We start from the raw sequence: 71243 nt of genomic DNA, 5'->3' as shown, positions 1-71243 counted from the left end.
AACATCGGGCTTTCTTGCGCAAGAAATTCACGTTGCCTGTCTACACTGGCCTCTTGCGCAAGAACAGTTGCACAAAAGGGCTTATTCCTGAGCGGGAGCATCATAGTTCTTGCGCAAGAAGCCCTGATTTCACACATTAGAATGTCCGTGTTCTTGCGCAAGTACTCCCCACCAGTGTAGACAGGCAGCATGTTTTTGCCCAAAAGCGGCCGCTTTGGCGCAAGATCGTGCCATTGTAGACACAGCCGATATGTTTTTAGCTGGTTATGTCCCTCTGAGGTCTCATATTTTAAATTCTCATATTTTACATGTTTATATATTTGTATTTTGTTTGTTTGCTCTTGTAAGCCGCCTTGAATTTTTTAAATAGAAAGGCGGGGTAAAAATATTTAAATAAATAGAAATAAATAAATAAAATACAACTTTCCACTCACTTCAATGGCTTTTGTGTCAGACGTTTAAACTCCTGCCTTGACCCTGATTAACTGTTTCATTGATTACTAATTATTAGCAATAATGCTTCTTATGCATGTGTGGAATACTCCGCCTGTCCTGAACACAGCAACGGCAAGTGTTTACTGACTGTACACGGTATTACATTGCAACGTACAAGCAGGTGATTTGGCAATTCTATTTCTCTTATGAATTAGAACATCCACTGATCGAGTGATTTTTGATTCTCTGGGGGTTTTGTTCATGTTTCCAGCACATTGCGGGTTATTTTCAATGTCTAGGCTTCTGTCTACAGAAACAGCCTTCCATCTCCAGCTGTCTGCAATCGGTCAGGCCAAATCTAAAGAACTGAGCGCGGAATGGACAGCAGCCAGTCACTCAAACAGGGTGCAAACTGGAGACTTGCCTGGGAGGGCTCTCCGACATGGGGCTGCAAGCAACACTTGGCTCAAATTCTGCTCTCTGACACCTCCCCAAAAGCTCTAATTTGGACAGGGCCGTGTGCTTGCCATTCCCTGAAATGTGCACCGGACACAGGAACTTCTGCACAGATGTTGGATTGCTTTTGCCTGGCACGTCCATTGGGTATAGAGCTGGGATGGGGGAACGTCCCCTGAAAATGTCACAGAAATAACAGAAAATATGCTGCCCCTGAATCTTTCAGGTACAAAATTCCAGATTTTCCATGGAATTATCATTCTGAAAAAAATGTTTAACTTAAAATAGTATTTCAATTTTCTGTTGCTGGATATAATTTTTAAATTTTTATTTTAGTTTTATTTTCACCTTATTTTTTTCGGTTGGAGAAATGAATAAAAAGTAAAATGAAGAGAGAGAGAGAGAAATAGGAGAAAAAGCTTCTCACACTTTCTAAGCTCTGGTCTTCGCTAAGACTTTATTCGAAATAACTACCCTTCGGTCAAATTTACAAGCAGAATAATCACACAACCAAGCCTGCTATTTTTAAATAACAGGCGGCTGAATTCAAAATCTGGACTCCTGCTTTTCATCAGGAGAAATGCTAATTTTGAAATAGTTATTTTGAAATAGCGGCCGTGTGGATGCTCCGGGGCTGCTATTTTGCAATAACGACTCCCCAGTGCTTCCTGGGGCTCAGAGTCCGAGGTAGTGCATCCACGTTAACAGAGCCTGCCTTGGCCTCATATTTATGCTTCCCTGTAGTGTGGACACGGTATTTCAAAGTTGTTACGTCAAATTTACTAATTTCTAAATAGTTTCCTAACGTAGACATGGCCTGTTTCCCAGCTAGGACAGGTTGGGAAACACGAGGAGAAGTGTGTGGAAGTGAGTTTACTGGCACTGAGAGGGCAGACCTTGTCCTCCTGCATCCACTGACAAGGAGCTGGAAGACTCTGTGGGTTGGTTTCCTGACTCTCAAGCCACTAGAAACCCCCACTGCTGGGATGGGGAGAGACACAGAGTCCCCTGGCTGCAAACAGGGGCAACGGCAGAGAGAAGCCTGGAGAAATCTCCCTCACGCCAATTAGTAAATTCGACTTAACTCCAGATTTAACAAAATCAAGCTAGAGTGCCCACACTACCGGAAAGCCTCAAAATCAGTCCCAGGCAGGCTCCGTTAATGTGGACGCGCTACCTCGACTTAGAGCCCCAGGAAGTGCTGCGGAGCACTTGGGTTGAATGACTCCAGGGAGTCGTCATTGCGAAATAGCAGCACCGGCGCGTCCACACTGCCGCTATGTAGGAATTGGCGCTACTCCTGATGAAAAGCAGCACAGATTTCGAAATAACAGGCGAGGTCGTGCAGAGGCTCCACTTATAAATGTGACTGGGGGGCGGCATTCGAAATAAAGTCCTTGTTTAGACCAGGGCTCTCGAGCTAGAATTGCAGGGGCCTTGGTGGATTTAACTGTACAGACCCACCTGTTTGTGGGCCACAAACTCCTCCTTGTGGGCCGGGAAGCTGCAATTGTCACACTAACCCTGAGGGAGGGCAAGTCATAGAAGGCGATGGGGCGGAAAGCCCCACACTGGGACCAAAGGGGTTAAGAAGCAGCTCTGGGCCCAGGGGGCACCGTCTGCGGAGCCTGGTGCAGCCGAAGGAGTTTAAAAGGCAGCCAGGCAGCTGAGAAGACGAGCAGACGGGAGGAGGAGGAGACCCCTGTTTGGGGAGCTCCTGAGAAAGGACCCAGCTGCTGTTCAAGGGGCAGGGAACTCGTCTTCTACCAACCATCCCCTTAGGAAGGGGGCACAATCCCTCTCCTCTCACAGACTGTAAGGTCAGAAGGGACCATTCTGATCATCTAGTCTGACCCCTGCACAGAGCAGGCCACAGAATCTCACCCGCCCCTTCCCCACCCCGCTCCTCCAGGGGGATGAGAGGCTGCATTGCCACTGGTGCGCTATGGACCTCCATGGAAGAGTGCTCCCTTTGTCTGAGTCCTTGTGCAGACACACAAGGTTGCACCCAAGTCAGCTGCGCTTAGAATTCTGCTTACACCTTTCTGGGAGTCTGCTGCAGCGCAAATAGTGCAAATTATCACTGCGTCACCTATATTTTACCTGTCAGTTTGGGGTGAACTTTGGCAAACAAATGTCTCCCGCTGGAGAAAAAAAATGGAACAAGCTCAACATTTTCACATATTTACCCAGGAAAAAGAAACAAAACCCAAACCAAAGAGCAATACGAGACAAAGCCATAAATCCTTGAGGTTTGGATTATAATCGCTGCAATAAGGACAGGCCACACTTTTGTTTTAATAGCAATGAGGGTTTATTCTTCTGTTGCTCTCTCCTATCAAAGCTATAGTGTTGTGGGAAATTAGCAGGGAAGGAGAGCTACTAACAGATGCAAGCAAGAAGGCTGTGGTGTAGAATTCCGGTTTTGTTTCATGTTCACTGAAATGGTCAATGGTGACCAGATATGAAACACAATTAATATTAACAACATGAGAGAAGGGAACACAAGGTCAAATGAAGAAAGACTAGGTTGAAGACTAGCTAGAGAAGAGACATGTATTCACATTGGCAGGGCCTGATGAAATTCATCCTGGGGATTTAAGGAACTAGATGAGTCAATCTTGGAACCATTAGCAGTTCCCTTTGAGGCCTCCTGGAAGATAGATGAGGTCCAGAGGCCTAGAGAAGGGCAAAGATCTTTAAAAGGGGGAACAAAGAGGACCCAAGGAACTATAGACCAGGCAGCCTAAGTTTTTATACTGGTACAAATTATTAAATAATCATTTGTTAGCACCTAGAGGACATTAGAGTTATAATGAATAGCCAACATGGATTTGTCAAGAACAAATCATGCCAAACCAACTTAATTTTTTTGTTTGAAGGGGTTACTGTTCTAATGGATAAGAGTAAAGCAGCAGACATGGTATAGCTTGATTTTTAGTATAACTTTGACATGGTCCCACATGAAATTCTCATGAGCAAACTGGGGAAATGTGGCTTAGATAAAATTACTACAAGGTGGATGCATAACTGGATGAAATTGTGCTCGCAAAGAGTAGTTCCCAAAGGTTTGCTGTCATACTGGGTGAGCATATCTAGTGGGTCCACAGCCATCAATCCTGAGTCCAGAATGAATCTGCATGATCATTAAAGACCAGGCGGATGGAATGTATAGTAAGCTTATCAAATCCTAGACTCAAAGAACACTAGAACTGGAAGGGACCTTGCGAGGTCATTGAGTCCAGTCCCCTGCCCTCACAGCAGGACCAAACACCATCTACATCATCCCTGACAGGTGTCTGTCTAATCTACTCTTCAATATTTCCAGTGATGGAGATTCCACAACCTCCCTAGACAACTTATTCCAGTGTTTCACCCCGTGACAGGTAGGAATCTGTAGATGACACCAAGCTTGGAGAAGCTGCAAGCACTTTGAGGATCACAACCTGAGCAGGAGTCAGCAATGCAATACATTGCAATTGCAAAAGATGCAAATACAGCTTTGGGTTGTGTTACCAGAGCATCGTACGGAAGTCGCGGGAGATCATGGCAGTGCTCTTCTGGGTGCTGGTGAGACTCAGAGGACTGTGTGCAGTTTGGGTCACTGATCTGTGGAAATTCTGCAGAGAAACTGAAATGATCAAGAGGTCTGAGACCGCAGTGAATAAATCGTATTGTCCGAGGCTGAAGGAACGGGTTATGTTTTGGCTGGAAAAGCGGAGATTACGGGGGATATAATAGCGGATTTCACACACTTAAAGGACTGCCCTAAAAAAGATGGAGAAAAGTTATTCTCTCTTGCCACAGAGGGCTGGACAAGAGGCAAAGATTTCGAATTGCAGCAGAGCAGATTGAGAATCAATCTCAGGAGAAACTTCCTGACTGTAAGATCAGAAGGACAATGGCACAGATGCCACAGCAGGTTGTGGAAGCTGCTGCATTGGAAGTTTTTTAAGGACAATTCCTGTGTCATGTCGTGGGTTAGCCTGATTGACGTTGGCAGTCCCTCCCAACTCTGGGGTTCTGTGATTTCTATCATTTCTATGATTCCGTGTATATGGGGAAATGCTGTGAGTAATAAAATGATGCCAACTTTTCTCCTGGCTTTTTACTTGTTTCCAATGTGACAAATAGGTTTAATTTCAACGTTTTCTAGGAAATTGCTTCAATATTTAAACGAGTCTTGTAGGGTAACTTTGCAAATGTAAATCTTCTTCTTTCCCCCTGTATCAGTGTTGAACATCCTATTGAATTAAAATGAGTGATAACTTCACACTTCAGGAAATAATTCCGGTTATTAAAAACCAGCCAATTTGAATTGTTGAAATGATTTTTTCTGAACTCGACTTCATCTGTAAAGATGTTAAGCCAGCAGGAAGTCCCTGTTTCAAACTGATGGATCATTTGGTTACTAAGTTATGGAAAAAACAACAAAGTTAGGGGGTTAGCACAGTCCTTCCTATACACGCACTCCTGTACGCGAATAGACAGGGGAGATCATCCGTTGGTGTAAACCACTGTGGCTTCACCTGTATCCGATCGCGCACTTCGTACAGTATGTTAAGAAGAAGTGGAGAAATGAGAATCTCTGGTGTGCTGCTATATAGAACAAAAAGAAGTGTCCCTACTCACAGCATACGATACAGTAATACGGCTACCTGTGTTACCTTTGCTTGTGTATTGGGTATACAGACAGCTTAGGCATTTCCAGTTACCCCTAAGAGAGTTGGCAGGGCCTTGGCCCAGGGTCAGAACCACCATTGAAATTGTTCTGTGGTCGGGTACCCTGATGCGCACCGTTGCAACCTTCCCCCTATAGGAACGCTTGGATATTTGCAGGTATAGTTGGTGAACAGACTTAGCACAGTCACAATCAGCCCAGCTTGAGGAGAGAGAGAGGGAATGCATCCCTCTGTTTACTTGTACTCCGGCGGTCCCTGGTGGACCAAGCTGAAGTGTTGTCCATCCTCCTCCTCCTCATCGCCAGCGGCCACTCTTCTGGCACCTTCAACGGACAACAGCTCCTTTTCCTACCGCCCGAGGCAAGGCAACTTATCCCATGCTATACCGGCGTTGATATGTCTGATGCCTATTCAGTGGGGATGTTTCACTTCCTCCTTGTTTGTATTTCCTTCTCCTCCTAGTGGGGAAGGGCTTTTTCCTTACAGGCCAGGATGTCATTGAGCTCAACTTCTTTCCATACTTGATAGTTTAGGATGATTGAGTTGGGGTTGGTCCTGTTTGGAGACCCCAGGAGATGACAGCATCACACTCTTGACTCATATTTAGCTTGTGGTCCACTATAACCCCTAGATCCCTTTCTGTCATACTCCTTCCTAGACAGTCTCTTCCCATTCTGTATATGTGAAACTGATTGTTCCTTCCTAAGTGGAACACTTTGCATTTGTCCTTATTAAACTTCATCCTGTTTACCTGAGACCATTTCTCCAATTTTTCCTGATCATTTTGAATTCTGACCCTATCCTCCAAGCAGTTGCAACCCCTCCCAGCTTGGTATCATCTGCAAACTTAATAAGCGTCCTCTCTATGCCAATATCTAAATTGTTGATGAAGATATTGAACAGAATTAGTCCCAAAACAGACCCCTGCAGAACCCCACTTGTTATACCTTTCCAGCATGGAACTGTTAATAACTACTCTCTGAGAACGAGAGTTATGCACCCACCAGTTATGCACCCACCTTATACTAGCCCCATCTAAGTTGTATTTGCCTAGTTTATGGATAAGAATATCATGTGAGACTGTATCAAATGTCTTGCTAAAGTCTAGGTATACCACCTCCACTACTTCTCCCTTATCCACAAGACTCGTTATCATATCAAAGAAAGCTATCCGATCGGTTTGACATGATTTTTTCTTTACAAATCCATGCTGGCTGTTCCCTGTCACCTTATTATCTTCCAGATGTTTGCAGATGATTTTCTTAATTACTTGCTCCATTATCTTTCATGGCACAGAAGTTAAACTGACTGGTCTATAGTTTCCTGGGTTGTTCTTATTTCCTTGTTTATATATGGGCACTAGATTTGCCCTTTTCCAGTCTTCTGGAATCTCTCCTGTCTTCCATGATTTTCCAAAGTTGATAACTCAAGGCTCAGATACCTCCTCTATCAGCTCCTTGAGTATTCTAGGTGCATTTCATCAGGCCCTGGTGACTTGCAGAAATCTCGTTATCTATGTGATTTTTAACTTGTTCTTTTTTTATTTTATCTTCTAAACCTACCCCCTTCCCACTAGCATTCACTATGTTAGGCATTACTTCATCAGACTTCTCAGTGAAGACTGAAAGAAAGAAGTCATTAAGTACCTTCCCATTTCCAAGTTTCCCGTTACTGTTTCCCCCTCCTCACTGAGCAATGGGTCTACTCTGTCCTTGTTCTTCCTCTTGCTTCTAATATATTTATAGAATGTCGTCTTGTTTCCCTTTATGCCTGTAGCTAGTTGGAGCTCGTTTTGTGCCGTTGCCTTTCTAATCTTGCCCCTTCATTCCTGTGCGATTTGCCTATATTCATCCTTTGTAATTTGTCCTACTTTCCATTTTTTATATGACTCCTTTTTGATTTTTAGATCATGCAAGATCTCGTGGTTAAGCCAAGGTGTTCTTTTGCCAGACTTTCTATCTTTCCAACGCAGTGGAATAGCTTGCTTTTGGGCCCGTAACAATGTCCCTTTGAAAAACTGCCAACGCTCTTCAGTTGTTTCCCCCCCCCCCCCCAGTGTAGCCTCCCATGGGACCTTACCTACCAGCTCTCTGAGCTTATCAAAATCCGCCTTCCTGAAATCCATTGCCGTTCTCCCTTCTACCCTTTCTTTGACAGGAAGGACCAAAGAGAATATCACCTGTACTCCAAACTCCTTCACCCGCACACCTAGAGTCACTCTTGACCCGCTCAGTGTCACACCTCGCAGTATCATTAGTGCCCACATGGATGAGAAGCATGCGGTAGTAGTCAGAGGGCTGGATAATCCTTGCCAGTGCCTCTGTAACATCTCGAATACAGGCCCCCAGCAGACAGCATGCCTCCCGAGATGACGTCAGGGCGACAGATGGGCACCTCCAGCCCCCTCAGAACAGAGTCTCCAACCATCACTCCCCTACATTTCCTATTCGCAGTGGTGGCTGCAGACCTCCCAGCCTTGGGGGGTCTGAGGTGTCTCCTCCACTGCTGTAGGGGGTGATCCCTTCTCTCCTGTATCAAAAGGAGCATAACGGTTTCCTAGTACCACGGTGGGAGGGTTGGGAGCAGGGTGGAGCAGTGCCTGCTGCCAGAAGTAACCAGCTACCCGTGTCCACCCTGAGCCATCTCCTCCCGCACCAGCGGTGCGTTAGCAGTCCTGTGTACTGGGACAGCTCTCTCCGCTGTCTCCACATGAACACTGTCCAGGAATTGCTCATGGATTCGAATGCTCCTCAACCCAGCCACCTCCTCCTGTAGCTCTCCCACCTGCTTCCTGAAAGATCTCACCAGCTGAAAAATACTCATTAGGGTATTTTTCTATTTAAAATGCCTTAGCTTTAAATAAAAGTATCCATTGCAGACTGTGCAACAAGCACAGCATTTGCTTTATTCCTGCCCTCAATGTTTCTTCAAAACCCAGACATTTTTATCATGAGCACACGTTTCCACCAAGAACACAAACTAGTGTGCAACAGAATGCTTTTCAAATCCCCTGCCATAACTGACCTTCATAGACCCCCAAAATCACAACCATAGAAACAGTAAAACCAACTTCAAACCACATTTTGCAATTTGCACAGAATAAGAATCTCTCAGTACCTTTACACACAGAATGAATGGTTTGCAATCAAATACTTCTCAAAAACTCTCCACTTATCTCTAGCACAGGCCCCACGTCACCGAGCAATGTGAACTCCAAAACTAACTTTCAAAATCCACAACACATTTTGCAGAGTAAGAATTAAGCTGCTATGCAACAAACCAAAGTGTTTACCACAATACACTTAAAAAATCTTATCTCTGGTATAGACCCCAACAACAATATAAATATCAAAAGTACATTTTAAAAAGCACATTGCATTTTGCAGAACATAAACCATTAGTTTGAAATACAGGCAGTCCCCGAGTCCCCGACTTATGTCGGATCCGCAGTTACGAACGGGGCCGTCTCCCTGGTCTCCAGCAGACCAGGGAAAGGAAGCAAAGTGGCGGAGCACGCGTCTGGGCTGTCTGCTGCCCGCATGTTCCGCGGCTTTGCTCCCTGTCCCCCTGGTCTGCAGACCAGGGAGAGGGGGAGCAAAGCAGAGCAAAGCCGCGGAGCCCAAGGGCAGCAGGACAGCCACAGCGCGTCTGGGCTGTCCCGCTGCCCCCGTGCTCCGCGGCTTTGCTCCGGATGCCTGTGGTACAGCAGCTGGGGCGCTGCCGGTTGGTCCCAACCCGGCAGCACCCCAGCTGCTCTGCCCCAGGCGTCCCCAAGTCAGCCGCTGCTGAAACTGACCAGTGGCTGACTACAGGAAGCCCCTGCCCCGGGCTTCCTGGAATCAGCCACTGATCAGTTTCAGCAGCAGCTGACTTGGGGATGCCTGGGGTTCTTAAGTTGAATCTGTATGTAAGTCGGAACTGGTGTCCAGATTCAGCCACTGTTGAAACTGATCAGTTTCAGCAGCGGCTGAATCTGGACGCCAGTTCCGACTTACATACAGATTCAACTTAAGAACAAACCTACAGTCCCTATCTTGTACGTAACCCGGGGACTGCCTGTACGCCAAACTAATAGTTTGCTAACTTACGCTTAAAAAAAAATCCAGCACCTAAGTCTTGCACAAACCCCTAACTCACACACAAAAGAGCACTTTTAAAAATACAGTAAGTTAACAGTTTGAAAAAAAATACTTTCAAAAATCTCACACTTAACTCTCGCAAGGCCCCAGTATCACCAACAGCAACATAAACTAAAGCTAATTTTAAAATGACAAACAACTCAATTTAAAAACACACCAGATCTTGCAGAACACAAACCTTGTTAGTTTGCAACACACCAAACCAACTGTTTCCAACCATATACTTAAAAAAATAAACACACCTGTGTAGTGTACAGACCCTTAGCTCACAGTTTAAACATTACAACTATGTGTTTTAAATTAACACACATCTGCTTTTAAAAGCCAACTGTGAAAGTTCCCTTCCACTCTGGAAAAGGGGGTCCTAGTGTAACCCACACACCTAGGCTATGTCTACACTCGCGGCTTCTTGCGTGAGTAATATGCAAATGAGGCTAAGCGTGGAATATCACTGAGCCTCATTTGCATACCTAATGAGCCACCATTTTTTTCAGATGAGGCTCTTGCGCAAGAAGGAGTGTCTACACTGCCCCTTCTTGCACAAGAAAAACCCTCTTACGCAATGCCGTTCTTCCTGTCAAGCAATAGGTGTAATGGCATTGTGCAAGAGGGTTTTTCTTGCACAAGAAGGGGCAGTGTAGACAGCTCCTTCTTGCGCAAGAGCCTCGTCTGAAAAAAATGGTGGCTCATTAGGTATGCAAATGAGGCTCAGCGATATTCCACGCTTAGCCTCATTTGCATATTACTCGCGCAAGAAGCCGTGAGTGTAGACATAGTCTTGGTGTGGTTCACTGTCCCATGCAGTGGCACCTAGACCACAGCAACAACTAAGCTCAAGAGACCTCTACAGCGTGGGCTGGGTAGCCAATCGGTTTTTAGCTCAATGGGTAGAAGCTCCTATGCTCTGCTCCAGAGGTCCCAGGTTCAGATCTGCCCAGCGGCAGTTACACTTGTATATGGCTGTTCTGTTCCCCACGCCCATGAGGAATAAGCAACGGTTTAGTAAGGACATTCAACACCTGGCCGAGGTGCAAGCGTGCGTGGGCGATAGAGCAGTTCCTGTCACCCCATCCACTCCTGGGTCGCCTGGTTCTTCTCGAACACGTTACTCCCCAGATGCATCTAATCCCTGTGCAATTCCTGGTGGCTTCTCTACATAACACTAGGCACAGCCGGAGTGAACATGGGGTTTACCTGGCCACGGGGAAAGGCCGCCTTGTGCTGCTGGTCCCATGCTGAACAGACCCAAGAGCGCAGGGGATGAGGCCATCGCGGTCGCTGTTCGTTTGCCTGGGCAACGACTTTCCCTTCACGTTGTCCCTTCGCATGGGCTGTGCTCACCATCCTCCTCCAGCGCTCACTGGTCTACCCATCAATGGCTGGCCCAAGGGCTCCGCTCAGCCCCCTCCCCCGTGGGACAGCTGCTGATGCTGCGCTTTCTCTCCTGGAGGCCAGTGGTCCCCAGGCTAGAACAGCGCCCAGGTTGTCCAGGGGTGAAGGAGGCCTTGCTCCCTCTCAGCATGACCAGGCTTCCTAAAACACACGCTCTTGGAACGAGGTGCCTCTTGCACATGGTGTTGAGACTTCCGGGGCCAGTGCTGTGCTCTGATTGGTAGAGGGCGGCGGGTCACATGACTTCCACCCTGGAATGCTCCTGATTGGTCAGATCTCCTTCCAGAGTGATGCTACGGGAGTGAAGCGCACCCCAATTGGTGGAGGGTGATTGGATCAGTTCTTAAAGGAGCCACATGGTACCACTTTGCTACTGGTCCTGTGTCCGTAATACCCCAAGGGCAGGCCTGATGGTGTCAGGTGGGCTGGGCCCCATGACATTTGGTGGATGGTAGCACCCTTGTTCTACTGACACTGCTACTGCCAGTCCTCCCGAATCCACACCTGGAAGAGTGTTTTGTGGGCCTGAGGGGCAGCCCCAGGCAGCTGCCACATGAGAAGGCACGAACAGGCTCATGGCTCTGTCTTGTTTCCTGAGGGCAGAATCGTGTTCTGCCTAAGTGGAACTGAGGTTTAAGGGAGAGATCCTTGTGCCCACCGGACCACGGGGCCAATTCTTCACCAGCCCAGTCTCCAGGAGAGACAGAACAGCCCCCGGACCAGGGGCCGTCTGGAGATGCCCTGGCAGCTTGGTCTGCCTGTTGGTAGCTATGGCCCTTCTGCCGGGCCTGGGTAGGGAAGAGAGGTACCCATCCCTGGTGGCTGTACACTGCCAACGGACTGCCCTGTGGACTGGCTGGACCCTCTGACTTTCGGCCATCCACAGTCCGTGGGAGGAATGCATGGCTATCTTGAGGGACCAGCTCTGTAGTTTTAGAGCAGTCAAAGCTGATAAGCTAAGGCAGTTCCCCCACGGCACATGACAAAAGAAATCAGAGCGAGATCTCCCTTGCAAGGTGTTGGGGGTGGGGAAGTTAGCACAGCATCAGGAGAAATAGGCCCATGGTACGGTGTATTGCATGACCCGATCAAACGCCTGCTGTCTAGGAGGGACTGTCTATTTATCATTAGTGGCGATGGGTCCTGTGGCACCTTATAGACTAACTGATGTGTTGGAGCATAAGCTTTCGTGGGCAAAGACCCACTTCATCTGACGAAGTGGGTCTTTGCCCACGAAAGCTTATGCTCCTACACTTCAGTTAGTCTATAAGGTGCCACAGGACTCCTCGCCGCTTTTACAGATTCAAACTAACACGGCTCCCCCTCTGATCATTTTTCATTAACTCTTAGATAATTAAAATCAATCGGGGTATACAACATCCCCGCTCAGATCCCTCCCCCACGCCGCAATCTTCATTCTCCGGAAAACTTTGACATTGTCAAGGGAACCCAATGCAAGTTCCGAACGTGGTACAATTGCGGGACGTGCTGGTTCATCATTGGCAATGCTCAACGCATGGCTGCCGGGTATTCCTGTGCCATCCCCGAAGAAGAAGATGCCAGACAGAGTGTTCCGGAGCAAGCTGGCAACGCATGCGTTTGAAATCTGGGATAATTGTAGGAACCAGCAAATGACTTTGAGTCTTTCCTAACCTCGATTTCTTATCTGACTCCACGCTGCAAGTGGTGCAGCCCGGCCACGGTTCAGCTCGGAGGAGTCGGGAGGACGTAGGGACATCTTAGCGCCTGCGTGCTGGGGCCAGGGGTGATAACACCGCACTGTCTGCCTTGTTTCTCTAGGGCTGTGTCCAGACTCAGGGGTTTTTTCAAAAAAAGTAGCCTTTTTTCGAAAAAACTTCACCTGCGTCCAGACTCAAGCCGCGTTCTTTCGAAATTAAATCGAAAGAACGCGGCTTTTCTTTCGATGGCGGTAAACCTCATTTCACGAGGAAGAACGCCTTCTTTGGAAAGTTCCTCTTTCGAAAGAAGGCGTTCTTCAATGTAAATAGGGCTTCTGCGAAAGAGAGCATCCAGACTCACTGGATGCTTTCTTTCGAAAAAGCAAGCCGCTTTTTCGAAAGTTCAACGTGCAGTCTAGACGCTCTCTTTCGAAAGAGGCTTGCAGTCTAGACATAGCCTAGGAGTCCTGTGGTCATTCCACGGCTGTGCGTGGCATCGCTGAAGTAGCGACAATCCAGCTGCCCTGACTGAAGCTGGAACTGAACCCACGGGGGGAGGCAGAGAGCACACAGCTGTGGATCAGAGAATAGCGCCACGTCTCAGCAAACCAGAGATGATAGAAGGACGGTGTCATGGTGCATTTTACAGGAGAGCCCTGCGGGTGGAGAAAGCGCGGAACTCGCGGAAGTGAAATATCACAGGCGGTTAGACCTTGGCCTTAAAGTGCAGCTGTCTACCCTGTGTGCCCGACTGCCTGGGTCCCTAGGACAGGCAGACCCACGGCCCCACTCCTCCCCAGGAGCAAACCCTGCTCACCTGCCTTGTGGGGCTGAGCCCGGCCACAGGCCACGCTCACCGAGGGTGGGGGAGTTCCGGGGGGCAGGAATCGCTTCACAGCCTAGTGAGGAGACCGGGGGGGGGGGGGGGAGGGAGCTGAGCCCCTGGCTAAGGGAAGGCCTTGCAGTGGGAGGCCCAGCCTCAGACGGGAGTCTCCCTGATGAAGCGAAAAGGGCTGTGGCTTGTGAAATTGCCGGCGCTAGGACAGCGAGACGAGCCAGAGAGAAGTCGCCTCTGGCAGGAAGAGAAGGAAAGAGTCGGACTTCCTGTCAGCCCTGCTATGGCTCTCCCATCCAACCCGTCTGTGCCACACACGGGGGGCTTCTCCAAACGCCTGCACATGCGCCCCCGGCCCTGCTCATTTTCCGAGGCGTGCGCTGCTGCTTGCACATCCTTAGCACAGGCCTTGTGTCCTGGAAAGCCCCGTTGCCCAGCCGTGTGTGCCCGGGAACCACATTCGCTCACCTTCGCGGAGTCTGGCACTGCTACCCTTCTCTCAGCCTTGTGAGACTCAACCCCTCCCCCCCCACACACTGACCCCACCGAGGGTGAGGGGGAGCCAGGAAGAAATGGGCTAGGGCCAAAGCCCTGAGGGCTGTCTCCAGGGGTGAGATGCCTGTAGGGCCCATGCACAGTCCGTCAGTCACTGCTGGAAAGACAACTCCAAGGGCCAAGGGTGGTCGCTTGCTTGAGTCAGGTCTTAGCCATTCGAACGTGTATTTCCACTTCCGTGTGTTCGTAACCGTTTCTGCCTTTCCCTGGCTACTTGGCATCACTTACCCAAGGTCCTTTCGTTCAGAACCGGCTCTTCTTCCTGCCCCAAACCAGCCCAGGCTGGGTGTGAGGGGCAGGGGCCGTTGGCACTGGCAAGCCACAGCGTAGTAGAGATGAGGAGCAGGCTGACAATGGGACCCAAAGCGCCCAACGAAATGAAGGTGGCTGGTGGCCGCCCTCCGTCTTCGCCATCAGATCTAGGTCTAGAAACAGGCTTCGCCCTCCCAGGCTTTGTTCTTCCCGTCTGCTCCTGTGTGCCAGCATCCCCACCAGGTGCTTGCACATCTCCCCGCCTCTCGGACGGCGAGATTGCTGGGTGCGTGTCCTGCGCCTCAAGCAGAGGAAGCATTGGGCCAAAATGGCCATGTTATTCTGATGTTTTCTCTCTGCCATGTGCTCTCCCGCCCAGCTAGGCACAGCTCATCTGTCCCAGTGCGAATGGGCAGGCCAGATGTGACCCACAGCTCATCTGCTTTCTGCTCCACCTTTTGGACTAGGGGAGACTCCAGGGACAGGACAGCTGGGCCCTGTTCAGTGTGCCCATCGTTCTTTGTACCAGTGACAGCAAGCCCCGCAAGAGCTCAGAGCTGGAGAGACACAACGCAGGACAGTCCCTGCCCTGAAAAGCAGATACCGAAATCAACAACACAGACACAAGCTAGAGGGGAAACTGAGGCACAGTCGCGAGAAGGACCTTGTCAAGTTCACCAGGAGGCCATGCTGGAGCCTTAGGCGCAGTGAACTGGGTGAACCCAAGCCTGGGACCAAGAGCGGGTCTGGCCTTGGCGGAAGAGTAACACGCTGAGCACCCACTCCCCACGCGAGCCCCTTCCTCAGCAGAGAGCGCAGGACGAGAATCCACAGCTCTCTCAAGCAGCTGCACACGTGGACTCCAAAGGGACGGCACAGGAAGACACCAGCCTCCGGTCAGGGATGGGGTTGGCGGAGGGAAGGGGCAGACAAGCCAGTGGGTAATTCTGTTTTGTTCCACTAGCAGATACCAGGAGAAGGGGAGGTGTCGTAGTGGGAGAGTGTTGGCTCTGTAACCCGGGTCCCCCTGCGCTGCGTGATTCCCACTGTCTCACCCACATGTGCATTGGCCCAGACACCCAGCCCCAGCCTGGGCAGGGAACAAGCCTCTTTCCCCAGGGGAGAGACAAAGGGAGGGAGGCAGAGACGGACACCTGGCTGGGGGCAGGGCTTGGGAACGAGGAGTCTTGGGCTGAAACCATGAATCATAGAATCATAGAACACTAGGACTGGAAGGGACCTCGAGAGTCATCGAGTCCAGCCCCCTGCCCTCATGGCAGGACCAAATACTGTCTAGACCATCCCTAATAGACATTTATCTAACCTACTCCTAAATATCTCCAGAGATGGGGATTCCACAACCTCCCTGGGCAGTTTATTCCAGTGTTTGACCACCCTGACAGGCAGCAACTTTTTCCTAAAGTCCAACCTAAACCTCCCTTGCTGCAGTTTAAGCCCATTGCTTCTTGTTCTATTCCCAGAGGCCAAGATGAACAAGTTTTCTCCCTTCTCCTTGTGACACCCTTTTAGATACCTGAAAACGGCTCTCATGTCCCCCTCAATCTTCTCTTTTCTGAACTAAACAAACCCAATTCCTTCAGCCTTCCCTCATAGGTCATGTTCTCGAGACCTTTCATCATTCTTGTTGCTCTTCTCTGGACCCTCTCCAATTTCTCCACATCTTTCCTGAAATGTGGTGCCCAGAACTGGACACAATACTCCAACTGAGGCCTAAGCAGCGCAGAGTAGAGCGGAAGAATGACTCCTCGGGTCTTGCTCACAACACACCAGTTAATGAAGGAAACAGACTAAGGAGGGGCTGGAATCCAGGGGCCCAGGGACCCATCTCAAGGGGGCTGAGGCATCCTGGCCCAGACTCCTGTAGACACGTTAGCGCTGTATCCTGGAGAAGCACTAAACCCCCCTGTTCTACTGGCTGGTGCAGTCAGTTCTTGCTGCTATGGGGCTGCAGGACCAGAGGACCCCCACCTCGCCGTCACAGGGGGACTGGCAGATACCAGGAGAAGGGGGGACTAGTATGTCTGGACAGTGACAGGCAACTTGTTTGGATCACTGCATAAAAGGACGTTCATCTGACGAAGTGGGTCTTTGCCCACGAAAGCTTATGCTCCAATACAACTGTTAGTCTATATGGGTGGGTCTACCCTGCCACCCTAGTTCCAACTAGGGTGGCTAATGTAGGCATTCGAACTTGCAAATGAAGCCCGGGATTTAAATATCCTGGGCTTCATTTTCATGTTCCCGGGCGCCGCCATTTTTAAATCCCCTTAGTTCGAACTGACTGCCCACAGCTACATGCAGCACGGACTAGGTAGTTCGAATTAAAGCTCCTAATTCGAACTACCGTTATCCCTCCTGCAAAGAGGTTTAATGATAGTTCGAATTAGGGTGGCAGTGGAGACAGACCCTAAGGTGCCACAAGACTCCTCGTCACTTTTGCGGATCCAGACTAACACGGCGACCCCTCTGATACTGGATAAAAGGGGAAGTCCTAGGAGGGGCCTCTGCGTGCTGGTTGTGACGGCACGTTGGAGTTTTCCCGTCTCCTGCACCCCTGTAATGGCACGAACAGACTCCACCAGCCAGTAGAACAGAGGGGCTGTGTCTACACTGGCATGAATTTCCGGAAATGCTTAAAATGGAATACTATTCGGTTTTCAGTTTTTCCGGAAAAGAAGCGTCTACATTGGCAGGCTGCTTTTCCGGAAAAGCCCTTTTTCTGGAAAAGCATCTGTGGCCAATGTAGACGCGCTTTTCCGGAAAAGAGTCCCGATCGCCATTTTCGCGATCGGGGCTTTTTTCCGGAAAAGACTACTGGGCTGTCTACACTGGCCCTTTTCCGGAACAGTGTTCCGGAATAAGGACTTATGCCTGAGTGGGAGCAGAATAGTTTTTCCGGAATAGCGGCTGATTTTGTACAGTAGAGCATCGTTGCTTTTCCGGAAATTCAAGGGCCAGTGTAGACAGCTCACAGCTTATTCCGGAAAAGCGGCTGATTTTCCGGAATAAGTGGCCCAGTGTAGACACAGCCAGGGAGTCTATTGCGTCTCCAGGATACAGCACAGCACAGATGTCATCTGGTTACAGGGCAGGCCTAGGAGGCCTCAGCCCCCCCCTTGAGATGGGGGAGACTGGGCCCCTAAATTCCAGCCCGTTGCCTAGGCTGCTTCCTCCATGGTACCAGCCAGAAACTAACTCAGTCACTTCCAGCCCTGCCCCCAGCCAGGGCCCTACTCCCCTTCCTCCCATTGTTCCACTCCCTTGGAGATTCCTGTCTGATGAGTTTCAAAGCCCCGTGCATAATGACTCATCCCCTGCCCTGCTGGGCCGTGCTGCAGACAGCAGCCAGTGGGGGTCACTCACAACCCACTGCACAGCACAGCAACCAGCAAGGTACCCCCACTACGTCACACTGGTGGAGGGGACAGAGCTGGTGGCCTTCTCCTGGGCCGACATGCAGAGTGACACGCTCTCTCTCCAGTGCACTAGGACCGTATTTTGCTGGTGCTTCCACCGCTGAACCCAGACTGTGGCCTTCGTCTGAAAAAAAACAAGGTCTGAATTAACAGGCGGCAGGGTCTTCTAGTGCGGCTGACATCAGACCTCCACACGCAGCTGCACTGGCAGCATTAGCCACATGGCTTCATGCAAACATCCCACTCCAGGAAAAGTGCAAGGAGCTGGCTAGAACACGGCCGCCCTGACTGCTCGCCCTGTGCCTGGACCTACAGCCACGTGTAATTAAATAACCATGCAGGCCCTGGGAGAGATCAGACCTTTTAGCCCAGCTACCTAGGGCAGAGCGTTTTAAAGTATGCCACCGAGTACTAAAAATACCCGTGCTGCTAATTAGCATTACAGGAGCAGACTCAGAGAAGTGTCGGCAGTAGTTTTTATATAGATCATTTGCAATTCTTTAAAAAAAGTTTGGTGTTACATTTGTCACACAGAATAAATCTATATTCCCAAACAATGCTTAATCAGAACATTGATAATGCTTAATGAGCTGTGCCTTATAATAAAAAGCCATTTTTTAAACATGATGATGACACCTTGAGTTGAGAAAAAATGGTTCTTGTCTTTTCCAATGACTAATTCCACTTCTGTTCAGATTATTTATGGGAAAATGAGATAAGATAAATGTTAGGGTGAAAGAAAGGAGGGGGGAGGAATTTCACTAGAAGAGCGTCTCAGGATCAGTCTTGGGACCAATCTTATTTCACATTTTCATTAACAACCTTGGGCCAGAAAGTGGGAATGTGCTAATAAAACGGGAAAGTGACAAAAGCTGGGAGGTATTGCTACTAGGAGGGGAACCAAAACGTCTCACGGGAAGGTTTGGGTGACCTTGACATTTGGAGTAATAGAAATGGGAGGAAATGTGAACGTGCAAAGTCATGTATTTGGGGACAAAAGCAAGAATTGGTGCTATGAGCTGGGGATTGATTGGTTGGAAATGACAGAGGAGGAGAATACCTGCGTGTATTAGAACATAAGAGCGGCCAGATTGGGTCAGACCAAAGTTCCATCCATCCCAGTGTCCTGTCTGCCAAGAGTGGCCAAGGCCAGGTGTCCCAGAGGTAGTGAACAGAACAGGGAATCTTCAAGCAATTCCACTCCCGTCGCCCACTCCCTCTGACCGACACCATTCCTACCCACCCTGGCTATTAGCCATTGATTGACCTACCCTCCCTTCATTTATCTAGCCCTTTTTAGAACCCTGTTAAAGTCCTAATCTTCACAACATCCTCTGGCAAGGAGTTCCACAGGTTGACTGTGAACTGGATGAACAAAAACATCATTTTGTTTGTTTTAAACCCGGTGCCTATTAATTTCATTCGGTGATCCCTCAGTTCTTATATTTTGGGAATAAGGAAATAACTTTTCCTTATTCACTTTTTCCATATCACTCATGATTTTGTAGACCTCTATCATATTCCCCCTTAGTCTCCTCTTTTCTAAGATGAAAAGTCCAAGTCTTTTTAATCTCTCCTCATATGTGACCTGTTCTAAACCCGTCATCATTTTTATTGCCCTTTTCTGAACCTTTTCCAATGCCAGGATATCTTTTTTGAGATGAGGCGACCACATCTGTACGCTGTATTCAAGATGTGGGTGTCCCATGGACTTATACAGAGGCAATAAAATACTCTCTGTCTTATTCTCTATCCCCTTTTTAATGACTCCTGACATGGTTTGCTTTTTTGACTGCCGCTGCACACTGAGTGGATGTTTTCAGAGAACTGTCCACGATAACTCCAAGATCTCGTTCTCAAGTAGTTGTAGCCAGATTAGCCCCCATCGTATTGTATGTATAGTTGGGATTATGTTTTCCAATGTGTATTACTTTACATTTCTCAACATTGAATTTCATTTGCCATTTTGTTGTCCAATCACTTAGGTTGGTGAGACCTTTTTGAAGCTCTTCACAGTCTGCTTTGGTCTGAACTATCTTGAGCAGTTTGGCATCATCTGCAAATTTTGCCATCTCACTGTTTACTCCTTTCTCTAGATCATTTATAAATAAGTTGAATAGGATTGGTCCCAGGACTGACCCTTGGGGGACCCCACTAGTTACCTCTCTCCACTTAGAAAACTGACCATTTATTCCTACCTTTTGTTTCCTGTCTTTTAACCTGTTATCAATCCATGAAAGGATCTTCCCTCTAATCCCACGACAACTTATTGCTCGATCACAGGATGGCTATGAGCTGTCAATGCGATGGAGCTGGGAAAAAGGCTAATGTAGTCCTAGGACTCATCACCAAGGTACTTCCAGTATCATAGAATGATAGAATACTAGGACCAGAAGGGACCTCGAGAGGTCATCAAGTCCAGTCCCCTGCTCCCATGGCAGGACCAAATACCATTTAGACCATCCCTGACAGATGTCTATCTAACCTACTCTTAAATATCTCCAGAGATGGGGATTCCACAACCTCCCTGGGCAATTTATTCCAGTGTTTAACCACCCTGACAGGTAGGAACTTTTTCCTAATGTCCAACCTAAACCTCCCTTGCTGCAGTTTAAGCCCATTGCTTCTTGTTCTATCCTCAGAGGCCAAGATGAACAAGTTTTCTCCCTCCTCCTTATGACACCCGAAAACGGCTCTCATGTCCCAGTAGAACCAGGGAAGGGTGAGCACCATCATACACCAGAGAGACCTCGTCTGGAATCCTGTGAGCAATTCCTGTCTGCCACCCTAAGGAAAGATTTCATAGGGAGCCGTGTTAATCTGTTTCAGCCAAAAGAAGGCGTTCAGTGGCACCTGGAAGATTCTCATTTTTATTATGGCTTATGCCAGGGGGTTCCAAATGCTCCATTGTAGCTCGTAAGGGTGATCTGCTAGCTGGCCGCAAGGCGCTTGGTTTACCTGAGAGTCTGTAGCATGGCTACTTGTAGCGGCCATGGTTTGGCTTCCCTGGCCAATGGGAGCTGCAGGAAGTGATGGGCCAGCCCAAACTACTTCCTGCAGCTGCCATTGGCTGGGAATGGTGCACTGCGGCCACTGGGAGCTGAGAGTGGCAGGACCTGCAGATGCTCAGAGGAGTTTGCAGATGATCCCAAGCTGGACGGGGTTGCGACTGCTCTGTAGGATGGGTCAGAATTCACAATGATCTGGACAAACTGGAGAAATGGTCTGAGGAAAACAGGATGAAGTTTAATAAGGACAAATGCAAAGTGCTCCACTTAGGAAGGAACAATCAGTTTTACACACACAGAATGGGAAGCGACTGTCTGGGAAGGAGTACGGCAGAAAGGGATCTAGGAGTCATAGTGGACCACAAGCTAAATATGAGTCAACAGTGTGATGCTGTTGCAAAAAAAGCAAATATGATTCCGGGATGCATTAACAGGTGTGTTGTGAGCAAGACACAAGAAGTCATTCTTCCGCTCTACTCTGCACTGATCAGGCCTCAGTTGGAGTATTGTGTCCAGTTCAGGGCACCACATTTCAAGAAAGATGTGGAGAAATTGGAGAATGTCCAGAGAAGAGCAACAAGAATGATGAAAGGTCCAGAGAACATGACCTGTGAAGGAAGGCTGAAGGAATTGGGCTTGTTTAGTTTGGAAAAGAGAAGACTGGGAGGGGACATGATAGCAGTTTTCAGGTATCTATAAGGGGGTCACAAGGAGGAGGGAGACAAATTGTTCTCCTTGGCCTCAGATAGGACAAGAAGCAATGGGCTTAAACTGCAGCAAGGGAGGTTTACATTGGACATTAGGAAAATCTTCCTAACTGTCCGGGTGGTGAAACACTGGAATAAGTTGCCCAGGGAGGTTGCGGAATCCCCATCTCTGGAGATATTTAAGAGCAGGTAGGATAATTTTCTATCAGGGATGATCTAGACAGTACTGGGTCCTGCCATGAGGGCAGGGGACTGGACTCGACCCCTCAAGGTCCCTTCCAGCCCTAATATTCTATGATTCTGTGACTGGGCCAGCTAGCAGCTCACCCTTCTGAGCCACAACCCAGCGTTTGGGAACCCCAGCGTAAGCTGTCGTGAGTTGCAGCCCCCTTCATCAACCGATTGCCAGACTCAGGGGCAGGAAGGAGTTTTGCCCCAGGTCAGACTGGCAGAGACTGGAGGCGAGGGGTCTGCTCACTCGCAGGTTTGGACTAGAATAAATCATGCAATTGTGTGTTATCTGAAGTCTGCAGGTCACCGTTTGATGCGGCTTCCGGTACTTCGGCCACAGGCTCAGGGATCTATTACCGCAGTGCATGGGGCTCTGTGGAGCATAGGAGATCAGGTTAGATCCCTTCTGGCCTTGCAATCTCTGATGCTCTAATAGACGAGTGAACCAGCTCGTCTTCCATTTCTCCGGGCCAGCGGTCTGCACCGCAGCGAACACCCCGTCTCCAGGACACAGCCCTCTTCCCCCATGCGTGTGACCTTTGGAATCATCCATGTCCCTAGAGCATCCCGAAGGCAGGTCGTTAAGGCAGTGCGGGTTTTCCAGTGTGTGGCGACACGGTTGGGGCGCGGCCAGACACAGGAACTGGCACCGCCCCCTCCTAGGATGCTTGTAACCAATCCAGAGGATGCCAGTCGGGGACTCCAGAGCAAGGGTTTGGCAACGAGCAGGCAGCACAGGTTAGTGCCTGGCACAATGCGCAGGGATGTGAGCTGGGCCTAGGTCCGTGCCATACTGGTGGGGAGGAGATCGGGGACGACATTCCAGCGGAAGCTGTCTGGGAAGCCTGGGGCTTTCTGGAGTGGTGAAGGGGGCCCGTAGATTACCGCCCCACACACGGCGGGCAGACACAAGTGTAGCGGTGGGTTCGGGATTTACAGCCGGACCACGTCTCTCGGATTACTAGTCTGTCTCCAGGGCCACTCTTTGGGAAAGCCTGTTGGTCCTAAGAATGTTTGCACTGGGCTGAAAAAATAAGAAGGGCCAGACAGGCCATCCCAACCATCCACCCAGCCCAGTGTCCTGTCTGCCGGCCGTGGCCAGAGCCAGGCGCTTCCTGGAAATGAACAGAGCAGGGAATCACCCCGTGGTGCCTTCCGCAGCGTCCATTCCCAGCATCTGCCAAGCAGAGGCTCAGGGCACCTGCCCACCCTGCAAACAGCCATTGACCGACCGACCCTCCTGCTCCCCTCTTCAATCCAGAAAAGCTGAACTTTGCACCAGGAACAGGGCCCTGCGCACCAGAAGCGTTGTCAGGGGCTGCTGGCCCGCTGAGTGGTGACTCTTGTTCTTCGGTATTTCACAAACCTTGTTTTTCTCTTGTGGCGTTTCCTTCCCCCAGAAGTGTCGGGACCATCGGAACTCTTTGTGGCGGTGAAGAGAAGTCGCTGCTGTTTCCACGCTGCAGAGATGCGACCTGGTTTGGTGAAGCCAAGGGTGTTCATGATGAGAACTGCATTGTTTATTTTTGGCTGAAAAATGACTCTTCCATCAAAACAAACCCTGCAGTGAAAAAATCCTTTTGACATTTGAATAAGAAATTTTGAAACAACAAATATAATAAAAGTTTAAAACTTTTCACTTACATGCAATTTGGAAAGAATCCATTCTCCCCTTCGCCTTTTCCAGGTGCGAATGGGGTATTCGCTCCACCAATATGAAAACATGTATATTAAAATAAATCCCAAAACTGTACTGAAAAAATAATTGAGAGAGTTGAGTATTAAAAACCCACCCTGATGGCTACAAATGCCTGGATGCCGTGAGGCGAGTGTTTTGACTGTTCATTGTCCAGTTGCGTGTATGGTTTTTCCCTAAGCAAAAACATCCCTTTGCTTTTAACTTCACTGGACACCTGCTCTTGCGATTTCTGCTGTGCCAGTTCTGTAGCCTTGTCCCCATCCCTTGTCTGTCGGACTCTCGCTCTGGTGGTGCAACGCTTGTGCCCTTGGTGGGCAGGCAGCAGGTGGTACAAACTCAGCTGTTCAGATCATCGGCGAGACACCGACCTGGAATTGAAGGGCTGGAAGAGCAACAGCAATATTGGCCAAATAACGTGCACTTGGGCTCAGGTATGTTGGCCACGCCCAGGCGACGGACGTTCAGAGCCCCAGGAGCGTCGGGAATTGGTTCCTGTCCCTGGCGGCTGATAAGTAGAGTGGGGCGAAATCGGAACTTCGTTCTTGCCTTGTGATTGGCTCTTGTTTGTTTTTTTGATTGTATTCGAATTGCCAAGTACAGCCTGGGCCTGATCCCTGCCCATGCCGCTTCCTGGCGCGCCGGCAGCATGGCCAGACACACTCGCCTGCCGGCCACTCCCCTCTGCCCTTCAGAGCGTGCAGAGAGCTGGAGTCACACTGCTCCCCTGGGCCAGCAAGCCGCTCCTGCCCCCCATCTCCGCCGCACTGTCCCCATCTTCAGAGCCAGGTTCAGAGTCTCACTCACTCCGGCCTGGCTGGAGCTTTCGCTGCATCGCGCTCCCAGGCCTGTGTCCGCGCCATCCTGCAGCTGTTCCGTGAGACACTTTGGGTGTTACCTCCCCAGTTTTTACCTTCCTTGCACTGGGGCCTTTCCCACTGCCCCTCAGTGCAGCCCCCCCACTGGGTCCTCCCCCCCGGAGGCGAGCACGCTCTGGTTTCCATTCCTCACAGCAGAGAGGACTAGCCCGAAGGGTGGGCTCGTACCCAGCCAGGCAGCTGGGTACTAAGGGCAGGCTGGGGCTGCCTGGTCCCCGGCGGAGCCCAGACATGAACGCGCTCCAGAGGTGCGACCCGCGAGGTAGACACAGGCCAGGGTGGACCCGAGCCAGGCGCCAGCTCCCACACTTGCTGCGGGAGAGCGGTGTGGTTCAGCTGCGCGCCCAGGCCCTCGCGTGTCCCCTCCGTGTTCGCAAGGCTCAGAGCGGGAGCCGGGCGGGTCTGTAACGTTTCAATCGACGAGCCGCCTGGGGGCACCTTCACCACAAACCAAAATCTATAGTCTCGTGGGCACGAGCCACTTCTGCCATGAGCCGCAGTGGCATGTCTCTGGGCTCCTGGGGTTGTCCGCTCCTGCTCATTGTACACACACATACAGGCTGTGGACTGGCCATATCTTGGTGAGGTGCCACTGGCTTCTCTCGGGTCAGCCTCTGCAAAGCGCCTTCTGAGAGAGATGATGAAAGACGCTGCGTAAGACACAACCCACTTCGGAGCTCCCCCGTTGTTTTCCTGTGCGCGGCTTTGCGTGGCAGAGGTGGGGCAGGGTCCCGCCAGCCTGGCAAACCCACCTCCTCCAGGGGTCACACACGAATGCCCTGCTAGCCCTGGGCCAAGGCCACAGCCGTCGTTTCGTGCAATGGGCGAGAGCGGAGCTGAGACGAGCACACGGGCAGGCAGCGGGACGTGGAGCGCGCCTCACTCCTCCGGGCAGGGCAGCCAGGCAAAATGAAACCGGGCGTCCGAAAACTTAGAAAGTGGAGGGAATGTTTCGCCCAGTCTGCAGGGGCGTGAAGGATGCTGGTGAAGCAGGGCCAGCTTTGGCCGATTCGCCCGATTCCCCCTAAAAGGCCCCGTGCCCTAAACCTGGAAGTGTGCCGGTGTAGTGAGCAAAACACTAACTTCTCCGAATTTGCTACTTTGGGTGCACTTGTAGTGACGGAGCGGTTTCACTTTTTGCCTATACACCGGCTTTCGGAAGTGCGGGGCCCAATTCAAACCAAATTTTGGATGAGCAAAAGAAAAAAAACGACTCAGCACCCCTTTAAGTCCCCAGCTGCAGGGCACAGTCCTGCCTTCCAGCCAAACCCAGGGACCGACTCCCCCTCCTGCGGCACACAAAAGCCGCCGCACTCCTCCTCCGGAACCGACACCCCCTCCTGCAGCACGCCCGGTGTGTTTTGCTCACTACACCGGCCCTGAACGGGCGTGGCTGGCAGCGAGCCGTGGCTAGGACTCCCTGGTGCTCTGGGAAAGTGGCACAGTGGGAGGGCTGTGAAAATGTTGCTTGCAGCAAAACCAAACCAAGCAGCTGAAGGAGCGAGCGAGAGTGGACTCCGGGCAGGGTCTGGGAAACTCAGAGGAGCTTGACACTCCGAGACCCAAGAGGGTCACTTTCCCCAGGTCCTCAGCAGACAGCAATGCAAGAACTGAAAGTGCTTTACCACGTGTTTGATATCGCTTCCTTTTCCCAGCTCTCCCTACAGTAGCACGAATAATAGATTCTCTTTGTTTTTCTTTTTCTTTTGTTCTCATGAAAAATTAGGGAAAAATTCACCCCAAATGATTTCTTTTTCAGAACTTTTGGTGAATCAAAAAATGGATAAAAATGTTTTCGGTCACACAAAACGTTTTGTTCGACCTGCACTGCAATCTTTTGTTTCAGTCTTGACGACATTACAAGCTTTTGTGTTGTTTTATTTAAATGGACGTTCATTTTAAAATGACACGTCATTTTAAATCAATAAATCAAAATGTTTCATTTTAAATAGTAGAACAAAATGTTTCCCTTTTAGATTTTTTTTAAGCAAACAACTCAGCAAAACTGACAGATACACATTATGGTTCTGTGTCATGAAATCTGTGTCACAAGTTGGTGTTTGGAACAGGAGTGAGCCATCTGGTGCAGAACACCTGACTGTCGTTAATGCATTTCACCTCTGCATTCCTCATTTTCGATCATATGCTCCAATTCTCCGCCTTTCCCGAAGGAAATCTGTTTGTTGAAATTGGTTTAGCTCTTTGCTTTAGGCTGTGTCTACACTACAAAGAAAAGTCAGAAAAAGATACGCAAATTGTTTTCTTCCGAAAGAGGCTTTTCCGACATTTGGCCTGTCTACATGGGGCCAAATGATGGGAAAAACCCTCTTTTGGAACATCCCTTCTTCCTCGTAGAACAAGGGTTACAGGGATGCCGAAAAACCGCATCTGCTTTTCTGAATTTGTTTTTCAGAAAAGCAGACATGTTCCTTGGATGCGGCAGAGCTTTTCCAGGACGCTGGAGGAATCCCAGAGAAGCTCTGTAGTCTAGTCGGACCCTCAGACACTTTGCTTGAAACTCAGCCCAGACGGATCAGCTCCCATTACATTTCCACACAGGGGAGCGAAGGCGTCTGTGCATGCACAGGAGTAGCTTGACGCCCCCTTTTCTCTCGGAAGGAAACAAGCGAAGGCGGCTCTTCCCGCACGTGCTGGATGCATTTGAAGAAAAGAGGCTACCGGAGGATGGCTGGATCTTCCTGGACGTGCCCGGTGCCCGTCGCCTTGCTCAGAGCACGTTCTCTGAGACATTGCCCCGGGCTGGGTCCAGGAGCTGGAAGGTTTCCTTGTGAAACGACGACTGGTTTCTAAGGGAGGGGAACCCTCCTGGCCAAAGCTGCAAGGCTCCTGTTTAGCATTGACACAATTAAAACCAATTCAATGTGAGAAGGGGAATTATTTTTAAAAGTTCCTGTAAAAATCTGTTCCCTGCCAGGAGGCCCTGCCAAGCGGCGCTAATGCCCCATTGCACTGGGAGAGAATTCCTGCGTGCCAGCCCTGTCGACGCGCATCTGCCAGCCTGGCACACCGTCCGCCCCCCGAGGAGCACCAGGTGCGGCCGCGGAGCCGCTCGGTTCCGGCTGGAGGAGCGGGGGCAGGTGCAGCAGCTCAAGTCACAAAGGGCCCTTCTGGCCTCAGGGTCTGGACCGTCGCGCCCCCGGATACGTGATCCGTTCAGCTGGGCGAGGCTGCAACGAGGGCGAGCGGTTAGAACTCACGAGACGTTTTCTATTCTTTTAAATTTGTCATTCTCTGTGCAGCTACCGGGGGCTGGCTGGAGCGGGCTTTCCACGTGTGAAAGCCGGGCTCCTTTGGGGTTCGGATCCCCTCGGGGGGGTTCCTGGATGCTCTTCTGGGGGAGGGGCCTGGGCGGGGGGGAGACCAGATCTGGCACCGCAGGACCGGGCGGTGAGAAGCCCCAGAGAGCAGGAGGCGAGTGGGAGCACCCCAGGGAGCTGCCTGTGGGCGCAGCTCGTCACAAGCCCCCGTGTGCCCTGCCGGGAGCTCGCCCGTAAGCCGGCGGTGTGGCCGTGCCCTGCCCCCGAGCTCTGGCGGGCCATAGGGGGAGCTGGCTCGGTCCTGCCGGCTGGTGGAAGAGCAGCCCCGGCAAAGGCCCTGCTGCCCGAGGCGGTCCCGCTGGGACAGGCTTTCCAGCCCCCGGTGGCTGGGACCGGCCGCGGTGCAGAGGAGCAGGCTGGCGCTCCGCGGCGATGTGCTCCTGGGGGCGCTGAGCACTGCACACAAGTATCAAGCTGTCACTTTAAAGCCTAGGGGGTTCGTGGTCCCGCCAGCCGCCTAGGGGCTCGGAGCCGCCGAGCACAAGGGGAGCCCCCAAGGAGTGCCAGAGGGAGCAGTCTGTTGTGCATGTGGCCGGCGTGCGTGGGGCTGGGGACAGCAGGGCTCTCCCGCTGAACCGGGGCCCCGCCTGCAGCCTCCACTTCCACGGCTGCAAAGTCCTGGTGTCCCCAGAGCAAGGACCTGGCAGAGCCCCCGCTCCTGTCGCCTGCCCCCGGCCCCCACCACTAGGCTGGCTTCCCCCTCCTCATCCCGGCCCTTTGCTTTCTCTGTGGAAGGCCAGGAGGGGCCCCTGAAATGCGGAAGGGACTCTGGGGTGGAGCCTCCTTTCCCAAAGGACAGCTCGGCTGTTCCCCCACAGCACAGCTAGGAGCAGAGGGTGCCCTGCTGTTGGGTCAGTGGATCGCTAATGAAGAAGCTCCGAGCCCGTCTACAGTAGGAACTCCCAAAGGGCAGCAAACACTCTGGGCTGAACCTCTCTGGGCTAGCACCCCCGGGACCTGCCGAACCGCAGAACTGGCCGAACCACGGGGGTCAGTATCGTCTAGCGGCATTCCCAGCACTTCCGCCCTCGCTGGGCTCTGAGGAGACATTTAGGGTCAACTAGAGCTGAAGAAATCACAGAACCCTGAGAGCCAGGGCTGGTGGCCGTAAACAGCCTTTACGGGGCCATGGGAAACGTGGGGACATCTGGGTAACTAAGTGACACGGGACCAGGGATGCTGCTGGACCAGCGTGCTAGACTGGAGAGGTTCAGCCTGTCGTCGTTCTCACCACACAAAGCAGCCCCTCACTCATGCAGATCAGCCTGTTGCTGCTCTCCAGCACGGCCTCTTTGTAGCTGAGGTATCGACTCAGGCTAGCGATCTTTCTGATGCAGCAGCGCTCAACAGCAGGTCAGGAAGTGAAGATCCTAAAGTCCTGGCCCCTAGACTGGGGGGACCGTTTGGTTCACTCGAAGTGTCAGCCCAAGCATGGAAGCAGTGACCTTTGCAGGACTGATACAGACACGTCCGCATGTGGCTGCCGTTGCCTGATGGAAGCTGGACTGCAGCTAACTCGTGCAGCGCGCCAGGCCACGTCAGCAGCTGCCAGACTCAACGCAAGGGGGGAGGGCATCTTTTTATTTGTTGCAAAACAAAAGCAGCGTTTGTTTTGATTTGTGTCACAACTCTGCAATTAGTCAGAGGAGAAACAGATCTTTACCTGCGCAGAAAGCTGCCTGCTGAAGCTGCAATCTGTCATCTTTCCCAGAGTGGAGACGGGGCCTTATTCCTAACTCAGTATCTACTGCAACGTGAAAGCAACAGGGAAGCTCCCTTTTTGTTCTCACGTATAGTGAGGTCCTGAACCTCTGGCTGCGTCTACGGTCCAGCCGGGGACAAAAGGTCCCGCTTTCTACTCTGCCGTCTCTTCTGCTCAGCTCACTCACCTCTAGCAGTGCTGACACTTCCCATTTGCATTCTTTGCTGCAGCAGGTCGAACCTCAATCCCGCACTCTCTGGTCCATCATCATCCGTGGGCAGCATGATTTCAGTTCGCTGCACGGCCACTGATCTTGGGGGTGGCCCGCTTTCCCGTGGTCCCTTAAAGTTCGTTACAGCCACCAGTCCAGGGACTCAGTGCTTAGAGGTAACACTTCACTCTAAATGTCTTCTAAGAGCCCAGTAATCAGCAGGCAACATTGATTTCCCGGGGCCAGCAAATTCTCTGGTTCGGCCAGATCCCAAAGGTGCTGGACTAACGAGGTTCAACCTGCATTAAATGTCTTATTTCAGACAGGATAAAAATGATCACTCTTATGTGTGTGCATTAGCATTTATTGTTCAGTCAGTGTAGGGTTCCAAAATTTGCCTTCATTAGAAGCCAGGCTTTTTTAAAGTAAATGACAGAAAAATCAGGCAAAATAATGTATTCAACAAATTTAGTTTTGTGTTGCGTTGGTCGATGTGCACTGGTTTTTATATTCTTGAATGCATATGTTGTTTCAAATCAATCACTGGCTAATCTCTCGCGCTGAGTCTTAGCCCATAGACTGGGCACAGCTAGCGTGTGGCAAGCGTTCCAACTGGGTATGTAGTTTTCATGGTGAGTGAAGAGAAGAAGTTTGTTTTAAGTCCCCGGCTGGATGGGCATAAGCCTGCCAGGAGTAATAAGAAGGAAGGGTAGGCACGGTGAAGCTATTTCAAGCTTGTGCCAGGAAGGACTTTCTTGCCCATGCCCTCCTGGGTAGCTCGCTGCGGAAAGGAGGAAGCAACTTCTAGGAAGAAGTACTGCAGAAAGGGTTCTCGGGGTCAGAGTGGACCCCAAGCGAATCACGAGTCAATGGTGCGACACTGTTGCAAAAAAGCAAACATGGTTCTGGGATGCATTAACAGGTGTGTTATGGGCAAGAGATGAGAAGTCATTCTTCCGCTCCACTCTGCGCTGGTTAGGCCTCAGTTGGAGTCTTGTGTCCAGTTCTGGAGATGTGGAAAAATTGGAGAGGGTCCAGAGAAGGGTCCAGAGAAGAGCAACAAGAATGATTAAAGGTCTAGAGAACATGAGCTGTGAGGGACGACTGAAAGAATTGGGCTTGTTTAATTTGGAAAGGAGAAGACGGAGAGGGGACGTGATAGCAGTTTTCAAGTATCTAAAAGGAGGAGGGAGAAAACTTGATCATCTTGGCCTCTGAGGACAGGACAAGAAGCAATGGGCTTCATTAGGAAAAACTTCCTGCCTGTCAGGGTGGTTAAACACTGGAATAAATTGCTTAGGGGGTTGTGGAATCTCCATCACAGGAGATATTCAAGAGCAGGTTGGACAGATGTAACCTGCTACCTGGGGGATTTGAACCTGGGATCTCAGGAGTTGAGTAGAGGAGCCTCTACCCTCTGAGCTAAAAGCCAGCTGACTCCCAGCCCATGCTGAAGAGGTCTTTAGATCTTAGCTGTTGCTGTGGTTTGGGTACCACTGCATTGGTCAGTGACCCACACTAGGGCTATGTCTAGACTGCATCCCTCTGTCAACAGAGGGATGCAAATCAGGCACCTCGAAAGTGCAAAAGAAGCCGGGATTTAAATATCCAGCGCTTCATTAGCATAAGCATGGCTGCCACTTTTTTTTTGAAATGGAGATTTTTTTGAAAAAAAAGGCAGTCTAGACAGGGATCTTTCAAAAATAGAACCCTTTTTCAAAAGATCCCTTATCCCTCATAAAATGAGGTTTACAGGATCTTTCGAAAAAAGGTTTATCTTTTGACAGATCCGTGTCTAGTCTGCGGGGGGGGAGGGGGGGTTTCGAAAAAGTTCCGTTTCAAAAAAAGTGGTGGCCATGTTTATGCTAATGAAGCGTGGCATGGGATATTTAAATCCCAGCTTCATAAGCAATTTCGACGTGCCTAATCTACATCTCGCTGTCGACAGAGAGGTGTAGTCTAGACACACCCCATGGCTACGTCTACACTGGCATGATTTTCCAAAAATGCTTTTAACGGAAAAGTTTTCCGTTAAAAGCATTTTCGGAAAAGCACGTCTAGATTGGCAGGATGCTTTTCCGCAAAAGCACTTTTTGCGGAAAAGCGTCCGTGCCAATCTAGATGCGGTTTTCCGCAAAAAAGCCCCAATCGTCATTTTCGCCATCGGGGCTTTTTTGCGGAAAACAGCACTGTGCTGTCTACACTGGCCCTTTTCCAGAACAGTTTTCCGGAAAAGACTTTTGCCCGAACGGGAGCAGCATAGTTTTTCTGGAAAAGCACTGATGATTTTACATGAGATCGTCAGTGCTTTTGCGGAAATTCAAGCGGCCAGTGTAGACACAGCCATGGAGATTGGGTCCATCAATGGCTGTTAGCCAGGCTGGGCAGGGATTTGAGCCTGGTTATCTTACTGGTTTCCTAGGAATGGCGTCGGGCTAGGTAGGTGTGCGCTATTTCAGAGCGCTTGCACGGCACACGTGCAGAACTTTTATCATGAAACAAACAAGATGCTGATCAGAGGCAGCCCTAACTATAGATCCAGAGAACAATCGGAGAGGTCCAATTCTTCGCAATAGTTGCCACGTTAGCGCCATCAATTGGACCTTCCATCTGCTGATGTTCCTGCCTGCACAGATTTACCGTTCAGAATTCATCCAAAATAGCATCACTTGAAAACAAAAACCCACTATAGTTAGCACTCTTAGGACTTTGTTAATTCTCTTCATGTCGTACAACCCAATAGCATTTGGATATGCTCAGTATTGAAACAGCCCTCTTCGAGGCTTGTGTACAATTAAATATGAAGCATGGTTTAAAATGACTATAAAGAAAAACGGCTACCGCCAGCAATGGTGCTCAGGTGAGAAGATAAATGACAGCGGGGACGTGGAGCATTGAATCTCAACCAGTGACTTTCAAACTGCTTCTACAAACGCTTTGCAAAGCCAGCGGACCACGTGGAAGTGTCCCACATGGCTACTGCTGTAGGGATGTGCAGACCCAGACTTGCTGGTGCCTTAAAATGGGAAGCTCCTGAGAACTGGTCAGAGATTTCGCATGGAAAAAAAATGTTGAAACCAAAACTTTGCAAAGGAAAAGGCTGTTTTCTATGAATTTCTGAAACCAACCTTTGTGAATTTTTCTGGCTTTCTATTTTTCAGTTAGGTTGTGAGTGTCCCGACGCTCCTGCTGATCCAACTGCCCAATATTGCCCCATTTTTTCCCTTGTGCTTTGTTGTGTGTTTGCATTTTTCTGGTATCTCTCGTCTACAGAGCTGGTAAGCTCTTAGGAGCAGAGGCTGCCTTTTTGTTCTGTTTGTACAGCACCGAGCACAATGGGCTTTGGACTAAACCGGGAGTCCCTAAACAGTACAACAGTAAACGTAATTAACAATCAGGAACCTCTCGTTTCAACATGCATGCTAACTGGTGTAAAAAACTAAACCAGAGCCAGTTAAAATTGAAGGGAAATGTCTGTTTCTATTGACCTGAATCATTTTTTATTGTATTTTTTATTTGGGAAAAAGAGATTTTGGTTTCTCGTCCAGATTCCTGATGGGGAAAGATTCTGAAGGCTCAAAAATTCCCCTGGCTAGATGCATGCATTGCAGTGAAGACTGCAACTGACACGGGTTGACAAGTTTATTTTCAGGTGGAAATATTTTGAGTGTAAAGTTTCATTGTCTTGTGAAAATGGCGTAGCCTGGCCACAGCCGGCCACTCGCAGCGAGAATGTTGCTGAAACAGAGTTGTGATTCTTTCCTGCAGGCCTGTCGGGGACCAGTCACCCTTTTTTGCAGAAAACTGAGCCCCAGCTCCCCACTTGCACAGGAATAGCACAGCACTGGCGTTGCTAGGCCCCGTGCTGATCATGGAAAGGGGAGTGCACAGAGGATTTCCACTGACCCGCCGTGGGCGTTAGGGGTCACCCAGCCCTACCCCTAGCCAGGAACAGAGCCAGAGGGGTCTGTGGGGCCAACGCATCCTAGTATGGCTGCATATGTGTGTGCAAAACAAGAGACAAACATGCCTGCTTTGGCCAGACACAGACACATCGGCTCTTTGCCACGTGCAGTGGCTGCAGAGCTAGACGCAGCCTCTTTCCGCTGTCAGAAGAGACATCCTGGGCAGCCATTTCCTCCAGAAACCCCCCAGCCTCGGCCTGGCCTCTGTGCTTGCGTTACCCACGCACCGACGGGGTGTTGCATAAAACCATCACCGGGCATAGATGCGTCAGCGCCCTGCCTGTAATTGCAGCTCCTGCCTTTGCCTGAGGCTCGCCCCCTTCAGCTGGATCGGCCAAGCCCCTGGGAGCCTTTTCCTTAACCCCTAAGGGCTGGACTGACGATCCTGCCTCACGGCTCTCCTCAGGCCACCGACTAGGCTGTGAGCCAGAGCTCCCTGGCACAGGGAAGTTCCCTGCAGCCCTTTTGGGCTCATGACGCTAGGGGGGCACCGTGGGGCCTGGGGCTCCCCAGATGTCTCCCCCCAGGCCTGGCCATTCAGATGCTGCAAAGCCCTGCTCAGAGCACAGGGACAGAGCAAACAGCCTGCCCCAGGGGCCCAGGCCTGCAGCTGAACGCGTCCCCCCAGCAGATGCAGAGAGCTGCTGCCTCGTAGGACCGTGCTACATGCCACCGAGTGCAGGCCTGCCAGGGACTGAGGCTAACGCAAAGCAGCAGCTTTTCCCAGCCAGCCCCCTGAGAGCACCCAGCCTGAGGCTGCCTGGTTCCCTCCTTTTATTACCTCCCCCATCGCAGCTGGGCCTGGCCCACCCTTGATCACCCGCAGCTGGGATCGGCCTGGCTCCAGCTGCCACAGGTGCAGTAACAGCCCCGGGCTCCAGGGCACAGGGAGAAAGGCAAGGCCAGCAGCCTGAGGCCAGGGCCTGAGCACTGGTCTGCAGTGGCTGAACAGCTTCTGCCTGCAAGCTCTGCCCCAGGCTGCTCTCTCAGCCCCCTGTGCCCTGCCCCACTGGGGGGGTTCATGCTGCCCACGCCCCCTTGCAGCTCCCCCCTTCCCTCCGCACGGGGGCTGCGCCCTTCCCCAGCAGCGGAGCCGGTCGGGGGTTGCTGGAGCCTGGCTTGCTCCTTGCATTGCAGCAGGAGGGCTCAGGGCATTGTTACCAGATGTGCCCAGTACTCTGGGGTGTGCTCGTTTATCAGGGTTTCTCTTATGGGAGTGGGGGGAGGTTAGCCATTCTATCCATGTGCTCTTTGTGCTACTTGTGCTCTCATACGGAGCTGAATTCTCCCTGCTGCCAATTCCCCTCCCACTGGAGCTCTCCTGCAGGAACTCAGTTCCTCAGAACGGGTTCTTCCCACCTTGGCAACACACCCAGACACTCACCCCCACTATCAGAGCGCGTCTGAGAGGACTGGGTACTCAGCACTCACACGCTGACCCCCTCATATGTCCCTGGACTCAGCTGGCTGGGTTCACAGCAATGCCACACTGCACCCTCATGTGCCTTTGGACTCCGTGGGCTGGATTAAACAGCACTTTAAGCTGCCATCCTCATAAGCCCCCAGGTTCAGCACCCGCTATCCCCACTCTCACCCCACAGTCATTCACGGGGAAACCACAGGATGAGCAAACCCCACAGGATTTTGGGCACTACAGGGATCTTTTGCTTGGGTACAAGAAGCGTTGTTGCAGAGCAAATGGGGAAGCCAAAACAACACCCCTTGCAGAAGAGTGAGCAAAAGAGAAAGAAAGAGAGAGAAGCAACCAGCTTAACAATGAAAGTGATTTATTTCTGAGTAGTGAATAGATATCAAACAGTTACAATATTAAATCTAAATTGAAGCTGATTACAAATGTTAGGTAATCATATAACAGTTTACACAGGGCAGGGTCAGGAGGCTATGCTTAGAGAGATAGTTGAGAGAGAGAGAAAGAAAGAGAGAGAGAGAGAGAGAGAGAGAGACCTCACCACTCCACGGAGCTTGCACTGATCGGGGTTCCCAGATGATGATGGTAGCCGGGGGTCCAGAGGGCAGGAGAAAAGCAGGACAGAGCCCCCAGCACGATCAGACAGGAGATGAAGAAGTCTCAATGGAACTGATGCAGTTTAAGTCCAGGTATCAGAACAGTTTTCTTGGGACAAGGAGAGGAGTTTTTATAGGGATAGTTCAAAGAGAAAGAGGAGAGACAATAGAGACTGATCACACCTGGTTATGGGGGATGTTCCTTGAACGAGCTCACAATGCAACTAGGCAGTGTCAGTATTTTAGGTGTCAATAGGATCGTTACTAGAATCGGTCTGATAATGACTAATCTGGGTGTGAGCAGGCCTAGGTTCATTAGCATCTGGAGCAGGGATTTCCCATCAGGCAGTGCTTCTCTGCTTTCGGTGTCCCATAGTTCAGTGCGGTTCCTGCCTTGGAAGAGCTGCTCTCCATTCTGTATGCTAATGAGATGTCCCTCTGTTCCATCTTTAATGCAAATGAGGCTGGGGTGTTTCCTTAATTGTATCCCCCTTGTCTGAAGCAGTTGAGGTGGGTCTCCCCGGCCTTTTCTTTGCTTTGTCTGATTCTAGCAGGGGCCTGAGGGAGGGGGATGTCACTCCCTGGCTCCCCAAGAGCACAAGGCTGACAGGCGACCATGTTCTGGTTCCCCAAGAATCACAGAGCTGGTGGGTAACAGCATGGCCACGTTGCTCTGTCCTGCCAGCGCAGCCCAAGGAGCCGGCCCCGGCTGGAGGCTGCAGTGGGGACCCAGCCACCGGAACAGCGGAGAGCTCCGGCCTCTGCAGCCCCAGCTCCTGCACTGACCTCTCAGTAGCAGCCGCCTCCACGGGGTGGCCTGTTCCACCTTGGCTCCAGCGGGGATCTTCCCTGCCCCACCGGGGACGCCAGGCCCAGCTCCCCAGACACGCTCGGCAGCACAGGGCCGAATTACAGCGAAGCTCTGGGGGCACAGAGAGAGGCCTGCCCGGCCCCACAGCAGAGACGCGTCCCAGAGAAAACCAGCCAGGGAGACCCCACCCCCACCCAGCAAAACCAGAGAGACGGGGCAGGACACCAGACCCTTGTCCATGCCTGTGACCTCTCCTCCCTCGCAGCGCAGCTCAGCTGAGTGGAGGGGCCCGGCGCTAGGGGAGAGCCCCGGGTCACACAGCACCCTGGCGAAAGCAGGCAGCGAGATTCCCCACTCGGGACGAGAGCCGGGCCCTGTGCAGCCCTGTGCACGCTGCTCAGGGAGAACCTCCTGACAGTCCCTTTGGAAACGATTCCACCGCCCCCTGCTTCATTGAAATGGGATTGGGCCTTGCTGGCCCCAGACCCTGCTGGGCTCCCCTGAGAAGGGTCTGTGGGGCCCTCGGCTCCTCTCTGACGTGGGAGACGGGAATGCCGGGAGCAGCATTCCCTGGCGCTGGGAGGGCCCGGCTGGGCCACAGGCAGGCTGGTGCGAATGCACACACAGGGCAATGTTGAGCCCCGCGTGTACTGCAGTATTGTACAGGGATGTCTCATTATTCAGACCGAGCGCGTCCTATCCGGCTGCAGGTCCCCGTCCTGCTGTCCCTGCACAGCCGGGATATGAGCCTCGGGTCTCACGGCAATCAAAGAGAACGTTGAGTCAGACCTGGGCTGGAAAGTGTCCCAGAGCCGAAGCCTCTGCCTGGTCTGGGATATTCCTTTCCCGAAGGAAACACTTGGGTGCAGGGATGGCCCTGGAGTTAAAAGATACGTGGGACCAGCCCTTGGGAGCAGCATTGGTCAATGCTGCGGACTATCCCCGTTTCTGGAAACCCTTCCCTGGGCTGCCACGGGGAGTGATGTTACCAAAGCTGCCATGTGCCCCGGGGAACTGTGCCCCCTTCGTTCACACCAAGGAACGGGTGTTTGGTTTTGGTGAGACGTTGTTAGCCGGGACGCTGTACGCCCGGCTGAGTAACACTGTCCACCGTTACATCCCAGTCCTGCAATATCAGACTTTCTTCCAGGTCCTGTCTGTGTTGGTCTTTCCCAGCTTGCACAAATGCAATTGCATCAGTGCAGAGACTGTTCTGTCTTTGAGCTGTTTGGATCCATAGCTTCCCGCTGTTTGCAGCCTAGCTAGACGGGAGAGGCAGACAGACAGACAGGCAGTCAGGTAGGCAGGCGGAGACGCAGAGAGAGGCAGAGGCAGGCAGATAGAGATATCTACACAAGCGCAAAACAGATCACCTAGTAGATTCTTTGACTCACCACTCAACCTTTTAACCATTTGTGTAACCCAAGTCCGGTCATTCCCTCTGGGAGAGGGCTGGTTGGTATCTCAGTGATACGGGAGTGAGCCGGCTGTAATGTCCCCACAGAGAGTTGGGCCACCTTTCTGTGGGCATAACCAGGCTCAGGCTCAGGATCTGGCCTGGGGCGGGGGAAAGGGAGAGAGAGAGAGACGTACGTCTGTCACTGGTTCCCTAATAAAGTCCTAGGGCGACCCCCTACGTGGAGGACGCCAGTCGTACGAGTTGTCCTCCCTCCACCGGGCACAGCCCCTCCAAGCAGAGGTAAATCTCCCCTCAAAGAGAGACCCGGCAGCCTCGCGTAGATTACTTACTTCCTCCCCACGTCAGCTTGCCACACGCCAGGTAAACACTCGGTTTCACTCTGTGGGAAACACAAGAGCCCGTTGGCCGGCCAGACGGCATTCTAAGATAGCGAATCCAACGAGGAGCTAAAGTACAAAATGGGTCCATCATGCACTCTCTCCTAGCACACGCCAGAAACACCTGTCAGAACTACTCTCATCCACTTGTACGGCTTGGATTCCAGTGTCTGAGAGTCAAATTTCCCCTGCAGAAGGGGGAATATCGCTCCAGCTCCCGCTACCCCGAAAGCCAGCATGAACCATTTTGTTGAATGCCAGTGAGAATCTCTCAGAGCCAATCCCGCTTGCCTGGTACAGTCCCCTTGCGAGCTGCCCAGCTGCTGAGAATGCTGTCAGTCATTCCAGGGTGGCTGGCACAGACGAAGGAAGATTGTATTGCGTCCAGTTCTGGGCCCCCCACTACAGAAAGGATCTGGACACATTGGAGAGGGTCCAGTGGAGGGCAACCAAGATGTTGAGGGGGCTGGAGCACATGACCTGCGAGGAGAGGCTGAGGGAGTTGGGTCTGTTTAGTCTGTAGAAGAGAAGAGTGAAGGGGGATTTGGGAGCAGCCTTCAACTTCCTGAAGGGAGGTTCCAAAGAGGATGGAGAGAGGCTGTTCTCAGTGGAGGCAGGTGGCAGAACAAGGAGCAATGGGCTCAAGGTGCAGCGGGGAAGGTCTAGGTGGGATATTAGGAAAAACTCTTTTCCAAGGAGGGGGGTGAAACTCGGGGATGGGTTCCCTAGGGAGGGAGTGAAACCCGGGTGTGACGGATTTTTACAGGTGCGAGCACCTCGCACCCCTCCCCTGGCCGATCACGGCCCAGCCCGGGGAGGGGACGGGGCCCAGCGAACCCACCGTCTGAATTTGGCTCTTCGGCCCCACCACCCGGGGTCCTAGTAGTGGGGTCTGGTTGCTGGGGTGATCACCCCTCAGCCCCCAAGGGACTTAGGGGGCTCGGTGGCCCCTTCGGCGGCCTTTCCCCCTCCTCAGTTTTGAGGAGGAAAAGGGGGTTGATGTGGGGGGGGAGGGGAGTGGAGGACCCGGGCCCTCCCTCACCTCCGGGTCCCAGCCCGAGGCCCTAAGCGGAGGTCGGCGACCTGTTGTCGCCCTCCACGGCGGACGGGGCTACGGCCCTCAACTCGTCCGCCCACGGGCGCCAAAAGGGCCCCGCCTCAGGCTCCTTCCACTCCCCGCTGACTTGCCCCGCTAGCGGAGCAAGGTTGGGATCACTCACCACGCCGGAGTCGTCGAGCGCGTCCCAGGGCGAGCCGCCAGCTGCCGAGCCCGTCTCTCCAGGTTGCCCCAAGGGCTGGGGGTTTGGTGCTCCTGGACGCCAGGGCGCCCGCCGTTGCACTCTCCCCCCACTTGCCGGGTCGCTCCCGGCCTTTATGGTCGCCGGGGGATGACGTCGGTGCTCCCGGGTCCTCTGCTGGAGTGTCAGCGAGGGCGGCAGGGTCGGCCGCTTCCTGGCCGCTCGCATTCGGCCCCACCCCCCGCTCCCAGCTCCTGTCGGCGCTGTGGGGCGTCCGGACCCCAGCGCCGCCGCGCCGGTACGTTTGTCAGCTGTGGTGGCCGCTTTTCCCGCTGCGGGGGGGGGGGGGGGAGGGAGTTCTCCCGCGGGTTCGAGTGCGGACCATGCCGGGTCCGTCACACCGGGGATGGGTTTGTCACATTACTGGATTTTGAGGGGAGCAGCCAGATCACTGCTGCACCCATGGGGGGATGTTGGCCCCAGAAGTGGCCCAAAGGGGGGCCATGTGAGGTGTCCAATAGAAGCCTATTTTCTTCTGATTCCATATATGCTGTTCATGGGATTGTATAATGTCGGTATGAGAAGTTATGAGCATCTGCTTTGTGAGGATACCAAATGTTTCTCTATATGTGGTTGAACTATGGGCAAAGGTAATGGATTTCAGGAAGGCAGATTTTGATAAGCTCAGAGAACTTGTAGGTAAGGTCCCATGGGAAGCAAGACTGAAGGGAAAAACAACTGAGGAGAGTTGGAAGACAGGGGAGATTCCAGAAGACTGGAAAAGGGCAAATATTGTGCCCATCTATAAAAAGGGGAATAAGAACAACCCAGGAAACTACAGACCGGTCAGTTTAACGTCTGTCCCAGGGAAGATAATGGAGCAGGTAATTAAGGAAATCCTATGCAAACACTTGGAAAGTAATAAAGTGATAGGGAATAGCCAGCATGGGTTTGTGAAGAACAAGTCATGTCAAACTAATCTGATAGCTTTCTTTGATAAGATAACGAGCCTTGTGGATAAGGGAGAAGCGGTGGATGTCATATACCTAGACTTTAGTAAGGCATTTGATATGGTCTCGCATGATATTCTTATTGATAAACTAGGCAAATATAACTTAGATAGGGCCACGATAAGGTGGGTGCATAATTGGCTGGATAACCGTAGTCAGAGAGTGGTTGTTAACGGTTCTAAATCCTGCTGGAAAGGGATAACAAGTGGAGTTCCTCAAGGGTCTGTTTTGGGACCCGTACTATTCAATATCTTCATCAATGATGTAGATATTGGGATAGAGAGTACGCTTATTAAGTTTGCAGATGATACCAAACTGGGTGGGGTTGCGACTTCTTTGGAGGATAGGGACATAATTCAAAATGAGCTTAGCAAGTTAGAGAAATGGTCAGAGGTAAACAGGATGAGGTTTAATAAAGAGAAATGCAAAGTGCTCCACTTAGGAAGGAACAATCAGTTCCATACATACAAGATGGGAAGCGACTGTCTAGGAAGGAGCATGGCGGAAAGGGATCTAGGGGTCATAGTGGACCACAAGTTGAATATGAGTCAACAGTGTGATGCTGTTGCAAAAAAAGCAAATATGATTCTAGGTTGTATCAACAGGTGTGTTGTAAGCAAAACTCGTGAAGTCATTCTGCCACTCTACTCTGCACTAGTTAGGCCTCAGCTGGAGTACTGTGTCCAGTTCTGGGCGCCACATTTCAAGAAAGATGTGGAGAAATTGGAAAGGGTACAGAGAAGAGCGACAAGAATGATTAAAGGTCTAGAGAACATGACCTATGAAGCCAGGCTTCATGAACTGGGCTTGTTTAGTTTGGAAAAAAGAAGTTTAAGGGGGGACATGATAGCGGTTTTCAAATATCTAAAAGGGTGTCACAAGGAGGAAGGCGAAAATTTGTTCCTCTTGGTTTCTGAGGACAGGACAAGGAGTAATGGGCTTAAAGTGCAGCAGGGGAGGTTTAGATTGGACATTAGGAAAAAATTCCTAACTGTCAGGGTGGTCAAATATTGGAATAAATTGCCAAGGGAGGTGGTGGAATCTCCCTCTCTGGAGATATTTAAGAACAGGTTGGATAGACATCTGTCAGGGATGGTGTAGGTGGAGCTTGGTCCTGCCTTGAGGGCGGGGGGCTGGACTCGATGACCTCTCGAGGTCCCTTCCAGTCCTATGATTCTATGATTCTATGAAAGCAGCTCAGCCTATGGATATGCTAACGAGCAAAGCTCTGGAACAACAGCCCCCTATAGGCCAAGGACACACCTCAAGAGTGGTGACTCATACCTAGGGGCTACCAGCAGGGAACACAGGGATAGGCCATGGGGCAGGTGACCTGCAGTAGCCAAGAAGAGACCAGGAAGGAGGGATAAAGAGGCCATGTGGCTGACTCCATCTGGGTACTCAGCTCAGCACTTCATCCCAGAGGCAGCAGTGCAGGGATCGAAGAGCCAGGAAGACCTGTGAACCCATCCTCATCCTAGGATGCGCAAAAAGGACTTTTAAGCCAGCAGCTGTAACATCTCTGCTAGAGCCTGCATCGAGGACTGGGAGATTCGATGCATGTAATGTACTATTCTTTAACAACCTCACTCTCACTCTTTTCTTTCTCATGGTAATAAACCTTTAGATGTTAGATGCTAAAGGATTGGCTCAGCGTGATTTGTGGGTAAGGTCCAGAGGGTAAATTGACCAGGGATCTGTGGCTGGTTTCTTGGAACCGGACAGAACTTGTTCGGGGTAGGTGGGATTGGGTGCTAGGACCCCCCCACCTGTGTATAGGCCCGGGGCCATCTGGGGCATGGATATTGCTGGGGTGTCGGAGGGGTTTTGCTGGTGAGGCTTCCGGCAGGCTGCTGAAGTGCTCTGTGAGACTGGTTTGTGGCCTGTTTGGAGGGGTCACCAGTCGGGGGGCTATAAGGAGCCCCGGATTTGAGCAATTCGCCCTGAGCAGACGCCCTCAGCTGTGCCCAGACACGGCCCGGTCCGTCACAGGGTTCCCTAGGGAGGGGGATGAAACACGGGGATGGGTTCCCAGCATTTGGGGCGGGGCCAATGCACGCTGCCTCCTTACACCTAGGGGGAGCAGAGGCCTGGCAGCCAGGTCCGAGAGCTGCCCGCAGCCATGAGAAGCCGGCGCCTGGGGCCAGTGACACGTGTGGGTCCTGCCAAGGCTCCGTGGACAGCCCAGAGGATAGTGGGACTAGCCATGAAGTACAGGCCTCAGCGAGAGGCCTGTCACTCCAGACGGCGAGGAACCCCCTTCTCCAGGGCTCTCTCTGCGCTGCCAGTGAGCCAGGCTGTAGGTCTGACACGGTCCCTCACGGGCCAGAGCGACTGCTGGGAGCCAGGGACACACCGCACTGGCTGGGCGGGGTGACGGCCGGTGTCTCCCGCCGGAGAGGGTCCCATGCTCAGCCGGGTGGAGTGAGGCTGTGATGGCGCGTTGGGGGTCCCCCGTCTCCTGCACCCCCGTAATGGCACGAACAGACTCCACCAGCCAGTAGAACAGAGGTAGTTTATTGCTTCCCCAGGATACAGCACAGCACAGATGTCATCTGGTTACAGGGCAGGCCTAGGATGCCTCAGCCCCCCCTTGATATGGGGGGGGTTCTGGGCTCCTAAACCCCAGCCTGTTGCCTAGGCTGCTTCCTCCATCATCCCAGACAGAGACTAACCAAATCTCCTCCAGCCCTGCCCCCCAGCCAGGGTGGCATCCACCTTCCTTTGTGTCTCTCCCTGGGGGGTAGCTGGTCGGCCAGGTTTGGAGCCCCCTTTGCATAGTGACTCCCCCCCTGCCCTGCTGGGTCGTGGTACAGCCAGCAGCCAGTGGAGGCTGCTCACAGCCCCAGCAAGGTACCCCCACTACATCACAGTGGAGCCAGGGACACGCCGCGCTGGCTGGGCGGGGTGACGGCCGGTGTCTCCCACCGGAGAGGGTCCCATGCTCAGCCGGGTGGAGCGAGGCTCCGCACACAAACTTTGCTCTGTGCTTCCCTTCATGTGTGCAGAGGTGCCTGGGGGGGATCTGCCAGCAGCCTGGCTGGTCAGTCCCGGTAGGAACCCGTCTGGCGCACACCGGCAGCAGTAGCCTTGGAAATCAATGGGCAAACCCACTGAGAACGGCAGGCGAGCTATTGGGCCATAAAGCAGAGCCATGGCGATTAGACTGTCATGGTGTTTTCTCCGCATGCAGCGTGAATATAATAGACCCGCCAGGAAGATGAAACGTCTCTCAGCCACACGGCCCAGGGAATCGAGGCTTCTCGAGGAACACAAAGGAGCCGGATATCGAGACGACATCACAGCGCTTGGTGCACAAGAAGTTTTCTCTCCTACCACACGTGTCATTGTATTTGAAACAATGACAGTCCCGTTCTCCTGGGTTTCGGAGGCAGCCCAAATGAGCACGACAGTTTTACTTCACAGTCGAAGTGTCTCTCGCACCTTGTCACGCTGAGACAGATTTGTTTATGTCTCCACAGAAGTGACGGCTGTCAGATCAGTGCTGGGAGTACGTGTGCCAGCCGCACGCTGCCACCGCGCCCGCACGCTGCCACCGCGCCCGCAGGCGGGCTGCCTGCACGATCCGGCACGAGATCGAGGGCACTGAACGCTGCAAGCGCAGACACGGGTCCCCGTCCAGTTCCGGGTTTCCACAGGCCCAATGCCACAGACTGGTCTGACCGCTGCTCCTCAGACTGCGTGTCCACCCGGCGCCCTGCTGGCTGCCAGGGGCCCCAGGGGCCAGGGCTGCCCTCAGCGCGAGGCCAGGGGCTCAGGACACGACCTCCCTCCGGCGCCTGGGGCCTGCCCGTGCCCTAGGCAAGGCCGGGCTTCTCTCCAGCATCGGGGGGAGGGAGCTCCTCTTGGCCTAAGAAGCCCAGTGAGCACGTCACTGCCCGGCTCCCTCCGGCACCGACAGCCAGCGCCAGCTCCTTGGGGCGTCGGGTTGCGGCAGGGGTGGGGCGTGCCCGGGAGGGTCACTCAGCAGCTGTGGCGAGAGCCGTGGATGCTGAGAAAGGCAGGTCGCAGTGCAAGAGAGGATGGGCAGGGGACTCCAGCTAGACCCTGGCGGCCCCTGGGCTCCCGGTCCCCCCTGCTAAGCCAGGCAGCTTCCAGGTCTCCCCCTTCCCTTCTGAGCTGGGCTGCTGCCCACGCTCCTGGCTCTGTGCTCCTCCCTGGGAGCCCAGCGGTGCCCACGCGCCTGCATCCCTGCTCTCCAGGCTCCCTGCCGAGAGCACAGTGCGGCTGGGGGTGACCAGAGCGTGCTGGGTCTCTCTGGGGGGCTGGTGAATGAGGGTTTCAGCTGGAAAAGAACCTACCTCGTTGTAATCCCGATGTTTCATTGTGAGTTGTGAGATGCTTCCACTTTTCAGGTCCCCGGCTTTTCCAGATTGAAATTCACTTTCAGTTTCATTTTTAAAGTTTTAAGAAAAAAAACCCAACGTTGATCCAAAGTGTTTAATTTTAAATAGATCTTCTTTACACGTTTAGGGGTTTGTTGTTGTTGTTGTTTTCAAATCACCAAAACAAATTGTCAGGAATTGTCAGCGACACCAGAAATCCATGGCTACCTCTAGACTGGCAGGATTTTCCGCAAATGCTTTTAATGGAAAAGTTTTTCCGTTAAAAGCATTTTTGGAAAAGAGCATCTAGTTTGGCACGGACGATTTGTGCAAAAGCACTTTTTGCGGAAAAGCGTCTGTGCCAATCTAGATGCGGTTTTGCGCAAGAATGCCCCGATCGCCATTTTTGCCATCAGGGCTTTTTTGCACAAAACAGTTTTTAGCTGTCTACACTGGCCCTCTTGCGCAAAAACATTTCTGGAAAAGGGCTTTTGCTCGAACGGGAACATCAAAGCATTTGCACAAGAAGCACTGATTTCGGACAGTAGAACGTCAGTGCTTTTGCGCAAAATCAAGCGGCCAGTGTAGACAGCTGGCAAGTTTTTGCGCAAAAGCGATTGGTTTTGCGGAAAAACTTGCCACTCTAGACGCAGCCCATGTCACTTCCCTGGGATTCCCCTTTCACAGGCCTATCCGGAGGGGTGATAATTAAGTAGCAGAGGGAACGTGCCTGCAGGATGGCTGGGCAATTAAAGTGGGTGAGCAGAACAAGAAGAGCGCCGGGACGAGCTCAGAACAAAGGGGAACTCTGGGCGCCGTTGCCAGGGGCCACATTCTGTACTTAGAGTGCCAGACTTGTAGACTTGGGGGATTCCAGATTTGCTGCCGAAGCAGATGCTGAACTTGGATTTCTAATGACATCAGCCGCCCCGGCCCTCCTGTTGCCGCTGGAGAGAGCAGGAGAGAGAGAGCGAACAATTGAGATGAGCGTGGGTAATTACTGCCCTTCCTGCGCTGCGTGTTCCATTCAGAATTTGCCTCCTATTTGGATGCCCCTTCACCCTTACTTAACCAGCTCACTCATCTCCATCTCTCAGGAACGCCAGTGGGAGTTTGGGCTGCGTGGGGAGGGGCGCGAGGAGGAGTTGCTCCTAGCTCTCGGTTATATTCATGTTTGCCCTGGCCGTGTATCGCTTTACACGACAATCCTGAATGAATACGGCAGAAAACAGGGTTTGCTTTCCATGGGATTAGACAATAACGAGATTCAAACATTCTCCTTCCTGCTTTCAGAATGCACTTTCCTAGCGCCCCGGCTCTGTTTTGGAAGTACAACCTGTGTAAGTGGGCAGCCTGAAAATGCCTCTTACATCCCAGGGAGGAAGGGTCTCCGCTGGCGGTCTGGCTCGGAAGGTGAGCTAGTCACAGGCCCCTTGGCGTAGGCAATAAAAAGAAAAAAAAAGCTTCAGCTTTCGTCAGTGACCCCAGATACACAATGGCACGCTGATTTTAAATCCCTTAGGCGCACGATTCGGCTTGGGAAAGGGGGGTTGGACGTACACATATGCACTTCTAGTGCAAATCAATGTGACTTTTTAAGAAGAAGTTGGGTGCCAAATCTGGGACAGACCCTCTTGGGTTTTTTGTGTAATTCCCTTTGCAGGAATTACCAGGCTCGCTCAGACCCCAGGCCCTGCCAGTCTAGTTTCATGTAGCCAGAGTTTCTCACCTGGTAACGGTAACCTCGGCCTGGCCTGCAGAGCTGGGTGGCCAGAGAGCAGCCGCTGCTCACCAGGCACCCAGCTCTGACGTGGCACAGAAGGGAGCGTTGCATTGTGGGGCCAGGGAGTTGCTTTTTGGAGGGCAAGGTCATCACAGCCTGAAATATGTTCCAAGGGGGACCCAGCAAACCAGTCTGAGAACGCTTGGCTTAGATCGGAGAAAGGTGCAAGAAGCCACATGTGGCTGGTTTCATTGGGAAGTTTCTTCCATCAGTCAGTGCTGGGGTTATGCTCCCACGCAGGAGGCATCATCTTTCTTCTTAAAACCCCTGAATTTCTTCTCCAATGCAGCCGTGGGTGGTCTCGTCATCCATGTCCAGATCACAAGCCTTCTGGAATTCTTGCCTTGCAGAACTGTCTGAGGGAGATACCTTCTCCGGGTTACTCTTAATTATGCGAGAGAAGTCTCTGCCAGTGAGCGTGAAGTCGCTATCGTTCAGTGGCATGGAACGTGAAATGCATTTAACTGATTTCCTGGCGGGCCATTGTGAGGTCCAGGCCATCTCTGAAAATGACCCATTTCCAGTCTTGTTAATATCCCCGTACCTAGAGGGGCCATTGCATTGTCCCCACACCTCTGTGTTCCACTGCCTCTGTGAACTGGGATCCCCAGAGCACACAGAATGAATGGATACAGAGATTATGCAGCTCAGAGAGAATTTTAGCCCTTAAGTCCAGCCTCCTGGAGAGCACTGGGCACAGCCCGTTCTCGGTGAGTCCCTAGAGCGCAGCTGCAAAAGCATCCGAGCAGGATGGGCAGCTTGGGAGTGATGGAGACCCCGCCCCGAGCTTGGAGGAAGTGCTGTGAGCGTGAGCGTGCAGGCCCATGTGTATAGTTTGAACTGCGAGCCACGGGGGAATGCCTTCCCTTTCGCACGTTATCCAGTAGGGGTGCCTGGCGGGGCGCTTGCCGAGGGTAACCAAGCCCCTCAGCCTCCTCTGGGGCGCGCCGAATACATTGAGCACGTGGAGTCCATGGCAGTGAGGCAGGTTTTCTGCCGCCATTCTCACAGCTCTTCTCCCCCACTTCTCAGCCTCCCTCTGGCATTGCGGGCACTGCAACAGGGCGCTGGATGCCAGCAGCCAGAGGGCCCGGCCGACCCCCCGAATAGCGCCGGCAGGGCGAGAGGGGAGGGCGCTGGAATATCTCCATCTTATTGTTCTCACGGGCTTCCTGCACCTGAGGGTTTTGGTTGGCTTGGATGGCTGCGGTGCCTTGAGCAGAGAGCTGTTTTGCACTGCCCACACCACATCTTCTTCCAGGGGTTGCAGTGTGATGACGCATTGGGGTTCCCCTGACTCCTGCACCCCCGTAATGGCACAAACGGACTCCACCAGCCAGTAGAACAGAGGGAGTTTATTGCTTCTCTGGGATAAAGCACAGATGTAATTTGGTTACAGGGCAGGCCTAGGATGCCTCAGCCTCCCTTGATATGGGGGATACTGGGCCCCTAAATTCCAGCCCCTTTCCCTAGGCTGTCTCCTCCATGATCCCAGACAGAAAACTACCTCTCTTCCAGCCCTGCCCCCAGCCAGGGCAGCATTCCACCTTCCTTTGTTTCTCCCCATGGGGGGTGGCTGGTCAGACAGGTTTGGAGCCCCCTTTGCATAATGACTCACCCTTTTCCCTGCTGGGTCTTGCTACAGACAGCAGAGGTCACCACAGCCCTAGCAAGTTACCCCCACTATGTCACAGCTGCCCACACCACATCTTCTTCCAGGGGCTGCCATGCCTGTCAATGGGGGGTGTCACGGAGGTGTGGGGAGCCACCGGGCCCTGCCCTCCATCCCAGCCAGAGGTGACTCTCAGCCGGCGGGGAGCACAGGAGGCTCATGGGTTCACAGGGACGTGGCGTAGAACAGACTTGTCAGCAGAGGGACCAGGAGCAGCTGGTACAACCCATCTTGAGGGGGCGGGGGCAGAGCCAGGGCCCTAGGCCCCCTCCCTGCATCCTAAGCCAGCCAAGACTCCCCCACACACTCAGCAACTGGTCCGAGCCCAGCAGGCAGCCCCACCCCCTCTTGTGTCCCCTTCCTGGGCACAAGGTGTCACCTAGTCATGCCCCCACCGAGGCTCAGGGGACCGTGAGACTGGCCAGCATGTATGTGCTGGGCTTGGGGCAGCCTCCCTTCAGGAAGTCACACCCAAAATTCCCATCCCCATCTGGGCACCGGCACAGTGCCCAGGGAAACTGAGGCACGCACACAGGACCGTAGAACTCATCTTCAGCAGAGCAGAGCGAGTACAGCCCCCGCTGCACCAGGGGACAGAGGGGCACTTGTGCTGGGCCACAGCAGCTGCAGCAGGAGCTTGGGCCCTTGAAATTGATTCTGGGGCCCCACCTGGCACGTGCTGGGTGGCTCTTCGGGCCGCCTGAGGGGAAATGGCAAGGCAGGCTCCTGGCGGCATTGCGGATTGACTCCTCCAGCCCCGCCCCTTTCACCCAGGCCCCGCCCCTTCTGGGAGCACAGAGCTGCCCCGCCCCTTACCAAGGAACCTGGCTAGTGTGTCAGCCCGCCGGACCGAATTCAGCCCCGCAACGTGCCAGACACTCCCGCCTGCTCCGTGTGGCCTGCTCCGCTTTCCGTCCTCCAGCCTGGATTCCTGCTGGCAGCTGCGCTGGGTCCCCTCGGCTGCCCTGAATCCGGCTGACCTAGATAAGTGTGTGTGGCCTGCAGTTCTCACACCCCACTGCTCAGCCCCTGTCGCGCGCGCTGGGCCGTACTCCTGTGCCACAGCAGCCAGCCACGCAGTGCCCGGCTCATTGCTAAATCACACGCCGGGCCGTACTCCTGTGCCACGGCAGCCGGCCGCGCAGTGCCCGGCTCATTGCTAAATCTCACACCGGGCCGTACTCCTGTGCCACGGCAGCCGGCCGCGCAGTGCCCGGCTCATTGCTAAATCTCACGCAGGGCCGTACTCCTGTGCCACGGCAGCCGGCCGCGCAGTGCCCGGCTCATTGCTAAATCTCACGCAGGGCCGTACTCCTGTGCCACGGCAGCCGGCCACGCAGTGCCCGGCTCATTGCTAAATCTCACGCCGGGCCGTACTCCTGTGCCACGGCAGCCGGCCACGCAGTGCCTGGCTCATTGCTAAATCTCACGCCGGGCCGTACTCCTGTGCCACGGCAGCCGGCCACGCAGTGCCCGGCTCATTGCTAAATCTCACGCCGGGCCATACTCCTGTGCCACGGCAGCCAGCCGAGCAGTGCCCGACTCATTGCTAAATCTCACGCTGGGCCGTACTCCTGTGCCACGGCAGCCGGCCGCGCAGTGCCCGGCTCATTGCTAAATCTCACACAGGGCCGTATTCCTGTGCCACAGCAGCCGGCCGCGCAGTGCCCGGCTCATTGCTAAATCTCACGCAGGGCCGTACTCCTGTGCCACGGCAGCCGGCTGCACAGTGCCCGGCTCATTGCTAAATCTCACGCAGGGCCGTAATCCTGTGCCACGGCAGCCGGCTGCACAGTGCCCGGCTCATTGCTAAATCTCTCGCAGGGCTGTACTCCTGTGCCACGGCAGCCGGCTGCGCAGTGCCCGGCTCATTCCTAAATCTCTCGCAGGGCCGTACTCCTGTGCCACGGCAGCCGGCTGTGCAGTGCCCGGCTCATTGCTAAATCCCACGCTGGGCCGTACTCCTGTGCCACGGCAGCCGGCTGCGCAGTGCCCGGCTCATTGCTAAATCTCACGCCGGGCCGTACTCCTGTGCCACGGCAGCCGGCCGCGCAGTGCCCGGCTCATTGCTAAATCTCACACAGGGCCGTATTCCTGTGCCACAGCAGCCGGCCGCGCAGTGCCCGGCTCATTGCTAAATCTCACACAGGGCCGTATTCCTGTGCCACAGCAGCCGGCCGCGCAGTGCCCGGCTCATTGCTAAATCTCACACAGGGCCGTATTCCTGTGCCACGGCAGCCGGCCGCGCAGTGCCCAGCTTATTGCTAAATCTCACGCTGGGCCGTAATCCTGTGCCACGGCAGCCGGCCGCGCAGTGCCCAGCTCATTGCTAAATCTCACGCAGGGCCGTAATCCTGTGCCACGGCAGCCGGCCACGCAGTGCCCGGCTCATTGCTAAATCTCACGCAGGGCCGTAATCCTGTGCCATGGCAGCTGGCCGCGCAGTGCCCGGAGTGCTCCTTGGTTTAGGCTGAAATGTCACCCAGCTGTGGCGGCACCAGAAGGGGCAGGAAGAAGGCCTCGTTCCCGGCCCCTCTCTGCGTCGGATCGGAATAGAGCCCCCCACTCCGGGATCGCTGTCCCCAGCGCTCGGCTGCGTGTGCCTCTGAGATGGAGAGCATCCTGCCAAGCTTTGAATGCCTGACCATGAAATGTGCTTAGTGCGTTATTATTTCCATCATTAAATATTCAGCTGCTCCCCGAATGCTGCGGGCCTCAAAGCTTCCCCTTCGGCAGGGAGCAGCCGTGCCGAGGCCGAGAGACGCCTGGGGAGGCTGTTGAAAGGGAGAGGGGACGCAGCTCTCTCCTGCAAAGGCTGCCAGACTGCAGCGCAGCTGCCTCGGCTCTGCCTCCAGCGCTGGTACTCGGGTGTTTTCCCTCCCCAAACGAGGCCCCGTTTTCCTGCTCCTCCAGACACCGCTTCTGCAGACGTTAGGGAAACGCCTGGAGCTGCAAGTCATGTAACGTTCCAGCTCGTTATTCCAATCAGTGCTTCTTCCAGAGCGCCAGGCCCACTGACTCATGAAGCTGCCCTCTGCTAGGGTATGGCTACACTGCCACCCTGGTCCGAGCTAGACAGACCCCTAGACAGACTCCCCCAGGATCCAGTGTCATGTAAGAGGCAAAGGTCCTGGGGAACCTTCCTGCCCATGAGCTGAAGTGATGAAAACTCGTTTGGCTCTTCCCTGTCAGCATCCATCCCCCTGGATTCTCAGCGTTTCACAGCGTGAAACCCCCCACCCGAGTAGGGTTTAAACCGAGGTGCAAGGTCACTATTGGGAATAACCCTCCACTCTCTGAATGATGGTTTCATGTCCACATGGAAGTGAAGGGAACAGCCGTTCAGGAACCACCTGTCCACTCAGGCACATGGGGTCGGGGGTCCCGGGTGCAACGGGAGCAGGACCACGCTTTGGCCAGTGCGGTGAGCTGGATGGACCCCGTGGACATAACTGCTCTCTCTAGAGCGGCGCGTTTCAGCACACAAAGGGCCCCATTCATTGTCCGGTACCAGAGCAGTCGGGTGGCTCCTTCTCAACTCGCCGGGCGAACGTTGGATCGTTGGCTCTTGCTCGTGACTCAGGGCTCTGACTCGGGCTGCAGGGCTGCACATGGCCGTGCACGTGTCCAGGTCTGGGCTGGCGGCCTGGCCGTGAGGCCCCGAGGCTCCGCTGCGAGCCTGGAAGTGCACGCTGCAAATGCTAGCCAGAGCCACGCAAGGGGGGCCCATAGGCCCGTGACCTGAGACTCGGTGCCCAGGGGTTCCTGGCAGTGTAGACAGAGCCTGCACAGCCAGTCCGCCCACTTCAACAGCTTATGGCCATGCCATGCCACTGCTGTGATCTTGTGTCCGTGTGGCCTGCTCGGGGTGGGTGGGAGAACCGGTCCCGTGGGCTCTGGGCAGGAGCTGGCGAGCTAGGCAGCGTCCATGCCCAGGAGGAATTTCGGGAGAGGATTTGCTGAGCCAGGAGAGGTTCCCCTCATGGCCTCACTGCCTGCTGCCTCTCCCTGCTGCTGGCTGCTTCTGGCCTGGGCCCCAGCCCCATTGCTGCTGGGCTCAGGCTTGGGCTCTGTCCCCACAGTGAGTGGCCTCCAGCTGCTCCCCAGCCACGGCCAGCCCCGCTGCCACGGGCCCCACGAGGTTCCTGGCTACACCGCGGGGCTCCCAGGCACACTGCCAGACCGCCCTGTCCCTGGAGCCTCCGGTCCAGGAACATCCATAGTCCAGATGGTCACAGCTCTCATGGGCTGTGCATTGCTGTGAGCGGCCAATGAGAGCAGCAGGAAGTAGCACAGATCAGGACACCGCTTTCTGCTGCCCGGATTGGCCGCAAACAACGATTCACAGCCAACAAGAGCTGTGACCATCTGATACCTGCAGAAGCGCAGGAGACACAGAGCTGGGACTAACCTGTAGACCAGAGCTGGCCTATGGGCCGGAATTTGCTCACCCCTGCTTTAGATTGAAGCAAGTTGTGGAAATATCGGTCAAGGCAATGGAACGGGTAGTATGAGAGAAATTACTTCTCCAAAGTCAGAATCCACCTGCCAGGAGTGCCAGGGCGGCCAGACACCTCACAACCCCCGGCCTCACCAAGAGAGAGAGTCGTACTTCCACTCAAGTGGGCTTCCCTTCCCCCACCCCTGTCTCTTCGCCACCCAGTCTCCTCAGAGCTCTATCCCTCGTCTTTGCTCCCCCAGCGTTTCTGCAGCCCTCCTCAGAGTGTGTGGTCCTGGCTTTCTCTGGACAGTCATGGCTCAGCTTGCGAGGACCCATATTGCATGCAGCGCAATACTCGTTAGTGCAGCCCTACGGTTAAACGCTTTCCGTAGGGCGGGACACTGTGGTTCTCCTCTCAGTGATCACGACTGCGCTTTCTGTGGAGCAAGATGGTCTGGTTTGCTCTGGCTAGCACAGCAGCTAGATAGGGCTCTCCTTTAAATGATGCCCACCAGGGCATTTAAAGTGACTGGGGGTATGTCTACACTACCCTGCTAGTTCGAACTAGTGGGGTAATGTAGGCATACCGCACTTGCAAATGAAGCCCAGGATTTGAATTTCCCGGGCTTCATTTGCATAAGTGGGGCGCTGCCATTTTTAAAACCCCGCTCGTTCGAACCCCATGCAGCGCGGCTACACAGGGCGCGAACTAGGTAGTTCGAACTACTGTTACTCCTCGTGGAATGAGGAGTAACGGTAGTTCTAACTAGGAAGCCTAGTTCGAAGTACCTAGTTCATGCCCCGTGTAGCCGCGCTGCACGGGGTTCGAACGAGCGGGGTTTTAAAAATGGCAGCGCCCCACTTATGCAAATGAAGCCCGGGAAATTCAAATCCCGGGCTTCATTTGCAAGTGCGGTATGCCTACATTACCCTCCTAGTTCGAACTAGGAGGGTAGTGTAGACATACCCTGGATGAGGCTTGAACACAGGCCGGCCCATTACATGGGGCAGGAAGAAAATTTCCCCATTCAGAAGAAAAGAGAAGAAGTGGAATGGAAAACGGGCACCTGAAATGGCCTGTACTGGGGCAGCGGCCCTACCTGGGCATGGTCGGGGCTACAGCAACTTTGCAGAAGCTGCGCAGAACCCAGCCAATGGGGAAAGTGCTTACTGGAAACCAACTAGAGGAAGGCTTAGAAGCAGCCAATCAGGACCAGGCAGGGCCTATAAGAAGGGCTGCAAGAGAAGAGCTCAGTCTCTCCCTGATCCGCAAGGCAGAAGGACTGGCTGCCTAGGGGAGCACCTCAGCGAGGCAGGGTAGCAAGTTGAGGGGCTGTCAGACTGGGGGCCTAGCTGGAATGGCGGAGGAGGTGTTCGGGCTATGGGGGAGGTGATCCAGGGAAACAGGCAGCTGGTTGGACTCCATTGGCCAGTGATGTGAGTGACCAGTAACCAAACGATGGCTTGCCCCCGGGGGGGGGGGCTAGGCGAGAGCTCGCAATTGGCTTCTGAGGCAAGTGGTGGGATGAAGAATTGCTGGTCCCCTGAAAGGTGGGAGCCCCTGGGCTACGGCACAGCCGCAGGGCTGTGCTCCGAAGAGGATGAAACGGTCTACAGGTCTGAACTGACGGAAACAGGAGGGTAACAAGAGCTAAGGCACCGCCTGAAGGGGGCGCACAAGAACTGAGCTAGTTCCAGAGCGGCCAGCAGGAGGTGCCATGGCTGTCAGCCTGTCCCCTCGCCCTGTCCCTCTTCACAGAGATGGGGTGTGTCATGTTACTGGATTTTAAGGGGCTCAGACAGGTCACTACTGCACCCGTGGGGGGTGTTCGCCCCAAAGTGTGTACAAAGGGGGCCATGTGAGGTGTCACATGAAATCTTATGTTCTACCGATTCTGTGTGTGCTATTCATGTACCTGTATCATGGCTGTGTGTGGAGTTATAATTATGTGCTCTGTGTGGATGTTGGAAGGTTCGCTGTCTGAGGATGGGTAAAGAATGCTCAGCCAGTGGCTATGCAAATTAGCAAGGCTCCAGGGTCAATAGATCTCCAAGTGTCAGAGACACACCTGGGGAATGTCTGGAGACCTGCAAGCCTGACAGGATAATGGATGCTGACTTGGACACAAGGATAGGTCACTGGACCATGTAACCTGCAGTGACCTGCTCTGGCCAGGAAGATGCCAGGGGAGGTCTATAAGTGCCATGTGGCACCCTCCATCTGGTCTTGAGTTCAGCTCCTGATCCCAGATGCAGCCTTGCAGGGAACAACGAGCCTGGAAGAACCGTGGACCCGTCCTGACGTAGGATGTACACCAGAGACTTTTAAGATGGCAGTTTATAACATCTCTGCTAAGAGCCTGTATTGAGAACTGGGAGATTCAATGCATGTAATGAATTATCCTTTAACAACCTCACTCTCATGCTTTTCTTTCTTTAGTAATAAACCTTTAGATGGTAGATTCTAAAGGATTGGCTCAGTGTGATGTGGGTAAGATCCAGAGAATAAATTGGCCGGGATCTGTGGCTGGTTTCTTGGGACCAGGAAGAACCCGTTTGGGGTAGGTGAGATTGGGTTCTATAACCCCTCACCTGTGTGTTAGGCCCGGGGATGATTGGGGCACAGGAAGAGCTGGTGGCTGCGTCTAGACTGGCAAGTTTTTACGCAAACTTTTTCGGCCGCTTTTGCGGAAAAACTTGCCAGCTGTCTACACTGGCCGCTTGAATTTGCGCAAGAACACTGACGATCTAATGTAAGATTATCAGTGTTCTTGCGCAAATACTATGATGCTCCCACTCGGGAAAAAGCCCTCTTGCGCAAACAGGTAAAAACTGTTTTGCGCAAAAAAGCCCTGATGGCGAAAATGGTGATTGGGGCTTTCTTGCGCAAAACCGCATCTAGATTGGCACGGACACTTTTCCACAAAAAGTGCTTTTGCACAAAAGTGTCCGTGCCAATCTAGACGCTCTTTTCCACAAATGCTTTTAACGGAAAAACTTAAGCAGAACATGCTCCTGGTTGTGGTTTCAGCTTTTCCTTGGAACCGTTGTGTTGTCTGTTTCTATTACCGCCCGGCACTGAGGGGCTGCTGAGAGGCACTCCATAAATTCAGATATAAATACCTGCTTTCCAGCCAAAGATATTTCCAATGTTCTTTCTGCCTCAAGGAGCAGAATAACCTCAATCTCTCCTCTAAAGTGGGTTTCTAGAACTCCTGCCTTGACCTCCTGATAATTCGTAAACTCAGTGCTTATGCTACTGTTACACTCGTGTTTTTTTTCCAGGCTGGCCTACAAAGCAGTAAGGCTGCGATTTACAGTCACTCAGCTTTGTTTTCAAATTCGCTCTCTCCTGGAGAGTCCCTGGGATGCAGCTCTGTGCCGGGACGCACGAGAATCCTGGTGAGAAATCAGGGCACGCCTAAGTGACGATGGGACCCACCGGGACCGTGCCGCAGCTCCCCTGGGTGCTCTCGCAATGTTCACTCCTCATGGACGTCTCAGCCACGTTTCCTCAGTTGCGGGCAGAGGCCTGATCTGAGGTTGGAAGATGCTTGGTGAGGAGAAGTGCACGACAGCTGCATGTCGGAGAGAGGGAAGCCGCCCTCCCATTCCTGGGCTAGGTTCACAGCCGTTGCCACCCTCATGCCCTGCGCCGCCTCTGTGGAGGAAGGGGGGGTTGTAGCCAGACATGAACCCCCCCTGTAACATCCATCTTTGTTTGCCTGGAAGTATACAGGGCACACAGAGCAGTAAAATCAGCACCGTCTTTGAAGCCTTGACAGGAGGCCCAGATATGCCAGCTCAGTGACCCTGGACAACTGTAAGCAGAGATAAGAGGGTGGTCGAACTAATCGCTGACCAAGAGGCTGCCGAGGAGTGCCCTTGACTGAAACCCATATTGATACGAACACACACTCGTCCAGGGAGGAATCTCCCGCCCAGTAAAGAATGTCCAGTACTCACAATTTAGTTCTCTCTCTTGCAAGTGTAAATTAACTTGAAACTCCCTTGTAAGAACTGGTGTCACAAAGACGGACCAACACAATTTGGCATCTTAGATAAGAAAGAGGATACGGGCCCCTATGGGTATAAAGATGGGTCCAGCAGCACACTTACTCTGAGCGTCAATCTACCATTTATCTGCTGGTCGGGTTAGGTGCTTGGCCTCCCGAGGTTCCATGGGGACGCCCACCTCGTATTCGTCTTTCCTAGGAATTGAGGGACCGGCCCTGGCCTGATACGCTGGAGTCGAGAGGCACAGAAAGGGGTAAAAATTGTACCTGGATGTGTCCTTTGTCTTAAGTGTACACACGGACTTAGAGCTCTTTAAAGATTAAACTGTCACTTGGTACCTTTCTATCTTTATTTTCTTTGTAACCGTTTTTAAAATCTATATTTGCTAGCAGTTAAGAAATAGAGCAATAGCCATTGTAACCATATGATTTATAAGCTGCTTTAATAAACATGTAACTGTTTAAGCTTTAACCTGACTCCTTCAGTTGCTGTAACAGAACCAAGTACAATTTAAAAGAACTTCAGCCGGTCATAAGAGACAGATACAGGCAGAGCTGGGCATTTGCATCGTGTTGCTTCCAGGGGACAGATCCATGGGGCATCTCTCAGCCTTCCCTAGGCTGCCTGCTGTGAAGGGATCATGTATCCTAGCAGTCAAAATCTGAGGTGTAATAAGCTCTCCCTGTAAACTCTGGGGCGTCTGTCAGCCTGTTGGCTGCCCACCGCGAAGGGACCTGGTCCTAGCAGTCAGAGACACGGATGTTAAACTCCTCGGGGCACCCATCAGCCTCCCTAGGCTGCCCACTGCCACGGGACCTTGTGTCCCAGCAGTTGAAGACTCGGCTGTAACATACACACGCGCACTGCCCTGACCATCGGCTGACGGGACTGCCGTCAGAGAGCAGGGAACGACGGATCGAAAGAGAGACCTTCTCTGGGTGTTCCCTTTGAAGCCTGCTTCCTGGCCATGGGCTGGCTGCCTGCCTCACAAGCACACTGACCGTGCGTGGCCCTTTTCTGGGTTGGAGCCCTTCCAAAGACGTGCTGCTGTCCCCAGAACCCACGGGTTTCCACGGGCCACTAGCGGGCCACGTCTCGTGTTGCTCCTGTCTCAGACGTGTCCCTTTTCCAGGCTCGCTGTAGCAACGTGCAAGCTGTGCTGTGCTCAGGAACAAAGCCCTTTGGAGACCACCAGAGTCCTCTTCACAGCTCTGGGCTCTGCATGCAGCTCACCTGAAGGCCCCGTTTGGCGGGTGCATGAAGCCAGGACAGGGCACACAGGATGCGAGGGGCGGGTGGAATCCTGGCAAACTGTCTTAGCCACTGCAGAGGCTCCCGAGCTCGGTGCCATGTGCATGAAGCAATTAAGGCAGAGAAGTCTGGGGTGGGCTGCGTGCCCCTCCCCTGGGCAGCCTGGGAATACTGGGAGGGGCTGGCTGGCTGTGGGAGCGGCTCATCCCTTCGCTCCAGTTAGTGCCGCTCTCCTGTGGGGCCATGGTGCGTCCTCTCAGAGATGTGCCTTGCCCTAGACTTTCTCCCCAGTTCTCTTCCCGCATTTCGCCAGGGCACTGACAGGGCTTTTCCAAGTGGTGTCCCCAGGCGCATGTCTGTGTTTACAGCCTGGCTGGCTGTTCTGGGCCTGGGAGGCGTCAGTGGATGGAAAAGTGACCGTGTTCCCCCCTGCACTGGACAATGGCGGGAGGGGGGTTGTGATGTGCCTGGCGTAGCAGCCAGGGGTGGCAGACAGGGCCCTCCTGGGTACCCGGCTTCTCACAGGCAGCTCAGGACGAATGAATGTGAGCCCCCCGTTCTGCCGGGAACAGCCACGTGTAAGTGCCAAGAAGGCAGCTGGGCCATCCATCACGTGGGTTTGCATTCAGGATGCCAGCGGGGAGGCAGGAATAGGAGCAGACGCACATGCCTGGCTGGTGCCCAGCCCCTCGCTGGAGGAGGCTGGTGAGCCGGGAGGGGATGAGTGCTTCATGTCAGGGGAGCTGCACATGGCAAGTGGCTTGGCACACGGCATAGAGCCGAGGCTCCTTTGGTTAAGGCCACCGGACGTGGAGCCTGCCAGCAAGCCAGCAGTGCTTGCCAACACCCTCGTCTCCATGTGCCAGCGCCGGGAGCAGCGTCCCCGACCCAGACAAGCCACTTCTTACGTGCAGGGACAGTAGCGCGCTCTGCCTCTTGTGCTGTTTCTATTCGGAGATTTGTTTGGGGAAAACCATCGAGGTGTGAGCCTGACCTGACCTTCCCTTTCTGAGCTTGCGGGCCGCCAGTGTAGACAGCTGGCAAGTTTTTGCACAAAAGCGAATGCTTTTGCGCAAAATCTTGCCTCTCTATACGTATCTGTCATGTCATGAGGGGCTGCGCAGGGAGGCAGGATGCACATGGGGGTCACAGGCTGGAGGGGGGAGATTCGGTTATGAGAGCCATTGATAATGGCCCTCTGAGCTGCACAAGAATTGGTCACGTTTGCACTGTTTAGTCCAACCAGGAATTGTGTCCAGTTCTGGACCCCCACTATAGAAAGGATGTGGACGCATTGGAGAGGGTCCAGTGGAGGGCAACTAAAATGACAAGGAGGCTGGAGCACATGACCTATAAGGAGAGGCTGAGGGATTTGGGCTCATTTAGTCTGCAAAAGAGAAATGTGAGGGGGGGAGGTTGATAGCAGCCTTCAACTTCCTGAAGGGGGGTTCCAAAGGGGCTGGAGAGAGGCTGTTCTCAGCGGTGGCAGATGGCAGAACAAGGAGCAATGGGCTCAAGTTACAGTGGGGGAGGTCTAGGTTGGACATTAGGAAAAGACATTTCCCTAGGAGGGTGGGGAAGCGCTGGGATGGGTTCCCTAGGGAAGTAGTGGAGTCTCCATCCCTAGAGGTGTTTAACTCTCAGCTTGACAAAGCCCTGGCTGGGATGATTGAGTTGGGCTTGGTCCTGCCTTGGACAGGGGGGTTGGACTCGATGACTCCTGAGGTCTCTTCCAGTTCTATGAGCCTAGGAGTCAATGATTCTATGATTCTAATTTGGGATACTTAGGGCCTTTGAGGAATGTGTCGCTCCCGCCCTCCCTGCATGTTTCTGTCGCAGCATTGCTGGGGCTGCGCAGCCTGCAGTCACAGCTCAAGGCGGATGGCTTGTCCTGCCTTAGGAGCGTCACACCACACGCTCCAATTGATACCAAAACGTCTCAGTTCTAGGGAGCAGGGTGGCGCCGGATGTTATGAGGATTCATAAATGACCATGCCCTCAGCTAAACTCTGCCTTACTCTGCGCTCTGAGCAAGCCCATGGGACGCGAGTCACAACGAGTTCTCTCTTCTAGAATAAATATTGTACTGAGAAGGCAGCACTGTGCTCAGACAGGGAAATGAGTTTGTTTCCACATACAGGTTGACCCTCTCTGGTCTGGACCTGATCGGGAGGCCAATATTGTCTGGCATTATTACCAACCCTGCCACTGCTTGCTGGGCTCTGGGAAGACATTGAGGGGTACATTAGAGCTAAACCACAGCACAGAGCACTGAGAGCCAGGGTTGGGGGCTGTAAACAAACTTTCTGGGACCCTGGGAAACTTGGCCCCACTCTAAGGGTACGTCTACACTACAACATTAATTCGAACTAACTTAGTTCGAATTAGTTAATTCGAACTAAGCTAATTCGAACTAACACGTCTAGAACTAAAAACTAGTTCGAATTAGCGTTTTGCTAATTCGAACTAGCAAGTCCACATTGAGTGGACCCTGAACCGGACTTAAGGATGGCCGGAAGTAGTGCCGGCAGGGCATCAGAGGAGGACTTAGAGCGTGGAGATGCTGTCTCAGGCTAGCCGAGGGCTGCGCTTAAAGGGTCCCGACCCCCACGCCGGACAGACAGTTCTCAGGGGTGCCCTGCTTGCTAAGCAGTCCTGGCTTGGAGTGCCCTGAGTACCCACACTGGGCACATCACACCACTCGGCCATCAGCCCGGCTGCACTTGCCGCAGGCTGCCATCTGGGGAGAGGGGACAATTGGGGGGCTGCAGGAGAGCTTCCACCCCCAGAAGCCCGCAGAGCCAGCCCAGTCCTCCCCATCGGGGGCTCGTACCCCATTCCTCCCTCATCTCCTTCCACTTACCCTTCCCTAGCCCCTCTTCTTATTGATGTACAAAATAAAGATAACGTTTCTTCCAAGATTGACTCTGTCTTTATTGAACAAAACTGGGGGAGACTGGGAAAAGGAGGTGGGAGAGGGGAAGAGAAAGGCTGGGAGAGGGGAGGGCAACTAACATGATCAGGGGTTGGGAACAGGTCCCAGATGAAGAGAGGCTACAGAGACTGGGACTGTTCAGCTTAGAAAAGAGGAGATGGAGCGGGGACAGGATAGAGGTCTCTAAAAGCAGGGGTTGGGTGGAGAGGGTGCATTCAGAAAAGTTCTTCATGAATTCCCCTAAAGAAGGACTAGAGGACACCAAAGGAAAGGAATGGGTAGCAGGCTTGAAACTAGTAAGAGAAAGTTGTTGTTCTTCAGAAAGCAAATAGTTAACCTGTGGAACTCCTTGCTGCAGGAGGCTGTGAAGGCTAGAACTAGAACAGAGTTTAAAGGGAAGTGAGATCAAGTCATGGAGGTTGGGTCCATAGAGTGGTATTAGCCAGGGGGTAGGAGTGGTGTCCCTGCCCAAAGTTTGTGGAAGGCTGTAGATGGATGGCACAAGACAAATGGCTTGGTCACTGTCTTCGGTCCATCCCCTCCAGGGTTCCTAGGGTTGGCCGCTGTCGGCAGACAGGCTACTGGGCTAGATGGACCTTTGGTCTGACCCAGTACGGCCATTGTAAACTCAGGGCTCAGGGTCGGGGGTCTCAGTGGACCCCCTTGATTTTCATGCACACCTGCTCTTGGGTGGCCAGGCTGGCAGCTCTCCTGCCCTAGACGGCCACTTTCCTGTGCCTAGTGCGGAGATCGTGGACGAGGTCCACGATGTCCGCACTAGCCCAGGAAGGTGCCCGCCTCTTGCGGTCCAGGGCAAGCTCCCGGGAGCCGCCAGCCTGGTCCCGGGAAGAGGGGGTGGGCTGGGGGACATCGGGTGGGTGGCTCTGTGCCGTGCCAGGTGCAGGGTCTGCTGGCTGGGTGCTGGCAGGCTTGCACCTGGCACGGGCACCGTAGCCAGCCCGTGCCCCTTTAAGGGGTCCGGGGCTGGGAGGGGGGCATAGAGTTTCCCTGGTGTTGGCCAGAGTGGCCACCAGGGAAACCTGGGGAGGGCTAGCCTCCCACTAGTTCAAATTAAGGGGCTACACACCCCTTAATTCGAACTAGTAAGTTCGAACTAGGCTTAATCCTCGTAAAATGAGGTTTTCCTAGTTCAAACTAAGCGCTCCGCTAGTTCGATTCAAATTCGAACTAACGGAGCGCTAGTGTAGCGGCTATGAATGTTAGTTCGAACTAACGTCCGTTAGTTCGAACTAACATTGTAGTGTAGACATACCCATAGTAAATGGCCATCCAGCTCTCTGAAATCCTGCCAGACCACAGAGGTTGCCAGACCAGAGAGTACTGGACTAGAGAGGTTCAACCTCTAATAATTTACTGTGTGAAATTCTCTTCTGCTAGCTTTATCCAAATGCTATGGCCCTGGATGTCCTTGGATTTCCCCTGGGCAGTCGGGAGCTGCCCGGACGCTGGGCATGCAGAGGAATCCACTTCTGCATTGGGAATAGATTGTGTTCACTGCCACAAGCTCTGGGAAAGGTTAGAAAACCCAAACAAACCACGACTCTGCCTTGCAGGACTGTCTATGGACACCCTGCAGGGCAGCTGGTTCTGTGACTGGGGAGAAAGACGTGTGGGAATTTCTCTGCCCTGGTCCAGTCACTGGAATGGCTACTGGAAGAGACAGAACGGGTTGTATGAACGATGTTCCAGCAGCCCCTTCGCTCTGCTCTGAGAGCGAGTGCTGTGTATGGCAGGGACTTGGAGGGTGTCCTGAAATCTTGCAGCCTAAAAAAGACAAAGGGAGGTGGGGAAACAGAGTCACAGACAGGGGCAGTGCCTGGAACGAGGTCACAGGCCTTGGGAAAGGATCACCCTTCCTTTCCCAAGAAAGGTGAGTAATACAGAGGTTCTGGAGCTGACCCTGAGGCCTGACACACACTGACTCCCAGCCCAGCTCCGTGGCTGACACATGCAGCCTCCAGGAGACAACAGAATGAAACCCCCACCCTGTGGGGAGTTGCAAAGACCCCTCGGGGCACCTTTCTCCGAGTGACGGGCAGCTCGAAGGAGATTATTCAGAAAAGGGCGTTGAAATGCGACTCTCACCTCCCCGCGTGACTGGGCATGAATGCAGAAATGACGGGTCAGATAAAGGGATCCTGAACTTCAGCTCTGACACAAAAGTGAACTTTCCTTGGAGAAGTCACCTGCAACGTCACATGACTCTGGGAGTGTGAAAATCTCTCGTTCTAAGAGAAATCTGGGTTGGGATCCTTCAGCAGTTCAGCCGTTAGTGAATGCGGAGACACCAGGCAGAGTGTGTGATGGGCAGCTGCCCCTCGCTGGCAGGAGAGGGGTTCAAAGCAACCTACAGAGGCTGTGCCAGTGGCAGCCAGTTAGAAAGGGGCTGAGAGAAGCAGCCAATCGAGGCCCAGCAGGCTCATATAAGAAGGGCTGCAGAGCAAAGGGCAGAGCTGACTGGGGCTCCAGGGGAGGAGGCCGGACTCCTGGCAGGAGGAAGGAGCGCCAGCACTTTTGACCTGGCAGAGCCGCAGGCAGGGGCCAGAGATCTGGGCTGTCTGCAGGGCCCTGCGGGCCGAGGCTCTGAGGTAGGGCAGGAGGGGTTGCAGGATCTATCGAGGAAGTCGTTCTTTGGCAGTGGGCTGCAGTTGCCGCTGAGGGAGCGGCAGGACAGAGTGCAGGTCCCCAGGAAGGAGGAGCACAGAGGCCAGGCCTACACTCGACCTGGAAGGTCGGTTTAAGGTACGCGACTCCAGCTACCTGGAATACATCGCTGCAGTCGGCTCACCGGAAGCCGAGCTTTGCCCTGTCCCTGCTGCGGGAGGCCGACGGGAGCCAGCGATCCCATTGGCGTCTCTTTCTCCTCACGGCTGCCAGGAGTACAGGCGCCGGCGGAAGCTGCCCTCAGCGTTCGATTATGGGCCTACACTAGACCCGCTAAATCGAACGCCAGAACGTCGGTCTCTGGCTCGGCGAGCAAAGACGTGCCCGAGGGCAGTGTCCTGGGAGAGGACTCTGCAGTCCTGGGCGTGGCCTGATCCTGACACAAGGCGAAGCACCCCCAGAGGAGTGGCCTGGTGAGCAGAGCTAATTCCCATGACAACCAGCAGGAGGCGCCAGAATGGAGAGTCCCACCCCATCCGCGTGCGGCATGAGGGGCTGGCGCAGCAGTGAGTATCAAAGACCAAGAACACGTCGACAGTCAAAACTCCTCCAATCATTTTCCCGGAGGCCCTCGCAATTGGCTAAGATTAAGAATGATTCGCTAATACTTGACCCCGCCAAGAGCATGTACAGTCGCATTTTCAGACAATTCTGATATACGAGAAAATTGTTCTAAATCGTGCTGGAGGCTACTGGCTGCCTTCTGCACAGCAAGGGATCGTACAAGAACGACAGTAGTTCAATTGAAGAACTACGGAGCACGCCCAGAGTCTGACTCTCCAGCGATGCAGGTATCATACTGGCAAAACCCCACTTGAACACAGGGAGGCTTCCCCCGGTGTGCAGCGCGGTGACGCGGCGGAACCTCAGAACACACCGATTCTACACGGAGCTAGAAGGGGAGGATTTACCATCTGCAATTTGAACTTTCTCATCCAGAGCCTGACAGGCGTGGGGGAAGTAAAGCCACACGAGCCGACCAGTGGCCAGTGAGGGAGATCTCGGTTGGAGCACGCTAGCGACCAATCGGCCATGGCAGATGCTCTTTGGGAAGAAGCAGAAGAAAGACCCAGACAGTCACCTGGGATGTGTGGAGCAATGAAACCCGAGAGCGCAGTGCTTAAGAACCGAGCTGCGGGAAAGCCTGCCCCTGACGCTAGGCCCACGGGCAGAGAACGGGTGAGATTCTGTGGCCTGCACTGTGCAGGGGGTCAGACTAGATGATCATAATGGTCCCTTCTGACCTTAAAGTCTATGAGTCTATGAGAACTGTGACGGACCGGGCCGTGTCTGGGCACATCTTAGGGCGTCCGCTCAGGGCGAATTGCTCAAATCCGGGGCTCTTTACAGTCCCCCTGACTGGCGACCTCTCCACACAGGCCAAAAACCAGTCTCACAGAGCGCTTCAGCTGCCTGCCTGAAGCCTCCCGAGCAAAACCCCTCCGACACCCCAGCAATATCCGTGCCCCAGATGGCCCCGGGCCTATACACAGGTGGGGGGTCCTAGCACCCAATCCCACCTACCCCGAACAAGTTCTGTCCGGTTCCAAGAAACCAGCCACAGATCCCTGGTCAATTTACCCTCTGGACCTTACCCACAAATCACGCTGGGCCAATCCTTTAGAATCTATATCTAAAGGTTTATTATTACAAGAAAGAAAAGCCTGAGAGTAAGGTTATTAAAGTACAGTACGTTACATGCACCGAATCTCCCAGTCCTCGATGCAGGCTCTAGCAGAGATGTTGCAGCTGCTGGTTTAAAAGTTCTTATTGCACATCCTGCAATCAGGATGGGTTCATAGGTCTTCCGGGCTCTTCAATCCCTGCAGTGCTGCCTCTGGGATGAAGTGCTGAGCTGAGAACAAAATGGCATCGACCACATGGCCTCTTTATACCCTTCCTGGCCTCTTCTCGTATGCAGCCAGTCACCTGGTCAGAGGCCAATCTCTATGTTTCCTGCTGGCTGCCCTCAGGTGACAAATCCCATTCTTTGGGTGTGTCCATAGCCTATTGAGAGTCATTGTTCCACAGGGCTTTGCTACTCAGCCTGTCCATAGCCATGCTTAACCACATTCACAGAAATATTCAGCTTCCACACAGATTACAGATTCCTACCTACACACACAGACGTTATACACTCACATAAATAGCGTACATAAGATCAACAAACAATAATCTCCCATTCAACACCCCACATGGCTCCCCCCACACCAATTTCTGGGGCCAACACCCCCACCTAGGGGTGCAGCAGCGATTTGGCTGCTTCCCTCCAATTCAGCAACGTGACAAGAACGTGTCTGGGGCCAGTCCCCAGCGGCATGGCAGTGGGAGCGCACTTGGAGTGGTGGCTCTGCAGTTGAGAGGAAATCCAAGGACTTCAGCGTTTCTAGTCCCAGGGATGACGGTGTCAGAAAGAGCTGACAAGTCCAGGCCCAGCCGTGCAGGGTCCGTGTGTCACCGAGGCAGCGGAGAATGGCTGGCGCCTGGGCCGGATCCCAAAGCTGACTGGAATTCCCATAGACTCACAATTTGCCGCTGGGGAGAAAACCCGAGCAAGAAACGTGATGGAAAGCCAGGCCAGCGCACTCACGGCAGGGACGGCAGCTGGCCAGTGAGCTGAGCAGCAGAGGGTGAACAAGCAAATGCTCTTCTTGTGCTAACTCCTCGCTGCGGTCCCCACTGGCGCCAGTGGGGCTTGTGAGTGTGCGTGGACGAGTCTAGCACCGAGTGCCTGAGTGTAATATTATTGCCATTTGCTGTCAGTGGCTGCTGCGAAACAGGAGCACCAGGCTGCGCTGTATCTGGCCTGCACTGCTGTCGGATGTCGCTAGAGTTACGTGTCACTGGCCCCCGGAGCTGTGCGGCAGGGCGGTGTCGGCTGGCGTTCCTCGGCGGACAGCCATCGGGCGCATGCCGGCAGCCGGGACACACCGGCCTTTATACAATATGCAGAGAGGGAGCAGCGGGGAACTGCAGAGCCGGAGCAAGGACGGAACTCGCTGCTGGCCCTTTGGTTGTGCGGCTTTGAATGAGGACGCAGCTCCTGCTGTTCAGTGCACAGAACGGGGGCCACGGCACGCTGCATGTGTGGGAGTTTGCGCTTCTGCTGGATAGTGGATCCCAAAGGCCTCCCTGACATCCAGGAGGCGTGGGGCACCGGGGCGCCTAGTTGGCCCTCTGGAGCCCGCCAGGCCAATGACAGGCCAGGAACCAGAGCTGGACTCCAGTTTGCCTGCAGAGAGGGATCCAGCTGAGACTGGACCACAGGAGGTGGGGGCGGGCTCCACCGCCTCCCGGGGACTTTGTTCCAGCGGCTAATCCCCCCACTGACACCAAACTTGGCCTCCTTTTGAACGAGAAGGGATCTGTCCTCGGCTGCCAGCCACTGGCCTGGCTCTGCCGTCCCCCGTAGAAAGCCCTTCTCGGTACCAGTGGTTCCTCCCCAGGGAGGCACTTGCATGCTGGGACCAAGACACCCCTCCCTCTTCCTTTGGCGTAAACCAAACCCACGGAGCCCTTTCCGGCTGCCCCTGCCAGGAGGTGTTTGTGCCCTGCTGGTATCTTGGTGGCTCTTTGCACCGTCTCCAAATTCGCAGCAGGCTTTGTTCATGTGCAGGTGCCGGAAGTCGACATATCAGTTGGGTGCTGGCATGAAAATGGTCCTGGCTCTGTCTCGGTGTCGGTCTCTCCAGTGCCACAGACAGGTAAAATCCCCCCTATGCCGCAACCCAGTGCTCCCCTGCGTCTTCTCCTCCAAGAATCAGGTTTGCCTTTCAGGCATGGCGTTGCCCCGGAAGTTCATCTTTGAGTGTCCACTGGGACCCCTAAAATCCTTTGCAGCGTCTCTGCTTCCCAGGACGCGGCCGCCCAACCTGCAGTCCTGCTCCGAGACGCAGGACGTTGCCTTTGGCTATGTAAAAAGGCCCTCTATGCCACGGGCCCAGCTTCCAAAGAGATCCAGATGGCTCTGGATCACTGCTCAGCACTTATCGTTAATTACCTCTCTGCCAGTCTTAGTCTCATCTGCAAATGTTAGCGGCAGCGCTATAATATTTCTGTGATATTTATTTTGTATCATCACGAAGGGAGACATAAATATCACACACACAGAGACATCAAAGAGTGGTATTAATTCATTCGAGTGAATTCATGGTGCAGAAAGTGACATTATAAAAAAGACATCTCCGTGACCACACAGGTTTGCTTTCTTGTCTATTCAGAATTAGGACGGATTCATTTGGTGGCCACAAATATGTCTTATCACTTGTTATTCTGCATGTAGATGTCGTCATCACTAAACCAGGCATCTTGGAATGGGGGAAGGTGCAGAAAAACAAAACAAAAATGATCAGCCGTGTAAAACAGCTGCCACATGAGGAGAGAGAAAGATGGGGACTTTTCGGCTTGGAAAAGAGCTGTCTAAGGTGGGATTTGATAGAGGTCTATACAATCATGATGGGGTGGAGAAAGCAGTGTGCATGCACTTGTGTGTGTGTGTGTGTGCGTGTGTGCATTGCAAAGATGAGTGCTGGTTTCTACCAAGCATGGAAGCCTAGAAACGGTCTGGCTTCTTTGTAGGTGCGTGGGGAGGCAGGGGAAGAGAGAGCAGAAGAAATTGCCCTTATTCCTGAGAACAGGGATGGGGTGGACAAGGCAGGGCCACAGAGCACCCCTCCTCCACAACCCCCATAGCTAGCAGGGAGCTGACGCCAGGCCGGCTGGGTCCTCCTCAACAAAAGGCTCTGGTTGAGTCATGATTCCTTCAGGGGACTCCGTGGATGCTCCCCCCCACCCCGCCTCTCCCTGGGAACAGCATCACGGAGCCTGTCAGGCACAGAGCTGCGTGCCCTGGAGGCGGGGGGGGGGGGGGCGGGAGGCTGTGTTTGGAGCTGGCCGTCTCTACTATGAAAGGAGGCAAGCGACCAGGCACATTTACATAAGGCGAGGGAATGGTGCAGAGACGAGGGTGCCTTGCCTGGGGCCTAGGGACCTCATTCCAAGCCAGGCCTTTCCCCAGACGTCCTGCGGGGGCGGGGAAATGGGAGTCTTGTGCCGTACGTCCCATCTGTACAATGGGGGCAGCACAGGCCTAGCGCACAGAGCAGCGCTGAGGAAAAGGCCGTGTCTATGGCAAAGTGCTGGTGCTGCGCTGAGAGATCCAGGCCGAGGGTGGGCAGGCGCGAACCCGCGAGCCTGTGGCGTTAAATGCAAGAGCCCCTCCTGCATGGGCGAAAAGCCACGTTTCTGTCGGCCCAGGCTCCGGCAGACTCACTACGGCGTCTCGGTGCCCCTAGCTGGGACACAGCCCCGCACCCGGGGGCGGGCAGGGGACATTCCGACGCAGCGGGTCTGTGCGCCCTGCAAAGCCGAAACAGCCATTTCACTCCGCTCCATGGCAAAGCCAAATCGAGTGCAGGGACCCCATTTCCCTCGCTTGCACGAACCTGCGGAGTTCCTCTTCGCCTGAAGTCTACTGGATGGGACAAAGGTTTGGTCCAAGGCGCGTCGGGGGCCTGACAGAGCTTTTGGGGTGACTTGGGCGTGTTCCGGAGCAGGGTTGCAACGGCAGGTCTCTTGTGCCCCCGGCTTAGAGTTCTAGCCGGAGAGGCGACAGCAGACGATGCCCGCCCTTTGGTACCCGCAGGGGAGACGAGCTCCGCAGAACACGCTGGAGAAATGACCTTGCAGGAGAAGCACGGGCCAGGGGCCTTGGAGAATTCAGGAGGAAAACAGCAGACTCATCCCGGGTCTGAGCCTCATTCTTTGTAGCTGGACCTGCTGGCCCAGCTGACGAGTTTAGCCCATTCTCTCATTCCAGGCTTGCTCCCAGCAGTCAGCTCGTGCCAGGGGGCGCATCTGAGAGACTCTGCCATGAGCCTTCAGCAAGACTGGAGCGGGGCAAACCCTTTCGAGCACCCTGTAAGAATATCTGTTTGAATTCAAAGCCAGTTTCAGTTGGAACCTTCTGACACCTTGTCACGCTCCCTTTCCGTGAGGACGGGAGCTTTGCCCAGAGAAGGGGAATGCTCGGCTGTAATGCTCCAGCCCGGGCCCGAAGAGACCACGGCTTAGGACATGCCTGTAAAAGGTGCCGTTCAGAACGGCAGTTCGTGCTCCGTGGCCTGGCTGGGTTGCATTTACCTTGGGACGGTGTCTACCCGGAAAGGCCATTGTGAACTGCGCGTATTACCAATCAGCATCAGAGGCACGCAGTTACGTGCCGTACAGCTGCCCTCCTTCGCTGGGCACGTTGCAATATGCCATGTGATAGATTCAGATTCGGTGTTTGCAATCAGCACTGCGGGTGACCAAGATTCATTTGCTGAGGCAATCTGTGAGTAGCTTCATGCAATAAGTAAATACTCGGAAACACTTCCCCGTATCCTTTGATTTTGCAGCTGTCATTATCCCCCTTCCAGATGGAGAAACTGAGGCCCAATGCAGCAAGCGTCTGTCCTAAGGTCATGGAGAAACCCAATGGCTCAGCAGGGAATTAAACCCAACTCTTCCAAGCCCCAGGGTAGTAGCCAAGCCAATAGGCCGCACGGACTGGCCTGTAGTTTTTTCTGCATTTGGATGCAATCCCCCGCCAAGTTGCTGTAAGCTTCTGGCTGTACAAAGAAGCGGACTTTACCGAGCCATGCTCAGCACCAGTCACTATTCAAATCATTCACCAAGCATCACGGTTTATGCCAAACACAATTGCTACTGTGAATGAGAGCACCAATGAGGAAGCAGGAAACGCCATAAGGCAAAATGAGCTCAGCCCCAGAGTCTCCAAAGCAGCTGCCCGATAATCCACTTGCCAAGATTTTATCCCCCTGGAATCCTGCCTTGCCACGGGGCGAGTTCAGCCGAATGAGCCGGGGAGCCAGGTTTTCTTGTGCGTGCCGATCAGTTGGCAAGTCTGCGCTCGACGGGGAGAGCAGGAGATGGACTCTTCGAGCCCCGTCCTCTGTCAGTTCCCAGAAGGAAGAGCCGTTGAGATTCAGGGGGGAGACAGACTTTGTTCCGACTGGATGCTCAAGGTACAAACGAAAGAAGAAGAAACTTACAATTTGGTGCTTTTAATTAAAAACTAATCGCACTGATCTCTGATAATCTCTGTTTTATTAAGCATCTCAGCTGCAATTATCTAAACTAAGAAAATAGTATCTTGTCGGGTGGTTAGAGTCAGGAAACAATAGACGTTGCTGCCAATGCTGAGTGTTCATTTCCAATTCCTGCTGGCCCCTATCATGGGGCCACCTTACGGCACTGAACACTTCATGAATGCGTTGTCACATTAGACGTGATTTCTGGTTAAGCTTAGCACTCCCTAGCGATTTGCAGCACAGGCACTTTAAAGTAGCGCTGTGTTTAGGGTCCTGTAGTAACAGCTGCCTCGTTCTCGTAGCATTGTAGGTCCTTAGCCTCTGTCTGTCGGGGGCTGGGAATGGGGACAGGGGAGGGATCGCTTGGTGACTGCCTGTTCTGTTTACTCCCCCGGGGCACCTGGCGCTGGCCACTGTGGGCAGACAGGACACTGGGCTGGATGGACCATTCGTCTGACCCGATCTGGCCGGTCTCGTGTTCTCACGTTCCCACTTCAAACAGGCTATTTCCAACAGTTGTAAAAGAAGCTAAATCGGTGC

This window comes from Pelodiscus sinensis, chromosome 4 (assembly GCF_049634645.1).
Source record: "Pelodiscus sinensis isolate JC-2024 chromosome 4, ASM4963464v1, whole genome shotgun sequence".
Lineage (NCBI taxonomy): Eukaryota > Metazoa > Chordata > Testudines > Trionychidae > Pelodiscus > Pelodiscus sinensis.
The sequence above is the reverse complement of the archived record's forward strand: the minus strand, read 5'-3'. Positions refer to the sequence as shown.